The sequence below is a fragment of the Tasmannia lanceolata genome, unplaced genomic scaffold (assembly GCF_043159265.1).
Source record: "Tasmannia lanceolata isolate RefF3 unplaced genomic scaffold, GAP_Taslan_0.1 ptg000044l, whole genome shotgun sequence".
In the NCBI taxonomy this organism is placed as follows: Eukaryota; Viridiplantae; Streptophyta; class Magnoliopsida; order Canellales; family Winteraceae; genus Tasmannia; species Tasmannia lanceolata.
The window spans coordinates 17,022,655-17,094,743 of record NW_027518721.1 but is presented as its reverse complement, the minus strand read 5'-3'; the positions used below and the strand labels follow the sequence as shown (position 1 = coordinate 17,094,743).

Genomic DNA, 72,089 nt, shown 5'->3' with positions numbered 1-72,089 from the left:
CAAGAGAATTAAAAGGGTTACCTCGTTGCGAACAACAAAACCCACTTTCTCACCAAAAATACCCACTTCGATCTTCAAGTCGAAGAAACCTAAATCCTCGCGAAGTCTCCGTGCAACGAGAGGATCCCACAGCGTGGTGAAAATCTCCAAGAAGAATCCCTATCCTTGGTTTTGATCCCACACAAAAGCCTCTAGAAGAGCCACCAAGAAAAAAACCCTTGCCTTTCTTCCTCTTCTTCTTCTTCTTCTTCTTCTTCTTCCCTTCCCTCTTTTTCTCTCTATTTCTCTCGTCCCCTTTTTTCTCCTTTCTCACACACACCCATGATTTGGGTTTTCCTTTTATTCTTTCCATTTTTACGAAAAACGGCCACACACGGCCCCTTTTTTTTCAATTGGAACTTGTTTTCGATTATAATAAGGAAACCCAATTCGTTTCCTTTCTTATGTGGGTGAGTGATGTGGGCCCACACATGGGCTGGACCCACCAACAACCTCCCCTTACAGGCCCATGAAGAGGAGATACCAACCTTGACTCTCACTTGGAGTCCATGCGAGCTATGTCTAGGCATAGCTCAAGCTTTCCTTCGGAAACAACCTTAGCCATCATATATGACAGGTTCCTATCAGTATGAATGTTCTTCAACTGCACCAACTGCATTTCGATCACATCACGGATCTATCGGTTCCTGAAAATCAATTCCACAACTGCCCAGTGTTCTTTGCCTTTATGAGATTGTGTCTCCTGAAACCTCTTTGGCTCCCCCTCACTAGTAACCAATATATAATATGAGGTAGGATATCTCGTTGATGGCCGATGCTCTCTAATAGATCTTCTAACCTGAGATTCCACTATCTCTGTCTGTGGGGGCTGCTCCCCCTACTCATGATCTATCACAGTATCATGACCACCTACATCTGATCCATGATCACTACCATCTTCTTGTACTTCTCCTTCATATGTAACATACTTGAATGGAGAACGAATAGATGTAAGATCAATAATACCATCAACCACACTCTTAGGTTTTTCAACCCTCTCAAAATCTTCAAAGGTCTGGTCCTCATGGAACACTACATCTCTGCTTCTAACTATCTTCTTCTTTTCAAGATCCCATATTCTGTAGTCAAATTCCTCATTTCCGTAGCCCACAAATATTAACGGAGTAGCTTTATCATCAAGCTTCAACCTTTGCTCTTTGGGCACATGAGCAAAAGCTTTACACTCAAACACCCTCAAATGAGAGTAGGGAACATCTTTTCCTATCCACACTCTTTCTGGAATATCAAAATCCAATGCAGCCAAGGGAGATCTGTTAATTAAGTAGCAAGTAGTGTGAAGTGCTTCACCCCAAAATGACTTTGGCAACTTAGCCATCTTCACCATGCATTTGACTATCTCACTAATAATGCGGTTCATTTTCTCTGCCACCCCATTACCAAGAACTATCTTTGCATGTCTTATTCCATGTTTAGAATAATAACCTTTAAACTCGTTTGATATATACTCTCCCCCGTTATCAGTAAAGAGGCACTTCAAAGGTTTTTCTGTCTCTCTTTCTACCATGACATGAAATCTCTGAAAATATTGGAACACCTGGTCTATTGTTTTCAAAAAATAAACCCACATTTTCCTCTATGCATTATCAATAAAAGTGATAAAATAACAATTGCCACCAAGAGATTCCACCTCAAAGGGACCACACACATCAGAATAAACCATGTCTAAAATATCAAATTTTCTTTCTGATGACGTAACAAAAGAGACCCTATGTTGTTTACCAAAGAAACAATGATCACATGGGTCAAGATGCGTACCTTTGATGAATGGAATAAGTGCCTTCTTTGCCAAAATCTGCAACTCCTTATCACTCATGTGAGCAAGCCTCTTGTGCCACAAGCTAGGAGAACTGTCTTCAGTAACATTTACCTTATCCTTGGACACGTTTGCATAAGTCTTGTATAATGTGCAACAAACCTTCTCCTTTGCAACAATGAGTGAACCTTTGGTGAGCTTCCAAGTTCCCTTACCAAAGTAACTTTCATAACCTTCCCTATCCATAACAATTCTTCCTTATATGGCCCTCTTTGCCACAATGGAAGAATTTTTTATTCTCTCTAGAATTCGACATTTCTCTGGATTTGTCATAATATTTTGACCATCTGCTTTTACTTCTACCCCTGTTCTCTATGGCAAGAGCATGTGCATGGTCTGTACCCGTTGATTTCCTTCTAGTCACTTTATTGAGCAAGCTACTAGTAACTTGGCTCATACTAAGTACACCATCTGAAGCAGAGTTACTAAGTGAAACCACCAAAGTTTTTCAACTGTCAGGTGACGACCTCAAAAGTAACAAAGCCTACAACTCATTATCTAGCACCATCTTCATTGAAGACAACTGGTTCACTATGCTTTGAACTTCATTCAAATGCTCTGCAATGGAACCACCTTCTTTGAACTTCAGGTTCACAAGCTTTCTAATTAGGAAAGCTTTATTCCCAACAGTCTTTCTTTCATAAAGCCCCTCCAACTTCTTCCAAAGAGAACGTGCAGATGTTTCATTAGACACATGGTGGAACACACTGTCATCCAACCATTGCCTAATATGTCTGATAACCTTTCTATTTAATTTTTGCCGATCAGTATCAGACATGCTAGTAGGCTTGGCTTTTTCACCTTCAATGGGTTCATACAAATCCCTACAATAAAGAATATCCTCCATCCTTGGTTTCCAAACCATCCAATTTGATCCAGTCAATTTGATCATGGTTCCCGTAGAACTCTCAATCTCAATCCACACAAACAACTATGCTTCCAAACAGGCTTTGATACTACTTGTTAGGTTTTTCGCCGAAGAAAACCCACTTTAATTAAGAAGCAAATAAATATGTGGATTTAATAATCAAACAATCAAGAGAGCAATCACAAAAGAGAACATAAAGATTTACGTGGAAAACCCTCCAACGAAGAGGGAAAAACCACGGGGCGAATCCGACGAAATATCAACTAATCAAATGAGTAATACGACGTCTCTTTCTCAAGTTTTTCACCCAGAACTTGAGAAACTACAAGAAACAAGAGACTTAAAAAGGTTACCTCGTTTCGAACAACAAAATCCACTTCTCACCAAAAATACCCACTTCAATCTTCAAGTCGAAGAAACCCAAATCCTCGCGAAGTCTCCGCTCAACGAGAGGATTCAACGGCGTGGTGAAAATCTCCAAGAAGAATTGCTCCAAATCCTTAGTTTTGATCCCACACAAAACCTTCTAAAAGAGCCACCAAGAAAAAGCCCTTGCTTTCTCTCTATTTCTCTCTTCCCCTTTTTTTATCTTTCTAACACACACACCCACTATTTGGGTTTTCCTTTTATTCTTTCCGTTTTTACTAAAAACGGCAAACACACACGGCCCCTTTTTTTCAATCAGAACTTGTTTCCTATTACAATAAGGAAACCCAATTCGTTTCCCTTCTTACGTGGGTGAGTGATGTGGGCCACACATGGGCTAACCCACCAACAGATCTAGCCTAACAAAGAGAAAAAAAAAAAAAAAAAGCACAAACAAACGATTTTGCAAACCAGTAGGCAGCCACAGGCTTTGAAACTAAAATGCTGAACCAGGTAGAACTGATCATTGAGTAGCTTCATAACCACATGACTCTCTAACAACAGCATGAAGGCTGTGGCAGAACTCTGCTTTTGTGAGTTTCAATACTAGAAATCCACTTGAATTCCCACGACTATGTTATTAACAGTCAACACTCACATCTTGAATTTGTTCATGAATAGACTGCAATGATATATTCTTGAAAACATTAAAAAATATGAAGTCAACTTTCATTTCAAGGACAGGTAAGCCACCAACAGTTAACAAGGAAATAAACTCTATGGGGACTATGAACAATTCAACACTGGACAGTTGCCAAACACAAATTCTGTCCAAGATGTGTGGTAAAAGTCAATGAAATGGCTTCTCCTTGTGTGATAATTTCAAAGAATAAGACCATCTGATGTCATTTCTGTAGAAATTCTTTAACCACCAATCAAATTCCTGTTACTAGCACTATTAAATTCTGCATTTAAGGAGGAAATTTCCACTTTCTTCGTTTTGTAGCATCCTAATTCCTTGGTGAGTGGCACGAACTTCCTACTCATTAGTGTATGCCGCCCCTATTGGACCACTAAATGCCCATATCACTCTCCCTTCTTCGTTTCTCAACAGTCCTCCATCACCTGAAGGCCCCGGGTTCCCCATGCTCAAGCTACAAAATTCAATTTAAGAATCCCTTAGGTAGGAAGGGACCAAGCTTGGATTACTTTGGGTTCATTACTAGATGCGCAACATATCTCTTTCCAACCATGCCATAGATCATAGGCCGATACAAATATGAAGCATTCTAATGTTTTCACCCAGGATGTACTTAAAGCAATCACCATATTGAACACGAACTGGGCTCCCTTACTGAATCCCTTAAAAACCCTAGCATTTTGTTCCTTCCATAGTAAACAAATTGTAGCTAGGAATGAAACTTGCCAAAACACACACACACACACATCCAGGTTTTAGAAATCTTTGGATGGGACAAATATTTCTAAAACCGTATTTTCTACTTAAATTCCAAGTTGTTGGATTATAAAATCCATGATTTTAGCTATCAAACATTAAGCTAAAACATGGTTTTGATAATCCATAGTTGTGAAATACATGTATCCAAATGGCCTATTAAAGCATGATTTTTTATTTTGTTTTTTATTACCATGATGAGTTTTAATATATTGAGAAACACTTCGGAAGAAACATAATTACAGAAGTGATTGAAAGGCATTTTTGTCAAAAGAAAAATTCGGGTATCGTATTTAGGACGATTTTTAAGAAACATTTTTCAAAAAGAACGTTCTGTCCATTCTATATTTTTATTGAATAATTCCAAAACATTTTTCTCAAAAGGGATTTATCGGCAAAAAAACCAACTTAAACATAATATTAGAAACAAATGTAAGAGTTGTAAGAGCTTTGCTTCAATGCCTTCCTCTGGTTTTGTTTTTGTTTTTCATTAAGAAAAAGCTCTCTCTCTCTCTCTCACTATTTTTTCACTTGCAATATCATCGAAGTTAGTGGTTTTTGTTTATCATCACCATACACTTCTTGGAATATGTTAGGAGGTGAGCTCAATATTGATTAGCCATTAGGTCAAATAAAAACCCATTGATAGGACAATCCATAATGGATTTTGGTACACGAAAATGAGTAAATGACATTATTTTAACAATCGAGTGAATGCTAGGATGTCCACTTAGTGCATGTTTTGGCTCATGGCTCACATTCGGTAGGGCCCCGACCCTTTGAGCAGTTTCTATGACATTCACATGTATATTGTCGAGAATGAAGTGACCAACAATATGGAGTGGTCTCATATTTCTTATTTGAATTTCATCTGGTGCCCCTTTACAATCTCTTCAATTGTACTTGGCTCATGTGTATAATTGAAAAATTGAGTAAGAAGTGATGATAATAGTAATAAAACTAATAATCTCCAAGCTTGGGACCCTCCTAGCCATAGCTATCTAAAGCTGAATTTTGGCTGATCAAGTTTGGGGAATCTAGGGCTGGCTGGAGTAGGTCTCCTAAGAGATGAAGGTAGAATAACGAAATGGGCTTTCTCAGGCCTTATTAGGACCACCATCTCCAATGAGGCAGAGGTTAGAGTAGTTCATCAAGGCATTAGATTAATTGAGCCAAACATCTGTGATAAAGTCATAGAAGAAGGAGAGTCCCAAAAATGTCATTAAATAGTTGAAGGGGAGCCTCTCCCATCCTTGGTGGTCCACCCGTTAGATAGATGAGATTATGGACTGAGTGGTGAGATCTTCAATAGTCTTCCACCATGTTAAAAGATCGACTAATAATAAGGCAAATAGACTAGTCAGGGAAGTTGTGATAATTAAGGAAGCTCCAGTGATTTATGATTCTCTCCCCCCTTGAGGGGTACCATTCTTCCATTCTATTTGGTTTCTCATCCTTTGTATTGACCATCCCGGTCGCTAGGTTTTCCTCTTTTCTTTTCTTCATTTAATGAAATTCCTTGCCATTCAAATAATAATAATAATAATAATCTCCATGCTAATGGTCACTTAACCTCTACTTTTTTGTGGATTCTTCTATTTAGGCCTTGGGATTAGTTAATGCAGTATTTTGCCAGATTTTCCATCATCTATATAGCGAACTTAGTGGAAAGTACAACTCCATCATGCGTCAGATAGATATATACAAAGCGTACTTCTTTTTCAAAGGAAGGCATGTCTACTCCCTCTTGCATATGTCAATAATTAAGATATTATTAAAAGGTATGTTTGCGAAAAAATTTCTAGAGTGATTATCTAATTCTGGAGTTTTAAATAAAAGAATATTTGAAAATTGGGTTTTGGTATAAAAAAGAATGAGGTCAATTTTTGCATTCCATAAGCACATTTTGACCAACTTTTGGGAGTGAAATGGAGTAGTCACTTTGTTTCTCCTATGGAATTATTTTTCACATGACAACACCTCCATCCCCAAGAAAATGTGATCCTAATATATGAGTTACAAATGTGATTTCGTTTATAAAACCAATCTGAAGAATGCAAAATCTATTAAAGTGATTCTGAGGTTTCAGATATAGAAGATGAGAATAGTTAACAAACACAACTTAAGCTAGCTATGAAAATAGTAATGTGTGGAAGATGAGATACCCTTGCCCTCAAATTTGCAGGTCTCTCTTTTTCTTTCTCTAGACAACTAATTTTAGAGAGAAAATCCGATCCTTGATTCTAATGCATACCGATAGAGTAGAATCAGAATTGATATTCCCTTTACTAGAAAAATTGGAATAGGATTGGAATTTGATTTCAATGATTCTTGATTCCTCTAATCCAAACTCATACGAAAAGCTATCAATAGCCAGTAATAGAAGGGGAAAAAAGGATAAGGTTGCCGATATCAAAACAAGGGAACTAAACAATCATCTCCATAAAAATGTATGTTTTTCTGATAAAATAACAAAAAAAATTTAAAAATATCAAATTTTAGGGTAGTAAAAAATTTAAAATAGATAAAATAAATATGATATTAATGTAGATAAAAATGAAAAAATGACAACATAGCTATAACATACCTTTAGAAGACCAAAATGCATATTAAAAATATCCACTTTTCAATCAAAGATTCCTTCCGTTCTATTAACAATATCTTAATTCAAGATTATTGAATACATAAATGCGTGACAAATGTGGTTCTAACTATCTTAGGCTTCTTTGGATGCCACCAAAATTAGTTCTTATTTGTAAATAAGATAACTCTGATTTAAACTTATTGGAAAATGTGATATTAATGCCTCTTTCAGAGATGTTAACTATATAATTTCCATGACTATTACAGCCATTATTTGCAAGTAATCATATTAAAAATTAAAACCATTTGAATATAAGATTATATGAAAATTAAATTAATTAAATTAATTATTATTTATATGTTTAAAGATCCTAAGATGTTGTGCAGATTCGACGACTTGAACTCAGAGAAGTTGAGGGTGGCAATGAAAGATAATGGTGTGGTAGATGAGATGTTTTGTTTCGAACCCAAGTGCATCGATTGGGAAGAATATTTCATGAAAATTCACATCCCAGGTGTTGTAAACATCTATTCAAATGAAAAATAGTAAGATAGTTGTGAGGTAGGGCATTGATCTAACCCTCCACAGCTTATGATTTATGTCATTCTACTACTTTTCTAATAAGGTAAAACATGTACTCAAATGTGTTCATGTACTCAAATTGTTAAAGAATCTCTCGTCATTCTACCATTTTTCTACCAAGATGAAACATTGTACTAAAATGGTTAAAGAATCTCTCGACCCAATGACAGTAATTAAATTATAGAATGGTTAAAAATGGTGCATCGACGGATAGGAAAAAAGCTACGTACCTTGAATTGGCATCCATTCTGCTTCTGGAACTTCGTTGGCCGGTTTCAAGAGATGCACGGAGAAGTTGTGGAGAGACTGGGATTTTCAACTCCTTGAATGTGTATGGTGAATATCATTAGCATAGGAGGGAAATCTCAAAAGAGGGCAGCACACAAGTAGGTAAGAAGGGAGTTGTGAGTTAGAAAGGTAGAGGTTGGGAAAGTGGGAAAAGAAAAGGGAATTAGGGTGGGGAATAGTAGGACCAAGGTAGAGAAAAGGGAGACCGGAGGGCATTGAGAGAGACGAGCTGCAAGATGGAGAGGGTTTCCGAGAGATCGAGATCGTGCACGCTCTCGATCTTTTGTAACCCAAATGACTGTCATTTCATTTCACTAAAGAAAATAATGAAATGACAGTTACAATTCTCCTCACAATTGATTTTGTGTAACCCAAATGACTTCAACCTTATGGTTTGTATGGTCTGAATCAATTTGAAAACAAACATCTATCTTCCCATCCTCTAAGTTGAAAACACACAAATCATCACATTCAGTTTGTGGATTGTAGTGTGGAAAATAGATGTAATTTCCTTTCAGGCCCCAAAAATCGAAGTCAATAGCAGTGAGAGATTTACAGCCCCTATAACTGATAAATAGAATGCGATCACCCAAGCTTTCGACCTTAGCCCAACTCCATTAACCACCAGTTCAATCTAGCTTAAACACTCTAAACTCCTGATTAGTTGTGTGATAAACGTATAGATCATCATCTATGTAAAAATTAATCCAAATTCTTCCAATCGTCAATAATTCTCCATCAGACTACTAACTTCATTTCCATCTAGTCATTGGGAATGTCTACCACTGGGCGCTGCATTCTCCATCTTATGCCTTTAGGTTTGGGATTTAACTCCCAAACTATGAGTTCCCCTTTTTTTAGTTAGGATATATAACTTACCTTAAAAAATGAGATCTTCAATATTATAAACTTAATAGACTGCACGTTTCATCACCTAATCTATAGAAACCTAACTTTGAATGGTCATAAATGACTACAATCACACATTCATTGTAGTTGATGATCTTATTGTTATTGTCTAAAGTAGGGGCCGATGATAAAATAGTGTAAATACCCAAAATACCCCCACTTAAATTTTCATCCCCCTTTTTAAAAGATGGGCGTTTTTGTCCGTTTGAAATTAACTCTGATTAGGGCTTCCTAATAAAGCCTATAAATACATCTTTTTATGGATAAACAAACCCTAAACGTTTTGTTTAAGCCCTAGAGAAAGAAATTGGAGAAAGAGAAGGAGAAGACCGAGGAGATCGCGATTTTGGAGTCGAAGCCACGGGTCTAGGTAAGATCTACGAACAATGAAAGATTTTGATAGTTAGAAATCCTAAAACAAGGGTTTGAAAAGAGAAAAGAAATAGGATCTTTGATAAATATGAATTAGAAATAAGAATCTTTGGATTGATCTTGGGTTTCTTGGATTCGATATTGAATTACGATTCCAACGAACTCAAAATCAATATATTTGAATCTAAATTCAAAAATTAGAACTTTGGAGATTCGACGTAGAATCTTTAATGATTTCTTTCTTAAATTATGCATATGAATTGATTTAATGGATTCCTCTCGCCGATACGAATCCATCGGATCCGACCTCGTGCATTTTGAACCCCAAATGAAGGAGATATGGCTGTTTTAGTGACAAAAACGGTGGAAAATCGCGTTTAGAAGAGTTCTGGGTCTGCGCGTGGGGCGGACGTCCGAAAAATAGTTGACGTCCATGAGTACCAAGTTTGGTGACAGATGGATCCTCGGACATCCGTAATTCTCAGACGACCGGCACGACAATTTTTTCAAAACTTCGGAAATTCATAACTTATTCATTTGGGCCCTTATTTGTCACTTATTTTCTGTTCAGATCAGGATATTGAATTGTAGTTCGAATTAAGAAAGGAATCGAACTTCTTTGAGGTACGTAATAACGTACTACTTTGGGTATTATAAACCCTTCTCATTTGAATCAGTATTGACTTTAGAAACCTATATTGATACTTTGAACTTTTGAATTAGCTTTGAGTCCATCATGCTATTTTGTTTCACCTACTGTTACTCTTCTGAACCTTTGAAATAACTGTTCTGAAATACTGTTATGAACATCTGTTTTGAACTCTAAACCTGTGAACTATTAGTTTGAACTTTGAATATTCTGAACCATTTTGTGGAGGCTTGGATAATTTCTGGACCCTGCCATATGGGGGTAAAACATTTTGCAACTCTGGACCCACCGTGGGGGTAGTACACTCGAACTTTTGGCCTGTCAGTGGGATAAAACGCTGGCCCTGTCGACATGTATCTGAAGTTCAGGAACTGATTTCGAACACCGTGGACTGTCGGTATATAAATAATAGCATGTCTTCTGAACCATGCCAATGACTCTGAAGTGTATTTGAACTCTGAACCTTCTATGCATGAACTCTGAAATCTCAGACTTTGATCCGAACTAAGATTTGGAATTTAGAACCATATTTGACATGCACTTATAAGTGTTTATGCCTAATGAATCAGTTAAGACCTTTGAACTCAGTTTTGACGTTGACTATCTGACCCTATTGAATCCTGACATGTTTGACTGTGCTTAGAGTAGTGTTTTATTATGTACTGAGCTTATCAACTGACTGTGGTTAGTTAATATTTTCAGGTCTTGGCCCTTGTGAAGATAACGAGGAACAAGACGCTTAGCTTTGGATTTGGACTCAGAGATTTAGTTTAGTTATTTCAGTTTATTAGAAAGTGAGTACTTGAATAGTATGTAAAGACTTTATTAATTTATTTTACTTTGACTCAGGGGAGAGATGAGATTGATCTGACTGTGATGGGTCCACAGTTATTAAGATCTTGATATTTTAGTTATGAATGCCAATTTTATTTCTGTTATTGGTTTGTAGCCTTGTACATTTGTGGGATTCGTCTTGCAGGTGTACGACGCTGTCATGTCCTACGCCCAGGGTGGGGTTTGGGGCGTGACAGAAAAGTGGTATCAAAGCTTAGGCTTTAGGTCCTAGGTAGAAATATCTGAACAAAGAACTTTGACTGTGAGAATTGGGGATTTAGATAAGGAGCAATTAGGAAGTCCTTGATAGGTTTGTGTGTATCGGGGATACCTGACAACAAATTAATCAGTCGCGCGATCAGATCCTAATTATAAATTCAAATGCACCTGGGGACGCTTGAGAAGCATGCGAGTTTGTGATTGGGTAACAATCATGAGAATATATGATGGATAGATATTGGCTCCAAATGAGAATATTTTGTATTATTATATGAATACAATATATGTATGTAGCTATATTCTAGATAGTTACTGATCAAGCATTCTATTGGATTGGATTTAGGATTATGACAACTTGAGGAGGACGTGGTGGTCGTGGAACTCGAGTCAATCGTACCAGAGCCCTCCATGACATTATAGAGGGAAATAAGAATGTGGCTCAAGGAGTGCCAAAGATTCAGAAAAATCAGAACCAAGGTGTTCAAGAAGAGCAAGTGGTTTAGAATCCTCTAGTTCAAGGATGTCAAGCACGGAATGAGAATCCTGGGGTACCTCCGCCTCAAGATAATATTGAACAAGAAAGAACTGAAATGAGGAATTGCATGAGAGCCATGATTGGATTGGCACATCAACAATGTCAGCAACCTCAGCAGCAACAACCACAAGTTCAAGTACCACCAGTGGCAAGACAGCCACATCAAGTATTTGGAATTTCTAAATTTATGAGGCTTTCACCGAAAGTTTTTAAGGAATCGACTCCGGCAGATGATGCCGAGTCTTGGCTAGAGAATGCTGAAAAGGCCTTTGAGGCAATGAACTGTAATAGAAATGAAGACAGGGTGAAATATGCCACCTACATTTTGGAAGGGAGAGCCCTTCATTGGTGGAAGGGAATCCAAATAAAATATGAGCACCATTGGGGACCATTCACTTGGGCGACGTTTTGCACCGAGTTTCTTGCGAGATTCTTTCCTCGCAGTACTTTGTACCGTATGCATTAGGAATTTACCCAGTTGGTGCAAGGAGATATGACCGTGGATGACTATGAAGCGGGATTTAATAGGCTGGCTCGTTTTGTACCTTCTTTGGTACCTGACGACGAAGCAAAGGGAAATAAATTCGAATTTGGATTGGCTATGTATTTGAAGAAGGGGATTGCTGGATCTACTGCCCCTGAATCATATGAAGAACTGGTGGAAATGGCTAAGAAACTTGAAGCAGTTCATAAGGAAGCTAGAGCCTATGCTCAAGCTAATCAGAAGAAAAGAAATAGAGAAGGTGAAAATAAAGGACAAGCTCCTAGGGGATCAACCCCGAGTCAGCAAGCTCCCAAACCTCCTTCTTTCAAAGAGCCTAGAGGAAAGCAAGGAAATCGTGGGGGCTATCAGAATAAGTCAGCATCGAATAGACCAGTTGCCCCTAAATGTGAACGTTGTGGAATGAACCACAATACTAAGACTTGTAGGTGGAATACTGGGGCTTGTTTCCGATGTGGCGAAATAGGCTACAGAATTGCAGAGTGTCCTCATCTGGCAGGAGATGCCCAATCAGTTTAGGGGACGCCTACTGTTCGAGCTCAGATAGTTCAGACTCAGACTATTCAGAGTAGAGCTGCACCTGTTAATTCTCAATGGCAACAAAGAAATGAAAGACCTCGTGTTTCGGGTCGAGCTTATGCTCTTACTCATCAAGACGCTCAGGTTGCTGGCACAATAGTATCAGGTACTCTGCCTATAGCATCCTATTTTGGTCATGCATTATTTGACTCTGGTGCTACACACTCGTTTGTTTCATCTGCTTTTGCTACACTATACTGTTTACCTACTTCACCTCTTGATTATGATCTGTGTGTTAGTACCCCAGTAGGAAAAGAAATTTTGACTAACCGAATTAGTAAGATGTGTCCTGTCAGAAATGGAAATAGAGAACTGTTAGCAGATCTTATCTTGCTGTAGTTGTCCGATTTCGATGTGATTTTGGGTATGGACTGGTTATCTACCCATCATGCTTTAGTAGATTGCAATAAGAAAGTAGTGACTTTTGAAATTCTGGGAGAAGAGAAGTTTTGTTTTGAAGGGAGTGGAGCTCACTCGACTCCTATAGTTTTGTCTGCTATACAAGTTTGTCGACTCCTTAGACAAGGTTGTAAAGCTTTCTTGGCCTCAGTAGTTGAGGTTAATGATAATGATAGGAAGATTGAGAACGTCCCTATAGTTAGAAAATTTGCAGATGTGTTTCCCAAAGACCTTCCAGGTCTACCTCCGAATAGAGAAGTTGAATTTACTGTTGACCTAGCTCCTGGAACGGCGCCTATTTCTAAGGCCCCGTATCGTATGGCACCTTTAGAAATGAAAGAATTGAAAAATCAGTTGGAAGAACTCTTAGAGAAGGGTTTTGTGCGACCCAGTGTTTCACCATGGGGAGCACCAGTGTTGTTTGTTAAGAAGAAAGATGAAAGTATGAGATTATGTATAGATTACAGGGAGTTAAACAAGGTTACCATAAAGAATAAATATCCGCTTCCACGGATAGATGATTTGTTTGATCAATTGTAAGGGGCATGTGTGTTTTCCAAGATCGATTTTCGATCGGAATATCATCAGTTGAGAATCAAATCAGAAGACATTCCAAAAATGGCCTTCCGTACTTGGTATAGCCATTATGAGTTTCTTGTTATGCCATTTGGTTTAACCAATGCCCCGGCAGCTTTTATGGACCTAATGAATAGGATATTCAAACCATTATTAGACCAATTTGTGGTTGTGTTCATTGACGACATTCTGATATATTCTAGAAGTCTTAGAAACCTTAAGAAAAGAGAAGCTTTATGGAAAACTGAAGAAATGTGAATTCTGGCTTGACTTAATCTCTTTTTTGGGTCATGAGGTCTCTACAGACGGTGTCTTAGTAGACCCAAACAAGATTAGGCAGTAACATTATGGAATAGGCCAAATAATGTTCCTGAAATTTGTAGTTTTCTGGGATTGACGGGATACTACAGCCGTTTCATTCAGAACTTTTCACGTTTGGCTGCCTCGTTGACCTGTTTGACATGGAAAGGGACAAAATTTGTTTGGTCTGAAGACTGTGAAAAGAGCTTTCAAGAATTGAAAAAGAGGCTAGTTTCTGCTCCCATCCTAACTTTGCCTGTTGGCGGAATGGGATTTGTGATTTACAGTGATGCCTCGAAGAAAGGCTTAGGCTGTGTGTTGATGCAGAATGGCAAAGTGATTGTGTATGCTTCACGCCAGTTGAAACCGTATGAAGAAAATTATCCAAGTCATGATTTGGAATTGGCAGTGGTTGTGTTCGCCTTGAAAATTTGGAGGCATTATCTGTATGGAGAACCTTGTGAAATCTTCACTGATCATAAGAGTCTGAAGTATATCTTTACTCAGAAAGAATTGAACATGAGACAAAGGCGTTGGCTAGAACTGTTGAAGGATTGCGACTTGACCATAAGCTATCACCCTAGTAAGGCTAATGTTGGTAGCTGATGCTCTAAGTCAGAAGTTGTCTGTGAATTTGGCAACTTTGATCACTTCTCAGAAGTATATCTTAGAAGACCTCCGAAGATCAGAAATAGAAATTCGTGGTCCAAACTTTGGGGTACTGATGACAGCACTCCAAGTACGGCCCACATTGCAAGGAAGAATCAAAATAGCTTAAGAATCTGACCCAGAACTTTGTAAAATCAGAAATAAGTTAGAAGAAGGATTTGAATCTGAATTCCGAACTCACAATGACGGTACCCTGATGTTTGGTAACCGCATTTGTGTTCCGAATGACTCTGTTTTGAAAAATAAAAGTTTGAAGGAAGCGCACAGTTTGCATTACTTTATACACCCTGGAGGTACAAAAATGTATAAGGACTTGAAAGAAAATTTCTGGTGGAATAATATGAAAAGAGAAATAGCTCAGTATGTATCTCAGTGCCTGACTTGTCAGGTGATTAAAGCAGAACATCAGAGACCACCCGGAACATTGCAACCACTTCCCATCCCAGAATGGAAGTGGGAGGAGATTACAGTGGATTTTGTGTCAGCTCTACCTCGTACTCCCTCAGGCAATGATTATGCATGGGTAATTGTGGACAGATTGATAAAGACAGCTCATTTCATAACTATTAAAACTGGGTTGACACCTGAAAGGTTGGCCCGGTTATATGTTGATCAGATAGTAAAGTATCATGATGTGCCTAAAACCATTATATCAGATAGAGACACTCGTTTTGTATCTCAATCTTGGAATAGCTTACATTCAACAATGGGATCTTCCCTTAAATTCAGTACAGCTTTCCATCCTGAAACAGATGGACAATCTGAAAGAACTATTCAAATTTTAGAAGATATCCACAGGGCTTGTGTTATGGATTTGAAAGGATCTTGGGATGACCATTTTCCCTTGATTGAATTCTTCTACAATAAAAGTTATCAGGCCAGTATTAAGATGGCACCTTTTGAAGCCCTTTAGGGAAGGAGATGTAGATCACCCATATGCTGGGATGATGTGGCTGAAAGAAAACTCTGAGGCCCGGATTTGGTTCAGCAAGCAGTGGACAAAATCCATTTGATTAGGGAACATCTCCGCACGGCACAGAGCCGGCAAAAGAGCTTCGCAGATGTCAGACGAAGAGAATTGAAATTTCAGATCAGAGATAAGGTACTTCTGAAAGTGTCACTCACCAAGGGAGTGATGGGGTTTGGGGTTTGAGGAAATCTCAGCCCAAGATTTGTGGGACCATATGGAATATTAGAAGAGATTGAAAAAGTGGCTTATCGATTGGCTTTACCTCCATCATTGTCTGGAGTGCACAATGTGTTTCATGTGTCTATGTTACGAAAGTGCATACCGGATCCAAATCATGTGATTGAATTAGAACCTCTAAATCTGAGAGAAGATCTGTCATTTGAAGAACAACCTATTCATATTGTGGATCATAAGGATCAAGTTCCCAGGCGAAGTACTATTTCATATGTGAAAGTTCAATGGCGGAATCACTCAGAACGTGAAGCCACCTGGGAGCTGGAAGAGAAAATGAAATTGAAATATCCATTTCTGTTTGAGAACTCAGGTACGTGATAAGTAAATTTTGAGGATGAAATTTTGTAAGGAGGGTAGAATGTGAATACCCAAAATACCCCCCACTTAAATTTCCGTCCCCCTCTTTAAAAGATGGGCATTTTTGTCCGTTTGAAATTAACTTTGATTAGAGCTTCCTAATAAAGCCTATAAATACATCTTTTTATGGATAAATAAACCCTAAACGTTTTGTTTAATCCCTAGAGAAAGAAATTGGAGAAAGAGAAGGAGAAGACTGAGGAGATTGCGATTTCGGAGTCGAACCTACGAGTCCAGGTAAGATCTATGAACTATGAAAGATTTGGATAGTTAGAAATCCTAAAACAAGGGTTTGAAAAGAGAAAAGAAATAAGATCTTTGATTAATATGAATTAGAAATAAGAATCTTTGGGTTGATCTTGAGTTTCTTGGATCCGATATTGAATTACGATTCCAACGAACTCAAAATGAATATATTTGAATCTGAATTCAAAAATTAGAACTTTAGAGATTCGACGTAGAATCTTTGATGATTTCTTTCTTAAATTATGCATATGAATTCGGAGCGTGAAATCGGATTTAATGTATTCCTCTCGTCGATACTAATCCATCGGATCCGACCTTGTGCGTTTTGAACCCCAAACGAAGAAGTTATAGCCGTTTTAGTGACAAAAAACGGTGGAAATCGCGTTTAGAAGAAATCTGGGTCCGCGCGTGGGGCGGACGTCCGTGAGTACCAAGTTTGGCGACAGATGGATCCTCGGACGACCGACGCAATAATTTTTTCAAAACTTCAAAAATTCATAGCTTATTCAAATGGGCCCTTATTCTTCACTTATGTTGTGTTCAGATCAGGATATTGAATCGTAGTCCGAATTAAGAAAGGAATAGAACTTCTTTGAGGTATGTAATAACGTACGACTTTGGGTATTATAAACCCTTCTCATTTGAATCGGTATTGACTTTAGAAACTTGTATTGATACTTTGAACTTCTAAATTAGCTTTGAGTCCATTATGCTATTTTGTTTCACCTACTGTTACTCTTCTGAACCTTTGAAATAAATTTTCTGAAATACTGTTATGAACATCTGTTTTGAACTCTGAACCTGTGAACTATTAGTTTGAACTTTGAATATTCTGAACCATTTGAATATGAACCTTGAATATTTTGAACACTTATGTGGAGGCTTGGATAATTTTTGAACCCTGCCATATGGGGGTAAAACAGTTGGCAACTCTGGACCCACGTGGGGTAGTACGCTGGAAGTTCTGGCCCGTCAGTGGGATAAAACCTTGGCCCTGTCGAGTTGTATCTGAACTTCAGGAACTGATTCCAAACATTGTGGACTGTGGGTGTATAAGCAATAACCTGTTTTCTGAACCATGCTAATGACTCTGAAGTGTATTTGAACTCTGAACCTTCTGTACATGAACTCTGAAATCTCCGACTTTGATTCGAACTAAGATTTGGAATTTAGAACCATATTTGACATGCACTTATAACTGTTTATGCATAATGAATCAGTTAAGACCTTTGAACTCAGTTTTGACTTTGACTATCTGACCCTATTGAATCCTGACATGTTTGACTATGCTTAGAGTAGTGCTTTATTATGTACTGAGCTTATCAGCTGACTGTGGTTATTTAATATTTTTCAAGTCTTGGCCCTCGTGAAGATAACGAGGAACATGACGCTTAGCTTTGAATTTGGACTCAGAGATTTAGTTTAGTTATTTCAGTTTATTAGAAAGTGAGTACTTGAATAGTATGTAAAGACTTTATTAATTCATTTTACTTTGACTCAGGGGAGAGCTGAGATTGATTTGACTGTGATGGGTCCGCAGTTATTAAGATCTTGCTATTTTAGTTATGAATGCCAGTTTTATTTCTGTTATTGCTTTGTAGCCTTGTACATTTGTGGGATTCGTCTTGGATGTGTACGGCGCTGTCATGTCCTACGCCCAGGGTGGGGTTTGGGGCGTGACAAATAGTCATGTTAATAATTGCTGGAAAGATATGTTCTTTAGTAACCGAATCTTGTGAAGTGTCGGAAGTGGGATTTGGGTTCTTGAGAATGGATTGAAAAGAAATTTTCCACCATCTAAATCTATTATCAACCATCCTTCAAAAGAGCCACTACACATTCCGATGCGAGCACATGGAGTATGTAACGTATGTAACTTGAAAACCTTTCCATCAGAAATACTGTAGAACCACTCCAAACCATGCACCGACCATGTTCTTCCTATGACCATTAGAAGAGGGACTTTGCGTTTCTCTGCTACAGACAATCTCCACGAGACACAAACTGCACCTAGAAGGACGTGATCTTTTAGATTTAATCTCTTTAGGATCAAGTCCATTATCTCATTGTGAAGATCACACCGTCACAGCATTGCTATTCATTTTCTTGCTACATGATAAAGGGACATCATTTATAAGACTTTTCATCTTCACAAGTAAAACCGTAAGAAGTTTGTGTTTAAAAGTGAAACACAATGACAATGACAATGACAAGAATCCAAGGAAAATTCTCAGCTAAAAAATCTCTTCAAATCCTAAAATATTATGTATCTTTCTATCTTCCTTTGTTTTCGGAAACTCACCCCAAAAAGGTATATTTTTGGTACACATGGCCGATTCATGTTTATGGCACCCAAAAAGATATATCTTTCGATCATGAAAGAGTATATTTCATAAATAAGTGTCCCCATAAAGAATAATGGAGTTGGGGACCAAGAGTGTAACTGAACAATTAGCCTCTTAACACACTAGAAGTCTTTCTCTTGATTTTTGGCATTTTCTCCATGAAAATGGCAAAATTACCCCTCCCACCATGTTAAACAAAAGAGTATGTTTCATATTTAGGGACCATCGCACATTTCACGCCTGGGCTGTTGCATGTGCGAGCAGCCACACATGCTCAGATTTTGTCTTATTCAATTCATTCATCTGAGGTGGCTGCTCTCACATGCAATAGCTTGGGGCAAAATGCCTTTTGCAACGGTCCCTTGCAAATCCCACATAAAATGACAGAGAAAAAAAGAGAGGCAAAATATTAAAAATAAGATGAATTAGGACAAAGGAAAAGTGAATGTACATGTGGGTAGTTTTAGCTTTGGGCACCTGAAAGACTCGCATAAAAATCAAACCCCTTGTGGCCACTTTTTTGGTGGGTTTGAAGAGGTAAGATGTTGTGAAGGGGAAGAGATTATGGCGTTTTGTTTTGTGAAGATTTTAAGGCTGATTTTAATGGATATGGATATATTATTTTATCAAGTCTAAACATGGGTTATCAAGTCTTATGAACTTGTTAGTCCCTGTTTTCGTACTTGATAACCTCTTAGGAGACTCAATAACCCTGCTGAGAACTTGATATCCCCGGATGAGATTTGATAAACCTGTTTAGATTAGAGTTGTTAAATTATATTTAGACCTGTTAACCAGTTGATAACCCCTTTTTGAACTTGATAACCCCTTTTTAGACTTGATAACCAATAGGGGCATTTTGGTCAGGTTTTCTCTCAAATTCCGTTTTCGACTTCCATCTATAATTTTTCAAAACAATGTCCCCCATTGGCAATTCTCATATTTTGGTGTCCCCCATTTGCAATTTTTCCAATTACTAGTCTCGAGCTAGGACCCTCACCATAAACGAGATGGAAGACCCTAGTGATTATGTGCAAGTTGACCCAATCTAAGCCCCACCCTTACCATATTTGAGATGGAACACCCTAGTGATTATGAGAAAGTTGATCAAATCTTAAGCCCGGCTAGAGAAATGGAAAATTTGCCAAAACCTCCAACTAGAAACCCAACTTTCCAAACCCAAGAGTGCATTACATTTGACTCACCAATCCTTGGTCCTAATGAAACCTCCCAAAGTGAGAAAATTCCTCAAGGTGTAGAAGAATAAGGATTTCTTTTCCTTTCCTTTTCCTCAAACAACTAAACATATTCTTCTCTTCTTCTTTTTTGACACATCATTCCCTCAATTTGTACGACCCCTAAAAAAAAGTTGAATAGAGCGTAAAGATAAAGTGGATTCCTCTATTGTAACAATTATATGATCAAAATGGCTAGGCACATACTTCTAAGAATCATTTTTATTACTTTTTAATCCTAAGAATCTTCTCTATATTTATCCTTAGGTTTTGGTAAATGGTAGGGGCAAAACATTTTGGGGCAAATCATTTTAGAGTAGTGTAATGACTCCAAATTGATTTACCCTCGAATTAATTTCAATTGTTATAACGTAAACTAAGGGGAATATTCAATTTCCAGGGTTCCATTGACCCCTATAGTAAGGGATATAACTTTTTTGAATAGCATATTTTACAACATGTAGATCAGAGTGCTAAGGCCATTTAATTTCTCGAGAACATTTTTGGGTCATGGCATATCTACAATGGGGAGCACTAAATGGATAGATTGGATCATCAAAATAAGTGAGGCCACTATATGATCCATTTCATAGTAATATTCCAGACCGTTTGAGGTGTTTAGTAATGTTTTGAACCTCTCTGGGCCAGTCCTTTTACACCAGGCTAGGATAATCTTCTTGAGAAACTTTTCGGCCACGTCCTATCTACGACCGGTACGGTTGGGGGTTCGGGTCATTTTCTTGATAAAATTTTTGGCCAATGGCCTACCAAGGTGGGAACACAAAAATTAGTGACTTGGATCTCATTGCATGATACATCCTGCAATAATATTTTCAATACTTTGTGTTGTTTAAGTCAACCTCAAGTTTAAGCCAAATAGATCGGCTGGATTTGATCATCTTCTTCAGACGTTTGGGCCATGACCTACAGACGATGGGTACCAATAAATGAATCATTTAGATGTTAGATCATGTGGTCGTTAGCCCTCGATCAGAGATCCGTGATGCTCTGATTGTGACCATTGGTGAAGATCATCACATGACAATCACCAGACATGTATCGTTTTCTAAATTATTATGTAAATATTATTTTATATAAAAATAGTTACTTTTCAAATGGGTATCTTTATCAATCTCATGGCATATGCATTGAGGACAATAAGTTATGAAGACTGAAAATCCACACTCTCCCGAGAGAACACTGAGATTCAATTGGGAGATCTATACCCTATCTCTAATCCTCCCTTTTGCATGTCGACGCTTGGCATCAACACCCCTACAATCTTCATTAGACCATGCAAATACGCCAACACTTCTTTATGTGTACTACTTATAAATTCATATGTAAACTCCCGTTCTGCTAAATCTTTTTGTACTCGCGCATTTGTGTTGAAAAAAAATAGATTGCAAAGTTGAGGATCTTAGTGGATTCGAACTACCATCCCCTTGAGAAATTTTGAGGCCATTAGGCCATTAGTGACAAACTTTTTTAAAGTGACACATCTATAACAGGCCTCATATGACTGTGATGACGCTGCTTCAATAGCGAGAGAAACCGCACATGTTGTGTAAGGTCAGAGTCTTATCAACTTAGTCCTTTGTGAGTAGAAGAATCAAAATTCTCCATTATCATCCAACTTAACAAAAGAAGGATTCCTTCTATCAAAATATGGGTAAAGGATAGTGTCATGTGGCTTCCATGCCTTTTTAGATGCTCATTCAAATTCTCCAATATAAAACATAACGATTACTTGATCAAATTGAGGGGAAGGTAAGAAATATTTATATCTAATCCTTCAACCAAGACTCTATCCCTTTTAAGAAAACATGGCAGGGCATTTTTGTCATGTTTTTTTTACCATAGAGGTGTGGCTTTGTTTATAGCTAAATGCTTAAGCAAAGAAGAGAATCAAATCAAAGATACGATTCAAAGAGAGATAAACGAGACCAAGTGGGCTACTATCCTAGGCTACAAGCATCCCCTTCTAGCAATACAACATTTCTTGTCTTCCTTATAAATCTCCTCTCTCCTTCTCTTTGCACTACAACAACAAGAGAATTACTATAAACAAAAGCTCATATATCAAGACCAGATGTCCTCCAAATCCTTAAGCACAACTAGGCAGACTCTAGAGACCGCACCACCGCGTATCATTACAATTGAAAGAAGGCTGAGTTTGGAAAAGAGGCTTGAAACCATTCACGAGGAAAGCGAAGGCCATGGTTTTAAGGAAAAGCCTTCGGGTTTGGCGGATTCAGCAGGAGACTTCGTAAAGAACTTCCCCTCTATAGTTGTTGGGTGAAGGGACTCATATGTTATTCACATTGAAGATCTTGTCTAGTGTAATTTGTAACTATTTCTGATAAATGTTTGCCTGTTGTAATAACTTGTAAAAAGACATGATAATAAGATATGTTTAAAAAGCTCAAGTGTATTCGATACTTGAAGGAAAAAATTCGGGTTAAATGTAGTATTGATTGAGAAAAATGTAGTAAAAAATGATCAAATAAACAGAAAATGGCCAAAAATATGTTCTGAATAGATTATAGAACGTATTTGTGGGCCTCTAGGGTGAGTACCAAGCTCACTATATATGATCTCTGGGCTGGTCGTCTCATGAATTGGACCACCAATAGGTATGTTAAAACCAGGGTACCCAGTTGATAAACTTCTGTAGAAACCGAGCCAACCCGTTCGCCACTCCTGCTCCATATATTTTGCTCAACAATACAAACTCCTCACTATAGAAAAGAAAAGCTAAAAAGGGGGGCCATTGACAAATAAAAATCGGAAAAAGGACTCAGAAATTACCTAAAAATTCTGAAATTTCCATAGAGTGGATAAAAAATAGAGCTGATTGGAATGTGTCATCATACAAGTGCAAAAGACCAATATGCCCCTGTGGGCAGTTTTACCTTGTTTCAAACACATTTCTCTCTATCAAGATAAATTTGACAGGAAATAATCCTAATCCAATCTACTTTCCTAATCTCTTTGGATTACCTAATCCAATTTACTTTACTATTCTCTTTGGGTTACCTCTTCTAATCAACTTGCTTAATCCAACTAGGTTACCTCATTTAATCAACTTGCTTAATGTACCTCGATTAAATGTTGAGATGTACCCAAACAGGGCCTATAAACAGGGCCTATGTGTGCGTGCGACATAGAGTACACTTTTAGTAGGGGTGCAACTCGGGTCGGGTGCAACCCGACAAAAGTTGGGTTGGGTTTGGTAAAATTCGTGTCGGGTTCAGGTTCGGCTTGAGTTTTCCAAACCCAGGTTGAGTTCGTATCGGGCTCAGGTTGAGGGCTTGGGCAATCCAACCTGAGTAAAACACTACATTTTTAATCATATTTTTTTTCTACTATGCTTAAAAACTTGAGTTGGGTCGGGTTGAACTCGGATCGGGTTCAGGTTGATTGAGGGTAAGCTGGAGTGCCCAGGTACAACCTGCAGCTTCACGTATATATATATATATATATATATATATATATATATATATATATATATATATATATATATATATATAGAGAGAGAGAGAGAGAGAGAGAGAGAGAGAAAGAAGTGTTGGTGCACTTAAGCGCACCATTTTTTTGGTGCGCTTAAGTTGTTATAACGCCTCCCATTGGTGCGCTTTAGCGGGACCCAAACATTTAAACGAATGGGAGGCGTTATAACAACTTAAGCGCACCAAAAAAATGGTGCGCTTAAGCGCACCAACAAATTTCTCATATATATATAGTAGTTGCAATGGTTCGGTTTCGGTTCAGTTCGACCCCCAAACCAAACCGAACCGAAATTTGAATCGGTTTGGTTTTACCGAACCGAAACAGAATTTTCGGTTTGGTTCCGCCAAATCATTGAAATATTCGGTTTCGGTTCGGTTTGATCCCCAAACCGAACCGAACCGAAATTTGAATCGGTTTGGTTTAACCAAACCGAAACCGAATTTTTGGTTCGGTTTCGGCTCGGTTCCGGTTCGGCCAATTTTAACACCCCTATTCCTTTCCTTCCCTCTTCAATGCAGCAATACTCTCCCCATTAAAAGTCTCTATCTTGTCCGCTGGCTTGGGGTTGGAACTCCCACCTGTAGACTTTTTTTTGGTATTCTAATAAGAAATTCACTATTGGATTTAATAAGGGAGAGATGAATAAGCCTTGAAATACAAAGCTTGCAAGTAGGGGTGTAAACGACCCGAGCCGAGCCGAGCTTGGCCAGGCTCGGCTCGGCTCGTTAAGCTCAAAAGCTCGGCTCGGGCTCGAACCAGGCTCAGCTCGGCTCGGTCAGGCACGGCCAGGCTCGCGAGCCTTACCGAGCTCGGGTTATATTAAGTTCACACCCCTCATCTTCCCTGGACAGCCCTATCTAGTGTAATTTGACTACTTTTTTTACACTATGGGGCGTGGTCCAAGTAACAAATGGGGTTCCAAAAATGAAGTGAAATATTTTGCCTCCCCCTTTCACTCCTTGGATAACCCTTTTAGTGTATATATTAATATAATATATATATATATATATATATATATATATATATATATATAAATATATTAAATTCATAACGAGCCTTAACGAGCCGAGCCTGGCCTAAATCGGGCTCGGCTCGTTAAGCTTAACGAGCCTGACAAGCCGGCTCGGCTCGGCTTGTTAAGGATTCGAGCCGAGCTCCAGCGAGCTTCCGAGCCCGAGCTAAAATTGACACCCTTACTTGCAAGCACTCTCAAAAATAAAAAAACGTTAAAGCTATCTCTCTCTGCAAAAGAACGTGAATGACACTAAATTTTATTCACTTCAAGAACAGTATATGTACATCTCCTCTTCATTAGCAATGTGCTTTTGAAAAGTGGATTTTGCCTTCTTCTTGCTTTTCTTCGTTTTGGAAGAGGTGCTAGATTCATTTGATTGGCTTGAAATTGACTGGGATGGAGATTGGGAAAGCTGTTAGAGAAAGGCGTCCTTTATCTTTTATACTTTAACACTCCCCGCACATGTGGCTCTCTTGGCAAACACGTAGCACACATTGCTAATGAAGAGGAGATCTTCATTGGATATGAAGAACGGGTTTGGAATCTCATGGCTGCAAACACCATTGTAAAACCCCTTTCAGAAGATAAACCCAACTCACTTGGTGTTGAAATTGCCCTTTAAAGTGAAAGATCTGCATGAAAACCACTTGCCTCCTCACTTGGTGCTGAAACCGCTTTTGTCCCCAATACCACCTAGAATTTGGGTGAAGTGGTTTTGTCCAGCTTAGTGAATGATCACATTTCTCCACTGCCAAGTCCTTCTCTTGTGAAAAGAATTGGTCTTCCTGTTGTTGTTGGAGCATTAAATGTAGACAACAGCATATGAGTAGTGCTGGTGCTGATAAGGGAAAGGATAGCACAGTAGTAGTCCTTCTGAAAAGTCTTGCCTCTATGGTGATGGAAGCTCCTTGAGATATGCTGGTCCTGGTATTGATGCATTAAAGGGACCTTCCTTCACTAGTACACCTACAGCAAATGGCTTTTCTCATGTCAGCAGCCCTCTAGTTTGTACGACTCTATTGAATAATATAGGTGGTGTGAACTAATCACCACCGACTCATGCAGTCTTTTTATTTTAGGACTGTGATTTCTAGAAAGTTTATTTTTACTCTTTACTTAAACGGTTTGGATATGCCGTGTTAGTTGAATCGGTTTGGTTTAACCAAACCGAAACCGAATTTTCGGTTCGGTTTCGGCTCGGTTCCGGTTCGGCCAATTTTGCCACCCCTATTCCTTTCCTCTCCTCTTCAATGCAGCAGTACTCTCCCCATTAAAAGTCTCAATCTTTTCCGCTGGCTTGGGGTTGGAACTCCCACCTGTAGACATTTTTTGGTATTCTGAGAAGAAATTCACTATGGCTCTGTTTGGATGCCGGTAATTCGTTGTGAGATTTATATCCCAGCGGTCAAAGGGGAGTTTAAAGGGGAGATCTAAAACAGATCAGTCAACGGGGAGATTAAGGGTGGAAGTAACATTGTTTGGTTTGTCTTGCAAATATTGGGGGGGTTTGGAATAAGGGCAAAAAGATCTCCCCAAGATCTTCTCCCCAAAGTTCTTTGATTTGAAGAAACTTGGAGAGAAGATCACGAGCGCGCCACATCACCCGACCGTCGCCCGACAGTGCTAGTGGTCAAAGACCTTCAAAGGCAACCAAACAATCTCAAGAAGATGTTCTCCCCTCAATCTCCTTAAAAATAGCCAACCAAACAGAGCGTATTGGATGTAATAAGGAAGAGATGAATAAGCCTTGAAATACAAAGCTTGCAAGCACTCTCAAAAATAAAAAAACGTTAAAGCTATCTCTCTGCAAAAGAACGTGAATGACACTCTAAATTTTATTCACTTCAAGAACAGTATATGTACATCTCCGTAGTTTGAATGATGAAAGGACTTTGACCACATACCACTTGGTATCTCTAGTGTCTTATTTAAAATAAATTATTTCAAGCTCATCTACCACAAGTCCTATAGTATCAAAAGTCTTTAGTAGGTATCTAACAAGGCATATCCAAACCGTTAGAGTAAAAATAAACTTTCTAGAATCACAGTCCTAAAATGAAAAGACTCCATGAGTCGGTGGTGATTAGTTCACACCACCTATATCATTCAATAGAGTTGTACTAACTAGAGGGCTGCTGACATGAGAAAAGCCAATTGCTGTAGGTGTACTACTGAAGGAAGGTCCCTTTAATGCATTAATACGAGGACCAGCGTATCTCAAGGAGCATCCATCACCATAGATGCAAGACTTTTCAGAAGGACTACTACTGTGCTATCCTTTCCCTTACCAGCACCGGTACTCATATGCTGTTATCTACATTTAATGCTCCAACAACAATAGGAAGACCAGTTATTTTCACAAGAGAAGGACTTGGCAGTGGAGAAATGTGATCATTCACTAAGCTGGACAAAACCACTGCACCGTCCGTGCCTGGTGACGAATGAGGAAGATCTGAAGAGCAGCCCCAATTCGCCCAAGTACAAGCACTTGGTCTCTTATGCCATTTTTAATTAACTTTGAAGACTCTTGGGCAAAAATCATGTGAAATGGGAACAATAATCCCCGAGAAAACGTCTATCTAAGCATGCATGACCCGGGGATGGGCAAAGAAAATGAACATCCAAATCCTAACTCATCGCATCTAATAAAGCAGTAAACAACCACATGCAGAGCTATAACTAAACAGACAATGATAGATATAATGAGATAAGGAAAGCAGTAAAGATCTATATCTAGACAGATAATCAAGATAAGACAAATGAATAAACGCTATAGCTAAGCAACCAAAGCAGTAAAGTAATCACACTAACACGCGAACATATGCGACAGATAAGGTTTAAGAAAATAACAATCAATCACATGCTTGAGAAGCAAACAAACTAGAAGCGACGCATGAGAAATCTGAGGCAAACACACGACAAGCTAAAAAGATGCAAGAAAAGAAAAGAATCAGAAAATCATCGGTATACGAGAACCAAAAACTGTCAGGAAAAAGAAAATGGAACACACGATAGGCTCAGAGGGCGATTCAAAAGGAATCAAGCCCAGCGATCCTAATCTGCTGAAGATCGGACAAGTCTCGCGATCGTCATGACCTATCGTTGGGCTCAGCGAGGACAATCCCTGTGAAGGGGTCACGCTACGTCATCGCCCGTCCCAAAACTCGATAAACGTCGGAAAATCGATGAAAACAGGAAAACCACGATCGAAATCGAAAATGGAATGAAAAGGGGACTCCGAGTGACCTGGCGATCATCATCCTTGCCCATTTTTTTTTTGTTTTGCAAATTCTAGGTGGTATTGGGGACAAAAGCGGTTTCAACACCAAGTGAGGAGGTAAGTGGTTTTCATGCAGATATTTCACTTCAAAGGGCAATTTCAACACCAAGTGAGTTGGGTTTATCTTCTGAAAGGGGTTTTACAATGGTGTTTGCAGCCATGAGATTCCAAACCCGGTCTTCCTATCCAATGAAGATCTCCTCTTCATTAGCAATGTGCTTTTGAAAAGTGGATTTTGCCTTCTTCTTGCTTTTCTTCGTTTTGGAAGAGGTGCTAGATTCATTTGATTTGCTTGAAATTGACTGGGATGGAGATTGGGAAAGTTGTTGGAGAAAGGCGTCATTTATCTTTTATACTTTAACACTCCCCGCACATGTGGCCCACTTGGCAAACACGTAGCACATGTGGATTTTTGCTATCCAGGAGGTTTGAACTCAAGACCTTTGGCTCGGATATCATATTAACTTACCAACTTCTCCAAAAGCTTAAGCCGTTGGAAAGGCGTTATTTGTCTTTAATACTTCAAAAAATTACCAATGGGAGACATAAAAATGACCTAATTATAAACAGGACCCATGCTTTTATGAAATTATCAACCATGGACAAAACAGGTCTTGTCAGTAATAACTGGACAAAACTGCCCTTTTCTTAAGCAACAAGTTTAACTTTTCCACTTTTCCCTCTTCTCTCTTCTTTCCCTCTTCTTTTTTTTTTTTACTTTTCTGTTTTCAACATTATTTTTTTTACCTACCAGTCATATTCCTCATCATTCAACCACCATTGTTGCTGGGAAGTTTCGAAAACTTGAAACGTGAGTTCATTCCCATCTATCTCTTTGTATCTAGGTTTTGCTTTTCATTTGTTTTAGGGTTTTGCATTTCTCCTTCTCCTTTTCGATGGCGGATGAGGAAGATGAATCGTAGGGTAGAAAGGAAAAAACACAGTGAAAAAGAACAAGTGAAAACAAAATAGGAAGTAAAAACGTGTTCATAAAGGACTTGATAATCCCATTCGGAAATTGGTAACCCTACTTTTTATACCAGAAACCCCCAATCCCAGAGGCTTGAACACCCTTCCAAAACTCCAGTACCCTCAGCCAATTTTCAGGGACTTGATAAGCCCGTTCGGAAATTGGTAACCCCATTTTTATACTAGATAACCCCAATCACAGATACCTGCCCCTTCCAAAACTCCAGTACCCTCGACCAATTTTTTGGGACTTAATAAGCTCGTTTGGAAATTGGTAACCCCATTTTTTATACTAGATAACCCCAATCCCAGACGCTTGAAAGCCCCCTTCCAAAACTCCATTATCCTCGGCCAATTTTCAGGGACTTGATAAGCCCGTTTGGGAATTGATAACCCCATTTTTATACTAGATAACCCCAATCCCAGAAGCTTGAAAACCCCATTCCAGAACTCGAGTATCGTGCGCTTAAGTTGTTATAACGCCTCCCATTGGTGCGCTTTAGCGGGACCCAAACATTTAAACGAATGGGTGGCGTTATAACAACTTAAGCGCACCAACAGATATATATATATATATATATATATATATATATAGTGGTAGAAATGGTTCGGTTTCGGTTCAGTTCGACCCCCAAACCAAACCGAACTGAAATTTGAATCCGAACCAAAACCGAATTTTCGGTTCGGTTCCGCCAATTTTGCCAACTTACTCATAATCATTGAAATATTCGGTTTCGGTTCGGTTTGATCCCCAAACCGAACTGAACCAAAATTTGAATCTGTTTGGTTTAAGCAAACCGAAACCGAATTTTCGGTTCGGTTTCAGCTCGGTTCCGGTTCGGCCAATTTTGCCACACCTATTCCTTTCCTCTCCGCTTCAATGCAGCAGTACTCTCCCCATTAAAAGTCTCTATCTTGTCCGCTGCTTGGGGCTCCCACCTGTAGACTTTTTTTGGTATTCTAAGAAGAAATTTACTATTGGATTTAATAAGGGAGAGATGAATAAGCCTTGAAATACAAAGCTTGCAAGCACTCTCAAAAATAAAAAAACGTTAAAGTTATCTCTCTCTGCAAAAGAACGTGAATGACACTCTAAATTTTATTCACTTCAAGAACAGTATATGTACATCTCCGTAGTTTGAATGATGAAAGGACTTTGACCACATACCACTTGGTATCTCTAGTGTCCTATGTAAAATAAAATATTTCAACCTCATCTACCACAAGTCCTATAGAACCAAAAGTCTTTAGTAGGTATCTAACAAGGCATATCCAAACCGTTTAAGTAAAGAGTAAAAATAAACTTTCTAGAAATCACAGTCCTAAAATAACAAGACTCCTTGAGTCGGTGGTGATTAGTTCACACCACCTGTATTATTCAATAGAGTTGTACTAACTAGAGGGCTACTGACATGAGAAAAGCCATTTGTTGTAGGTGTACTAGTGAAGGAAGGTCCCTTTAATGCATCAATACCAGGACAAGCATATCTCAAGGAGCTTCCATCACCATAGAGGCAAGACTTTTCAGAAGGACTATTGCTGTGCTATCTTTTCAGAAGGACTACTACTGTGCTATCCTTTCCCTTACCAGCACCAGTACTCATATGCTGTTGTCTACATTTAATGCTCCAACAACAACAGGAGGACCAATTCTTTTCACAAGAGAAGGACTTGGCAGTGGAGAAATGTGATCATTCACTAAGCTGGACAAAACCACTTCACCCAAATTCTAGGTGGTATTGGGGACAAAAGCGGTTTCAACACCAAGTGAGGAGGTAAGTGGTTTTCATGCAGATCTTTCACTTTAAAGGGCAATTTCAACACCAAGTGAGTTGGGTTTATCTTCTGAAAGGGGTTTTACAATGGTGTTTGTAGCCATGAGATTCCAAACCCGGTCTTCCTATCCAATGAAGATCTCCTCTTCATTAGCAATGTGCTTTTGAAAAGTTGATTTTGCTTTCTTCTTGCATTTCTTCGTTTTGGAAGAGGTGCTAGATTCATTTCATTTGCTTGAAATTGACTGGGATGGAGACTGGGAAAGCTGTTGGAGAAAGGCGTCATTTATCTTTTATACTTTAACACTCCCCACACATGTGGCCCACTTGGCAACACTACAAGAAAAGTGACATTCACTAACGGTCATGACCGTCGGTGCATATGCCAATGAACATCGGTGTATCTTACTGACGCTTTTAGTGACCGTCACTTATGCTACCGTGCCTAAAAGTATTTACCGACGTTTGTTTGCAAACCATCGGTGTTGTTATTTATACCGGCGTTTATGAACGTCATTAAAAATAAGAAACAAACGTTGGTCTTAAGGTTATCACCGACGTTTTAAGTAAACCGTCGGTGTATGTAATATTACACCGACGGTCAAGACCATCATTAAAAAATCCAAATGGGCCTTTGGATGTGTGTTTACCGACGTTTTGTGACCATCGGTAAATACAGCGACGCTAAAGACCATCGGTGAATATCTCATTCAACAACCTTTTGTGGTGACCATCGGTGAATATAATATTCAGCGACGTTTTATGAACGCCGGTGAAAACATGGGTTTTTTTTTTTTTTTTTTAAATCAGTTTTGAGTATCGATCAAATACTTGCTAATATTGACATGTTAATATTGAAAAACAAGAGAAGGGTAGTAGTGATCACAAGCTCAAGAAACTACAATCTATGACAAAATTGATCGCAACAAAAAAAAATTCCTTATTTGATATATTTTTTTAAAAAACAGAGATTTTCAGTAATGGTCTAGATAATTAATTAAAGTACTTGAAAAATGGGAAGGATCAGTCAACTAGATGTTTACAAAAAATTCATTATGCCCATGTTGAGGTCCTACACCATAAAAATGCAATTCACCTGATGAAATCAATGTAGCTAACGAGGACTTGAATGTATCAACCTCGGTCTTTTCCTCAGGACTTAAGCTCAGTTGAAAAAAGGAATGTAACAAAAACAAGAAATAAAAAACCAAAACAATATTATACTGAAATGAACCATAATATACAGCCTTTGATTAACTGAATTCTAGAAACTTTGATAACCTTGATGAAAGCTCTATTGACATTTTGGACCCAGTCAGCATTAGCGTTGGGCCCCCAACGGAACTAGCTGCAGAGAGATCATTGTTGTCTATGGCTTGGCCAATTTGCTGAGCTTCTAAACAAGCTCTTGAAGATATCCTGTGATAGCATCAGAAAGATGAGTTCATCAATGAATGAAATGGACATAGTAGATCAGATATAGAAGTAATGATACAGACCATTCGACACTAATAAAAAACTAAGAAGTTATCCAGGTCACAGAGGTGTGTTTGCACACAGAGATGTTTGAACTTTCTCCAGAGAATGCTTCTTTTAACACTTAAAATTACATCATATTGAAAACTGATAGGGTAACGAGAAAAGTGAAAGCATAAATTCCACATAGCACTCTCTCATGGTCGCATTAAATGATAGCAAGGAAAACTTTGAAGCGAAGAAGAGAGGTAGTTCTTTAATGGATAAAATACATAGTTCCATTATCTGAGCACACAAATTCAGTAAGCTTTGCGTCTCAAAAGTCATACTCCAGAAGTTCAATTAACCTCAATTTAAGTGGCTTGGTGTTGTGACATGTCAACATGGTGCAGAAAAATAATAAATAAACTACCACTTTAAGATATGTTGTAACATATGCATTTATACCAAGCCGCTTGTTGTTTCATCTCAATTTCCAAAAGTCTAAAGGCCAATCATATATCGTGAGCCTTTATATAGCATCAAATTATTTTTATCAAGGCAATCTCTTAGTGAACATTCAACAACTGTAGAAGTGCAAATAACCAAATTCCACAATCTTTGTAAATGGGAATATCTTTAGAATTGCATGATTTAAATTGAGTCAAAGGTGAGCAACACATTTAAGGAACAAAGCCTTAGAAATCAGTTGATTGCTCCACAATTCTATAGCTATATAGATTCTTTGATTAGGACGAAGCTGGCTCATGTACTACCTGAATCCACATTTGTCCCCAAGAATTTGCATTCCCCACATATTCTATATTTATAGTAATCAGTTCATGTTTTTAGAAGCAAGAAAGGATTCAAAACAATAGCTCAGACCTCTAACTAATATTTAGAAGACAGTTTATCCAGTGCTTGTAGAACTGACTGAGAGGGCAATGTCTAAAAGCATGACCAATCCAGATTGTATACTGAAACTGATGGGTTTGGAGGAAATCGATTTCCAAAATGAGCAACAGTAGTGCCGAGTTCTAGGTCTTGTGAAGATCATCCTTAAAGGTTTACATGTTAGCCATTTAGCAATTTCAAAAGGATGTGTTAGATCGCATTCACTGACTAGCATTCACAAAATCAGTTCCCTTCTAATAAAAGCTAAGTTCATGCTCTTCTTTGACATGTGAATGAGCTGTCACATAATCTTGTAGCCAAATTGGAGATCAATTGCTCTCTTTTATGTCGGTCATGATCAGTGTAAGCATTGTTTCAAAACGCGGAGGCAGGTCAAAACGTGGCCAAAGCAAATCCTAGTCGACTCGACACTAGGCGGTTGAGTTATAAATACCACAACTACAAAGAATAGATAACACGAGTTTCAACTATTACTTATTCTGCTTATTATATATATATATATATATATATATTAGAATTATAAATATTTATTTGGATTATTTACTAATGTTAATAAATATTAAACATCATTTCCTGATCACACTGCTTCACTGTGTTGGAGTTATGGGATACAAATAAGGCACAAAACAATACGAAACCATAAATACAATAAACTGATGTCATACACATTTGCATGTAAGGTGTAGATACGATAGCTAAACAAACTCGCATAACTAGAGCTGCATTTTGACATCATTGTTGGACAAAACTTCCTCATCATGGCAGAGATTAAAATACCCTGAGATACACCCTTTTCGAGAAACTCTCGAGACAAATATTTGTGACTATGTCCTGCACACGAACAAGTACTATATGGCATGGTGATGGCCCATTAGATTAAACAGCCCCAAACACAAAATCCAAAAGGGCTTAGTTATGTTGCAATGAAATGAAAAGAAGGGGCTGATAAGTATCAATTTCTTTTGCCATTTTCTTACAATCCTGTTGTTTTCCTGTGTTTGTAGCTTTGACGACATCAACACAGAAAGGCTGCGAGTGGCCATGAAAGACGGGAGCAAAGAAACGAAGATGTTGTGTTTCGACCCAAAGTGCATTGATTGGGAAGACCATTTCACCAACATTCACATCCCTGGCGTAGTAAAATACTTATTTAAATGAAGATTTCAGGAAATTTCAGTCTCAAACAATTTACGCTTTCCACCATTAATTTGTTATTCTCTTCTTAAACTATTAAGGCTGACATCAAAATCATGGAAATATATAGCTCTGTCCAAGAGAATGGGAAGTGTAATCTATATGCTACCCACTCAACTGTAGTAAAATTTGTATTTTAGATTGCCAAATTCCTTGGTTAATTTAGAAATTGAATATTTTTACTGTTTATTCCTCTTTGCATGGATTTCAGCTTGAGTAACAAGATTTGATTCTATCATGATTGAACCATGGTTTTAAATTTCAACCGAAATCCGAAATTTCGGATTTCGGTGGAGACCGACACCGAAATGCATCAAAACCGAAACGGTCATTTATTTCGGCCAAAATTTAAGTCGAAATTTCGGTTTTTCCGAAATTTGACCCAAAAAATCTGTTTTTTAATATTAATTTAATATTTCACCGAAATTTCGACCAAAATTACCGAAATTTAATATGGAATAAATCGTTTCGGGTAATGTACCAGATTTCGACCGAAATTTTGAAATCGAAATTTCAAAATTCCAGGGGCCGAAACTGGTACCGAAACCAAAATTTTAAACCTTGGATTGAACTAAGGTGTTAGTGTGGTAGACCTAACCTTAGATAGTGCAATATCTAAAATTCGTTATGGTCAGGTCATCCTAGTTATGTGATAAAGAAATAGTACAACATGGCTTCTAAACTCACAGGGGCCCTTGTAGAAACGGTGGAGAAGGGCGCCACCATTCGTTCCACGTCATAGTTAGTGCATTTATTGTGGCTCTGAAAACTGTAGATGCAATGACGTGGATCCAATACAAAATAAAGATATGCAATAATTCAAATTCAGTGGCCAAAAAAGGGATTTGGAGACATGATTTTAATAGTTCATTTTGCTAAGACCAATCTAAGGGGAAATATAAATATGTGCATAAGATATCTAGTAAGTATAGTAATGTGATGCATCAAAGTAGCATTTAATCATTTCTCATATAAATATATATGAGAGAACGGTTTCTACACACTAGTGTAGATAAGTTATCTACACACTAGCTCTTAAAATACAGTGGGGGCCCACATTGTTTGGGTGATCCAAAGCATTCATTTGATGGGCCTTCACTAGATAGGGTGTGCCCAAAAAATCAGCTTCATAGGATCATCCTAACCCTTTGAACCGTGTAGGCAAAAAATGGACAGATTTGTGAAGGTTTATACACGTCCATTTTACCTCCACAAATCGTAGGGTTGGGATGATCCTATGAAGCTGATTTTTTGTGGACACCCTATCTATGTGAGGGCCAATCAAATGAATGGTTTGGATCACCCAAACAATATGCTTTCCACTGTATTTTAAGCTAGTGTGTAGACAACTTATCTTCACATGTGTGTAGGAACCCTTTTCTCATATATATATATATATATATATATATATATATATATATATATATATATAGTGAAACTAATGCAAGTAGTGTTAAGGAGAAAATGATGTTAAGAATGAGAAAAAGATTCTTCTAATTTTCTGTCTTGTATCATAGGTACGTACAACATGTATATGTACCCAAAGAATGATACAACTGGTTTATTCTGGAGGCTTCATAATTTAATATCCAAGTTTTAAGCCTTTTTTGGTTATTTACGATCAACTAGCTCTCTCTCTCTCTCTAGTTTTTTTTTTAAGGGTAGAGAGAGAGAGAGTCTCTATAGTATTGACTATAGCTTAATTTCCCAAGATTAAAAAATACGTAGTTGGTGAACAGTGGTTAAGTCTAAGCGTTAATTATATGACTTAACAACATTCACCACCATGAGTGGATGAATGTTGGATAAACAAACAAGTTTTAACCCTTACAACACAGAGGAGAATACATCCATCTCTCTCTCTCTCTCTCTCTCTCTCTCTCTCTCTCTCTCTCTCTCCCCTTTATTTTTTTTCTCTCAACACATAACTAACCACTTTCTTGTGCCACATCATCCTACTTGCTTGTATAAATACATTACTCACATTCGAGTGACACAACATACCTTTCTTCATTGAGGGCTTTAGCTTTACATATTATTTACTCTGAAATGGATTTCCAAATGGATTTGGGGTGTATTTTACAATCCTTGGAGAACAAAAGTATCTTAGTCACTGGTTCTACTGGCTTTCTAGCAAAAAGTATGTTCCTCACTCTTTTTTATCTTCTTTCTCATTTCTCTCCTCTTCATTATCACCCAAATGTACTGATATGTTTTCCTGTCAAATGAATGTATAGTTTTTGTGGAGAAACTACTTAGAGTTCAACCTCATGTGAAGAGGCTTTTTCTTCTTATAAGACCCACAAAAGATGAGACTGCTAAGGATCGCTTGCAAAATGGTGTATGCCACTACCCTTACTTCTCTATATAATATATGTACTTTCTTTACTCCTCTATCAATCAAGTGGCTTCAAGGAGGCAATTCAATATCACTTGCACCAAGATGTTAGGTATCATATCTTAATTTTGTTTTATTGTCAGGTTATGGAGAAGGAGGTGTTTAGGGTATTGAGAGAGAAATATGGTAAGGGTTTTTATTCATTTGTATGGGACAAGGTGACTCCTCTTGCAGGGGATATTGCTTATGAGAACTTGGGAATAGAGGAGAATAGTCTCAAGGAAGAAATGTGGAGAGAAATCAATGTTGTTGTAAATGTAGCTGCTACTACAAACTTTGATGAGAGGTGATGATGGATAACAAACAGTTAATGAAACCATTTTCTTCTCTTTTTTTTCTTTCAAATTACTAATTACTATTTCTTTTTTAATTATTGACTTACAGATATGATGTGTCCTTGGTTACTAACACAATGGGAGCTAAGCACGTTTTGGAGTTTGCAAAGAAATGTGTGAAACTAGAGATGCTTCTCCATATTTCAACTGGTGAGTCTCTCTCTCTCTCTCTCTCTCTCTCTCTCTCTCTCTCTCATCTTATTCTTGAAGCTCTATTTTCTCCTGCTCCTTTTCTCTATATTTCCTTCTCTTCACACCTTTTAATCTTATTTTTTTGTAATTAGGAATTAGTTTCTTTTCGAAGTTTGATCTTTCAGCCCTCTAATGAATCAAATTTCATATGGTGTTCTAGCATATGTTGCTGGGGAAAAGGCAGGACTCATATTAGAGAAACCTTTTAACATGGGTGAAACACTAAATGGAAGCATGGGTTTAGACATTGAAGCAGAGATGAAATTGGCAAAGGAAAGATTGATAGAACTTCGTGATGATGGAGCTGAGATAAAAGCAGAAACAATTGCTATGAAAGAACTTGGAATCCAAAGGTTTGAAAAACTCAACTTGGATCCACCAAAGATTGCAAATATTAAGATCAATGTTTCTAAAAACAGAATTGATCAAGAATTGTTGGTCCCAGTAAATGAATCGTTGTGAAAAATATGAAATTTTGTAATACATAAAACTAAATGAAGTAGCTACAGAGACACACTAGTGTAGATGTTATCTACACACTAGCTTAAAATACAGTGGGGGCCACAATGTTTGGGTGATCCAAAGCATTCATTTGATGGGCCCTCACATAGATAGGGTGTGCCCAAAAAATCGGCTCCATAGGATCATTCTAACAATTCGAACCGTGGAAGCAAAAAATGGAAAGATTTGTGAAGGTTTATTCACGTCTATTTTTACCTCCACAATTCGTAGGGTTGGGATGATCCTACGGAACTGAGTTTTTTGGGCACACCCTATCTATGTGAGGGCCAATCAATTGAATTCTTTGGATCACCCAAACAATATGACCCCCACTGTATTTTAAGCTAGCGTGTAGATAACTTATCTACACTAATTTAGGAAAAAGTTAAGACAGTGTTTATAAAGAAATTTAAGGAAAAGTCAAAACATTGTTTAAAAAGAGAAACCATAACTTTAAAGTATATGTGTGGTACAGAATGGGATTATTACATTTCTTTCTTTTTTCTTGTTATTCATTTACCTACACATTAATTTTTTAGATGGATCAAAAGTTTTACTTCAAAATAGTTCAAATAATATTTATTATAATAATAAAAAAGAAAAATAGATTGTTTAGATGAATGAATTTTTCTTTATCTAATTTTTCAGCTCACTCCCAAATTCCTCTTGCTCTTGCCTTTTCTATCCCTATATCACAATCAAGGTTTTAAATTTTGGTTTCGGAGGTATTTTCGGTCCTATACGAAACCGAAATTTTAGCCGAATCCTGAAATTTTGGTAATTTAGGCTGAAATTCTGTAAAGGAATAAAAAAATAATATTTTATCTTTCGTACGTTTCGGGAATTTCGGTTTTGGAACGTTTTGGTTTCGGTGTTGACCGACATATCCGAAATTTCGGATTTTGGTCGAAATTTAAAACCTTGCTCATAACTACTTACATATGAAAATTTCATAAAGTTTTTTCATGATTACATAGCACGCTTAATGGTACAAATGCGTCATTTGTTACTGCACAAATTCATGAAAGCTTTGGCTATCCCGCGACCATGATGCTTGGATTTTTTCTTTCCACCCCAAAATATCTATCGGATGACTAATTAACTATAGGTCTATGGCTCAACCTAAAGTCATTGAATTCAAGTATGCTGCCTATTTTGGAAATGCCTATGGGATGAATATTGCTCAACGTATAGTAACTAGTTCAAGAATTTGCCAATTAATTCTTCCCAAACAAGCTATATGCCGTTTCATTATTCCATTTGTTTCTCCATCTCTGCCCCTTTATTTCTTTCAGGGCTCGATTCTTTGGTTGGCCAAATACCTATGTTTTTACAAAGGCGATGGGAGAAATGCTTCTTGGACGATTTAGAGAAAATGTACCTCTAGTCATCATACGCCCAACTATCATAACAAGCACTTATAGAGAGCCTTTCCCTGGGTGGATTGAAGGCATCAGGTAACTTAAAAGGGATTTATAGAGATTGTTGCTCCGGAAATCTCTCTTATTTTTACAAAATATAAGATCTTCTTGTAAACTTTACCCCTAGCATATTCTTCACTTAATTATAACTCTAATTTGATGAATTCAATGACATTCAACACTGTAAAGAGGATACCATCACATGTAGAGAAATCAAGAAAATGTTGGTATTTAGGTAGAATGCCTTGCTAATCATACTTTATGTACTTTGGGTAACTGCAGAACCATTGATAGCTTTATTGTGAGTTATGGTAAGGGGAGGTTGAGATGCATACCGGCAGCACATAGGGAGATTCTCGATGTAGTAAGTTTGCTCCATATGCTTCCTTTCTTATTTATGAATGTATGACACATTTGTACGTTATAGTTTGTGTTGTGAAAAAAACCCACAATAGCAACATGCAATTTCAATGGCAAAGCAAAATGAAACAGGCAAACACAAGCAACACATGAAGACACAGAGATTTATGTGGTTCGGCGTAAAGCCTACATCGACGGTAGAGGCTACGAGAAAATCCACTATAGGAATTGGAGATTACAAGAGGAAATCGGTAACTCTCACCAAACCCACCCAGAAACACTTATACACCCTTCGCACCCTTTCTGAAAATCTAGGATGCGAAATAAGCCCTAAAACGCCTTATACAAATTAAGTGGGTCAAAACAAGCTTACCTTAACTGGGTCCAACTTAGTTAAATAGCGGGTCAGGTCACACATTTTAGGATCCAACCAGGTTGAATTCAAGCCACGTAACTCAACAATTGGTCTGTGTTCTGTCACGCCCCGACCCCACTGTGTAGATATTGTCCGGTTCTGGGTCATCTACCCTCCCCGGTTATGTTTTCCAGCAGCACTAACCGTGCCCGACCCACTCCCCGGCGCCCACCCCTTGCAGATGCTGAAAACACGTCTACACAGGGAATGTGGGGGTCTACACATAACCCAGGAACTTAAGCTCTCCGCTTCCGATGTGGCCATGTAGATATTGTCCGGTTCTAGACCGCAACCCTCCCCGGTTTTGTTTTTCCGCAGAAACGCGTCTACACAGGGAATGGGGGTCTACAACATATAGCCCAGGAACTTTCGCACTCCGCTTCCGATGTGGGACTATTACAGTCCACCCCCCTTAAAGGGCCCAATGTCCTCGTTGGCACATCGTACTAGAGGAGGTACGGCTCTGATACCATATTTGTAACACCCCGACTATTACAGTCCACCCCCCTTAAAGGGCCCAATGTCCTCCCCGGTTTTGTTTTTTCAACGGAAAAGGCGTCTACACGAAGAGGAAAAATCCACATATATAGCCCAGTAACTTTTCCTCCCTTTCCGATGTGGGATCTTTCATCTTCTTACGTAAGTTGCATGTGAAAAAAAAAAAAAAGGAGACAGGTTCTTAATTTCACTAATAAAATAAGAAATGTTGTGATCGTAAATCCGGATCAAATTACAAAAACAGTAAAGAAAATAAAACAGAAACACATAGTGGCAACATTTACATTGCTTGGCAATGTGCGTACATACACTAAGTAGATGAGAAGATTTCTACCTAGGTATAGTTACAAGCTTATCTCTCCTTCAAAACCATAGAAATTGAAATTGCTCCATGTGACCCCCATGGTTTTAAATTTCGACCGAAATCCGAAATTTCGGTGGAGACCGACACCGAAATTGACCAAAACCGAAACGGTCATTTATTTCGGCCGAAATTTCGAAATTTCGGTTTTTCCGAAATTTGACCAAAAAAATCTGTTTTTTTAAAACCGAAAATTTGACAAAAAAAAACTGTTTTTTTTTATATTAATTTAATATTTTACCGAAATTTCGACCTAAATTTAATATCAAATAAAATAATCATTTCGGGTTATGTACCAGATTTCGAAATTTCGAAATTCCAGGGTCCGAAACCGGTACCGAAACCGAAAATTTAACCCTTGGTGACCCCAAATCGGAGCCCCTTGGAGAATATAACTACTCATTAAAAACACCAAAATTACAGTTACATAATATAAGACATCTATCACAATAAATTAATGGATAGTACCCATCTGCATCTTGTTAGAAAATATTAAAAGGTAATTAATGTCCACAAACAGTACACTCCAAGAAATAGAGATTTTGGCGCTGATTTTTTTAAATCAGTCTAATAATAATATTAAACATAATTTTTTATATTAAAATAGGGATTTGCTAGTAACCATTGCAGAAGGCATTTCGCGATGCAACAGCCCATCCGTGAAATGTCTTCTGTGATGGTCCCTAGCAAATCCTATTAAAGTATATAAAAATAAAAACATTAAAATTATAAAAATATACCTTTCACCACAGTTTCTAAAACTCATGGATTTTAAAAGTCTATCGCTAATTTTCAATTATTGGAGACGGAAATTACTCCATCCGTAAAAGGGGTTTTTCTTGTAATGGTAAACTTATGGGTTTTGACATCACTTTTGCAATCTGATACAGATCCCAGGAGACATGGTGGTAAATGCTATGATAGTAAACATGGCAGCTCATTCAAGACAACCCTCCATATTCATCTACCACATTGGTTCGTCTGTGCAAAATCCTTACAGTATCCCCAAGCTTTTGGATAAGATGTACCACTACTTTTCTAAGAACCCATGCATCACAGACGATGGAAGGCCCATCAGGGTTTCTAGGACAACAATCTTCAATGCCATAGATACCTTTTGGCTATACATGACTCTACGTTACATGCTACCACTCAAGGTTTGTTTTTGCAAGGATGTGACTTTTTTACCTATAAATTCATAATCTGTAAAATATATAGCGATTAGTCATCAACAATCACGATTTGGCCAAAAAATTCAACCTCTTAATTTTTTTTTCCGGAAGCCTCTACTTCGATGGATCTAGCATGGGCTATGCCGGTGCGGTGGGCACTGGGTGTTCTGGAAGATGAAAGGCTGACTCAGCCAAATGGGCCTTTTCGGGTCTTATTGGAATCAAGGATTCTAATGAGGCGGAAGTTAGAGCCATAACTTCAAGCATCAGATTAACAGTTTGAGAAGATATGGACACCGTCATTGTGAAGGGTGATTCCATCAATGTGGTAAGATGGTTGGATAAGAGATGAGATCTTGGACTATGTGGAGGTCATCTTGCTCGACATCAGCATGTTCGGAGGTTGACTAATGTTGGAGAGGCGGCTAGCCATAGATGGTGCCCAGCGGTAGAGATCATAACACAGACTCACAAATTTGATGGAGTGTCCTAGATCCGAATGGAGAGCACCATTGTACGAAAATGCCCTTCATATTTTCATTGATTTATGTCTAATTATAAGGGGTATTTCGTTAAATTAATTTTAAAAAACCTACTCAAAAAGACTCAAAAAGTAGACACGAAATCACTCCAATAAGGGTTCTGAACAGATTGAATGATTGGTCGTCAAACAAAAGCCACCGATAGGACAATTAGGGTTGGCAAAATACAACCTTGGTTGGGCTAGGGTTGGACTCAACCCGACCCATCTTGGCTCAAGTGGCACCCTTACTAAGAAGTGATGGTCATAACTGGTAGTCTCCATATTAATGGTCCCTTTTAATGCCTGTTTTTATGTTGAGTTTTCTCTTTAGGGCTTGGGATTAGCGAATGCAGTATTTTGCAAGCATTTCGATCATCTATACAATGGTCTCCGTCGAAGGTACAACTTCACCATGCGTTTGATCCATCTGTACAAACCATACTTGTTTTTCAAAGGAAGGTATGTCTACTTTCTACTCCCTATTGCAATTGACAATTATTAAGATGCTAGTAAAGATTGCATTTGTTAACCATTTTTTGGAATGATTCCCTAATTTCATGTTTCTAAGAATGAAATATTTGAAAAAAGAGATTTGCCAGGGACCATCCCAGAAGGCATTTTGCGGGAGTGTCTATTGCATGATAGAGCAGCCACATAGACTCAGATTTTGTCTTATTCATTTAATTCATCTGAGGTGGCTGCTCTCTCATGCAACAGCCGACCAAATGCCTTATGAGATGGTCCCTAGCAAAATCCTTGAAAAAATTGTTTGGGTGTAAAAAGAATGATGTCAATTTTTACATAAGACCAACTTTTTTGGAGTGAAATGGAGCTCAACCATTGAGCTACACACCGAACCCCAACACAACATATGTTAACTACGAACCCCCCTCTCATCATATTACACCTCCCTCTCATCATATTACACTTTTCTTCTTGAATGTAATAAATCCCCAACCCCACAGTGTATTGTCTGGAGATGCTGTAATTATCTACAGCCAATAATTGACGACCCGTGCCCAACCCACCCCGCAGAGCCCCACCTCTTGGAGATGTTATAATTAAATACATCTACACAGTTGAGGGGAGAGTCCACATATAGAAATGAGTTCAATATGGGTATTTCTTGTAGTGATTATTTGCAAGTAATCGTGATTACTTTCAAAACGATTTGAATATAAGATTATATGCAAATTATTTTAAAGATATCCAAAAAAACCCATATTCTTCTTCTTTGTTTAAGTTAGATATCTAAAATGATTGGATACTCATGTTCTCAAAATTATTTAGCGCTTATGTTCCTACCCATGTTTGGCAGGTTTGACGACTTGAACTCAGAGAAGTTGAGGATGGCAATGAAAGATAATGGTGTGGTAGATGAGATGTTTTGTTTCGACCCCAAGTGCATCGATTGGGAAGAATATTTCATGAAAATTCACATCCCGGGTGTTGTAAAGCATCTATTCAAATGAAAAAAGCAACATGGTTGTGTGAAGTCATGCATTCAATCTTGTTAGAATAAGATCTGGCCATTAGATTGTTTTTCAGATTAGGCAACTAGATTTAGATTAGGTATTTAAGTTTAAATAAGATTATTCTTATCTTTATCTTCTTCAATTATCTTTAACTTTTCTTGCTTATCCCCTAAGTGCTCTATGTAACCATTGTTTAGGATGTGACAGTAACCAATCAATATTTGTGGAAATTCATTTTCTTTTCAACTCTCCCGAGATAATGATCATTTTATCTAAAGTCTCTCTCTCTCTCTCTCTCTCTCTCTCTCTCTCTCTCTCACATCTTGTTATCAAATTCAAAAGCATCATATACCACAAGAATCAAACATAACATTGTTGCCAATGTTTAGCAAAGAAAGATGTTTCATAATGTTAGAACTATTTGGAAGGGGTAAAATCAGGAAAAAGCATATATTCTTCCAAGTTTGCATAAAATCTCCAACCATGTGCATTCCTCCAAATTTGTATACACTACTTGAGAGGGGTAAATCATATATTCCTACAACTTCGAATAGAATAATGAGAAGGGTAAATCGTCTGCTCCTGCAACTTTGCATGGACTCCCGAACCATTTAAAAGGAGCTTCATATACTCCTGCAACAAAATTCAACTTTTTAAAATTTATTTTCCGGAAGCCTCTACTTCAATGGAAGTAGCATGGGCTATGTCGGTCCGGTGGGCATTGGGTGTTTTCTCGGAGATGAGGCTGACTCAACCAAATGGGCCTTTTCGGGTCTTATTGGAATCAAGGATTCTAATGAGGTGCAATATAGAGTTATCCTTCAAGCATCAGATTAACGGTTTAGAAGATATGGATACTCTCATTGTGGATGGTGATTCCTTCAATGTAGTAAGATGGTCGGATAGGAGACACCTTCACCCTAGGAGATTCTTTGAGATGAGAGATGAGATCTTGGACTGTGTGGAGGTCTTCTGGCTCGACATCAACATGTTCGGAGGTCGACTAATGGAGAGGCGGCTAGCCATAGATAGTGCCCGACGCTAGAGATCATAACACAGACTAACAAATTCGATGGAGCGTCCTAGATCTGAATGGAGAGCACCATTGTACAAAAATGCCCTTCTTATTTTCACTCATTTATGTCTAATTAAAAGGGGTATTCATTAAAGTAATTAAAAAAGGGGAGTGATAAATCGACTCCCATATATCTTAAATCGACCCCCCATGTGTCTATCTCTCTCCTCTTTCTCTCTCTAACCAGAGGAGAGAGAAAGACACATAGGGAGTCGATTTAAGATGTTTGGGAGTCGATTTATCACTGCCCTTAAAAAAACCCTACTAAAAAAGACAAGCCGCATTTGAAAACTCTCTCACTCCCTCCCTCCCTCCTAACCGTAAGCCCTTAACTATGTACAGTGTAAGTAGGGACCTTAAGGCTCGATTGATGGAAACACATGCACTCTTTTCCTCTCAGATTAGGGACCCTCTCTTTAATATGGAACTTTAGCTATAAACGTATGTGTGTTCCTATCAAACTTAAACACATACATTTATAGGATTTTGGATCACACGTATGTGTCCTTCCACACTACAAACACCTTAGTGTTTCACAAGTTTAAAACACTTGGGATTTATCACTAAGACTCCTTCATGACTAACACTACTGTGAATAGGAAAAACTAACGTTTTTCACTTATGTGGGACTCAACAATGTGGGCCACACTAAAAAAACGCCAACATAACAACCATGCATTTTATACCAAAAGTCCTTTAACAATCAATTGTGTCCATTAGCTTTCACCACGGTCAGTGCTACAACTCCTTTGACAGGCAGATGTGATTGGTCTAACGTAGTCATGGCTAGTGCCACAGCCCCACTGCCAGGTATTGATATCATAGGTACCACGGGTAATCCCACAAGTGCGCATTTGACTGATCTACGTGACCACGTGCCAGTGCCACAACCCTACAGAAAGGTAGGGTATCCTGTTTAGTTCTAGTGCCATAGCTCCATCGGCAGATAGAAAAAACCAATGCATGGCTAGTTTAATCAACACACTCGGGTTCGGTCGACTGACCACTACATTTGTTCGACCGAATCAACAATTCTGATTTTCTCCGAAATACGAGTTTTTCCTCTGTTTCATGCAGTTTTTCTCCAAAGTCTTGAGTTTTCAACATATAATTGACAAAAAATAATTCCAGATCAACATCCTTAGTTTCCAATACCCTTTTTCCTCAATTCGAGATCGGCCTTCGTCAGAATCTTGGCAATACTAAGATATCCACGTGCCCAAAATTCATCGAAAGTACCAAAGAGTTAAGGCCAACTACGAAAACACATTGATGATCATCCCTAATCATTGTTCTTTAATAAGTTTGCATGATTCTTTACCTAAGCCAATGATCAATATATCGCTTACCTCGAAGATCATTTTCTCCATGCTAAGAATCTCCTTCGGGAGACTCTCCTTCCTCTTCTAGGGTTCCTTCTTCAGTTCTCTCTAGGGTTTTCTCCGAAGAAAAGTTATGAGCTATAGGAGTTAATGATCTTTTATAGCTACTAACTAGATTAAGGTGAATTTCCATATTTATCCACTTTTAAATCCCACAATTTCAATCATACCCATTAGGGTTAGTGGACGAAATGTCCCTAAGGTTAGAGCGTTTCTATTTGACCTTCGGATTGTCCCCAAATTTTACAATGGTTACTCATGCCAGGGTAGAGTGTATCAAATCGACCCCAACTTTCATTCTTGTCCATTTTCTAGCACGTTCTAGTTTTTATGACGCTTTCCATTTTTTCCGGTGTCGCTTCTTCTTTTTCCTTCTTTTCTCCTTCTCTTCTTCTTCATTCTCTTCTTTTTCTTCTTCCTCCTCTTTCGAGTTGCAACGATGGTCGTCGGCGGTGGTAGAGATGAAAAAATGGAAAAAAAATTAGAGAAGATGATGACATTTGTCTACCCTTCATATGCATTTGAGGGCAAAAAAGTCTTTTGGACCGCATGCCGCATTAAGTTAGGGAACTGAAATTCAACCACCATCCATTGACAATTTAATAAATTTGACGCTATAGTCATAGTGATCCTCCTATTCAACTACTTCAACCATTTCCGAACACCTCATATCATTCTCAGGGCATACAATGGTTCAATCATCTATGGACGATTCCTCCCACGTCCTGATCTTAGGCCTTGACTCACCCTCCATGGACGAACCTTGCGGAGGAACCCTTAGGTTTTCGGGGCATTGGATTCTCACCAATGTTTGCATTACTCAACCCGACATTCTCGCTTCTGCTTCGTACAACTCTATTGCACCGCAATTGGCGCATTGGTCTTTGCAGGCTTAATGCTTTTTGCTAGTTGGTTCCATTATCACAAAGCTGCTTCAAAATTGGCTTGGTTCCAAGATGTAGAATCTATGTTGAATCACCACTTAGCGGGGTTACTAGGACTTAGGTCTCTATCTTGGGCGGGACACCAAGTACATGTATCTTTACCGATTAACCAATTTCTAGACGCTGGAGTGGATCCGACTATGTTGAGCATCGCTCCCCTATTGCCTTTACCCCGCATCGTTGGTTGGTACTCCGCCCAAACATCTGCATGTTATTGAGTGAAAAGGGTGTTCTTCAGCAGTGGTATATCATCTTTAAGGAATTCTCCACTTAATTAAGGATGGTTTCAGAGATAGAGGATCAAAGCAATGGAAAAGCAAGGGAACGAGGCGACTGGAGGGAGGGTTTGGTATGGTAGTGAGACCCACAGTGAGACATGACTAATAGGCTAAAGCGGGGCCAAAAAATGGCATCAGTGTGTTGTTATGTTATGCCAAGCCAATATGGATTGCCACGGGAAACTAGGGACATTTCCAATACCGACACTCCCCTCCCACCCCCTCCCCAATTCTGGTTCAGGAAACTAATCTGAATTATAGATCTACGACACAATCAAACCCGAACGAACAAAATGTTGAATTGAATCGTACCAGCCTCTACCGGGGGTTATTACTCATTTTTGTACTTGCTGTTTTATTTTCCAATTATTTCTTCAATTGAGAGAAAGAAAGAGAATAGTAGGAATTCTCTAATCCCATTCGGAAGGATATCATCCTCATAATTATCCATGACTATTAATGATAAATTTTCACTTTTGGGGAAAATGATAAATTTTCACTTTTGGGGAAAATGATAAATTTTCCATCCTTTCTTCCCCGGTCCACCCCCTTGTGGTGTAAAAAGAGAATCATAAATACACTAGAGGGGCTGGACTGGGGACGAAAAGGGCGAAATTATCAGTTCTCTTTTGGCAAAGAAATTATATAGAATAGAATTTATGAGGGATTTGCTAAGGACTATTGTAGAAGACATTTCGCAGGTCGGTTGTTCCATGAGAAAACAGCCGCACAGGCTCAGTTTTCAACAGATTTTGTCTTATTCACTTTTCAACGTAAATAGTTTGTGCTCCAAAAATCAACTCAATCATCCTAACCCTCTGGTCTAATACGACGACACCATATATGAATCTCCACTAATCGTAGAGTTAGGATCATCTTAGGGAAATGTTTTTTTTTTTGGGCAAGGCCTATTAACATTGGGTCGCAACGAATGAATGGTTTGGATCTTCGAACAAAGTAAGCCAAAGTGATTTTTTTTTTTTCAAACAAAATAGATGTTCATGGTGTCTACCTCCTTCAAAGATCTAGAGCATTCATTGTTAGACGTTTTTATGTGGTTTAACCCCTTATAGTCAAGTATATGTAAAAATAGATGTGTTTGGAAAAAGAGTGGAAAAAGAGAGAGAGTATGCGGCAATGCTAATATTTATCTCCATATTCATTTTAGAACAATGAGTGCACATGATGTGACTATAAAAATTGAGAAAGTAAGCTTGAAAAATAAACAAAGAACCTCTAATCATAAAGCATACGGTCCCCAACTTCTTATAATCTCAACCAAAGATGACAATATGCAGTCCCCACTTCTACTCTCATTTAAAGAAGCTGGCATCCATTCACCACCTACTTCAAAATGGACAGACATTATTTGTCTACAAATCTGCCCATTTTTTTCCTCCACAAATGGATGGGTTAGGATGATCCTATGGAGCTGATTTTTGGTACACACCCTATCTAAGATAGGGCCTTGCAAATGAATGGTTTGGATCACCACAGAAAATGTGGGACCCATGTGATTGAGGCGCTTAAGCTCACCACTTATGTGTACCAAAAATCAGCTCTATAGGATCATCCTAACCCATCCATTTGTGGAGGTCAAAATGGACAGACAATATTTGTCCACAAATCTGCCCATTTTTGTTCTCTACAAATAGAGGGGTTAGGATGATCCTATGGAGCTGATTTTTGGTACACACCCTATCTATGGTAGGGCCTTGCAAATGAATGGTTTGGATCACCACAGAAAATGTGGGACCCATGTGATTGGGGCGCTTAAGCTCACCAAACTTATGGTGAGCTTTAGCGCCCCAATCACATTAGGGCCTACTTTGTTAGGATGATCCAAACCATTCATTTGAAAGGCCCTTACGTAGATGGGGTGTGTACCAAAAATCAGCTCCATAGGATCATCCTAACCCATCCATTTGTGGAGGTCAAAATGGACAGACATTATTTGTCCACAAATCTGCCCATTTTTGTCCTCCACAAATGGAGGGGTTAGGATGATCCTATGGAGCTGATTTTTGTTACACACCCTATCTATGATAGGGCCTTGCAAATGAATGGTTTGGATCACCACAGAAAATGTGGGACCCATGTGATTGGGGCACTTAAGCTCACCAATACTTTCCTCTCTCTCTCTCTCTCTCTCTCTCTCTCTCTCTATATATATATATATATATATATATATATATATATATATATACATTTTCTCGAAATTTCGGACGAAATTAACGAAATTCCGAAATTTGGTATTTCGAGAAATTCCAAATTTCGGCAAATTTCGATTTCGGTGGCAAGAGATGAAAAAACAAAAAAAAAATAAAGAAGAACTTGGAGGGGCAAAATGGTCTTTTAGACTGTATGACGTCCTTCATGAATGGAAAGTGTTGAAACTGTCAACCATCCGTAAATTCAAACTTCCTTTTAAAACCTAAAAACCTTCATAAGAAAAATCCAAAAAAAAACGATATAAATAAGAACACATGTGCATATATGTACCCAATACACTCGAAGAAATGTCTGCATGGACATGTATTTAGCAAGAACCGGTAAATTAAAAAAAAATTAAAAGTGCTTACCTCTAAATGAGAAATTCCCAAATTTTAGATTTTGATACTGGATAACCCCAACCCCAGAGACTTGAAAACCCCCTTCCAAAACTCCAGTACCCTTGGGCAATTTTAAGGGACTTGATAAGCCCATTCGTAAATTGGTAACCCCATTTTGATACTGGATAACCCCAATCCCAAATACTTGAAAACCCCATTCCAAAACTCTAGTACCCTCGGCCAATTTTCAGGGACTTGATAAGCCCATTCTGAAATTGGTAACCCCATTTTGATACCTGATAACCCCAATCGTAGAGACTTGAAAACCCCCTTCCAAAGTCAAAACGTGTTCTATATGCCAAAGGATATTTTCGTCCAGCTTTTACTGACAAGACCTCTTTTGTCCCCCGTTGGTAATTTTTGAAAAGCATGGGTCCTGTTGATAATTTTGCCTTCAAACTCTCTTCACATTGCAGAATCATTTTCTTCCTCATTATTTTCTTCGAAATGGACTTCCAAATGGATTTGGGGTGTATTTTTAAGTTTCATAATTAAAACTACAAAAATGCTACACAAGTAGAAGAGATCTGGAGACGAAGACTCGTATAAACCCAGTAACAAGCAGGGGTGTAAACGGATCGAATTCGGAGCGGATATGGCTATATCCGAATTCGATTATAGTATACACTATCCGAATTCGGATTCGGATTCGGATTCGACGAATATTTAATATCTATTACCGAATTCGTATCCGTCGGATATTGTTCGAATTCGGATATTATCCGTATCCGTTTATCCGGTAAATTCGAACATTTTATTGCAGCACTTTATCTTTTTTCTCCTACTTACTCGAATGAATTTTTCAAACCTTAAAACTAGACCTCTACATTCTCTTCACAAAATTAACTCTCAAACCCTAAAATATATGAGATCCTCTTCTTCCTTTTAAAACAAAGGCAGAGAGAGAGAGGGAGGCGATGGGGATGGGGATGGATGATAGTGTTGGTAGTGGTCTTTGGGTTTTTCCTTTTTTTTTTTGTATATGATGGAATGGGTTTGGGCTATTTTTGTTTTTATATTTTTTTTCTAAAAAGAATATTCACTTTTCTTATAGAAACAAAAGATAGCGTATCATTAATAAAAATAAATATTAATGATATTATTAATAATAAATAAAAAAGATTTACTTCTCGGATTCGGATGTTAAACAGATCGGATATACCATTTACCAGATTCGCATCCGCTAAGAGCCGGATATCTCATAAACGGATTCGGATAATATCCGCTTGAAACGGATTCGGATAATATTCGCTTTAAACGGATTCGGATGCGGACGGTAATCGAATTTCCGAATATCCATTTACACCCCTAGTAACAAGTTCTGATTTATCGTGACACGTGAAACTATAAATTGATAAGATATATCATCCAGTCAAAGAGTCAAATAGTAAAAAAGAGCCAAAAAGCTGTAAAACAGTAAACTTCCTTTCTTATGCACAATTTTACATGCCATCTGGATTTCAGGTTCAACAAAAATAAAAAAATGAAAAAACACAAGAACAAGAACTTTTAATTCTCCGACATGTTTCCAAGCTGGTAATTAATTTATTTTCCCCAAAACCTGTATTTAGGATCGAGTCATCCTAAAAAGAGCCTTAGCGTCATTTTCCCTTTTAGGGATATGATATTTTCACCCCTCTACATTACGCATTCGCCCCCCTTTTAATGTTTTTTTACGTCAAAATCAAGTTAACAGGGGGCGAATGCGTACTACAGAGGGGTGAAAATATCATCTCCCTTTCGCCGCTTTACTTGGTACGAGTACGTCAATATCTCGTGTCCATATTATGGGAAGTTCTCGAGAATTTTTACTTTTTCTCGCAAAATATTTCAACCCCACGTTTTCCTGCATCTACACCCACTTCTGTTTGTCTTTTTCTAAAATGGGTGCACTTTCACTTTTCTGTAGGTGGGGTTTCGTAGTCAACCTCGAGCTAGCTTAGTAAACTGATATTATAACTACAAAAATGCTAGTTTCATAATTATAACTACAAAAATGCTACACAAAATAATTTAAGTTGACAATATGATAGAAATATATATTCATAAATAGAAAATGCTTACACTAGCATGATATCCTCAACTGTGGCTGCAATGGGTGCAATGACCTCAACAGTTCGACAGTCACATAATGACCTGCAACAGAAGAGTTTGACAGTTACAAACTTGTCATCTACGTACAAATCCCTTGAAGTAAAAATACATATATTACTGCCTCAATAAAAACTTCTGGAACATGCAAATCCTCTTAAAGAAAAAAAGACATGGAATAGTAACAGACCACAAAACTAGTGCAGAAGTTCATGATACTAATTACACTATCATATTCTGCTTCCTCTGTATGAAAGTAACAAACTAAAAGTGGTTCAAATATATAAACATACTCCTCCTATGCCTCTTTCTCTTCCTCTACGTCACATTCCTCTTGCCGCTTTCTTTTAGGCAACTTCTATTAGCATTAACCATAACAGAATCAATATATAAACATTAAAAAATATCATTCCATATACACATACAAATGAATAAATAGGGAAGAAAACAAACCTCGCCTTTCTTTTTACATATGGACTTATAATGTCCTTTTTCGCCACATAATTTGCACGTTCGTTTCTTTGGTTGGGATACAGATGTCTCTATGCCAGATTTCAAGCGTGTTGGATTCTTTGGACGTCCCTTGGTCTTCGCAACGGGTGGGTCTCGAATTGTTATTTCAGGTATTTGACTCACGGCAATGTTTGAATATACTTCGCTACCAACGATTGGTAACTCACTACCATCCAATGTAACTTGCTTTTCTTTCTGCTTTTGTTCTTCTTCAGCGAAAAGACGATCACAAAATTCAGTCATCCTGTTGAAAATGTTGTCATCTCTTCCGGGTCCATCAACCAGTTGTTACCATCTTGAGATTAGGCACCACCTCTGAAACGGATTCACGCTACTACCTACTTGTGGTCTTGTAGATATCGTACCCTCTACTTGATACATTGCCTGAATAGACCATCTCCTCAACATATAATGGTCGGGTACCTTCTTCAATTGTTTCATATCCATAATATGAAGGATATGTTTGCATAAGATCCCCTCCCTTTCAAACTTAGCACAATCGCATTTGACAGTCACACCATCGGAATCATCATAAAATACCCTAAACCGTCTACTCTTCACATCATTTCTGGGACCTATCAAATATTTTTCCACGGCCCCATCCTTGCTCAAGTGGTCGTACCAACAACCAGTACACTCGAAGAAATGTCAGCATGGACATGTATTTAGCAAGAACCGGTAAATTAAAATAAAATTAAAAGTGTACCTCTAAATGAGAAATTCCCAAATTTTATATTTGATACCTTGACCCATCAACAGATGCTTCATTCCTTGATTTTTGGAGGCAGTCTACGAAAGGATTTTTTGCATTGAAATTATTTACATGCATCTTTTGATTATTCATTTAATTTTTCTCCACACCTCCTGCAATGCATGGGTTTTCTTATATATCAAGGTTGACAAAATGTGGTGCAAAGTATATAAAATAAAATATGTAGAAGAAGGTTTCGTGTAAATTCGTAGAGGTGTATATTTTTCTAATTTGCAACATCTTTAAAAAACCCAATAAAATATACAGATATAGTACAATGCGAAAATTAAAGGGATTAAGAATGAATAAAATAAATGGGATTTTGCAAAAGACGTCCACTATTTATTTGCAAAAGAGTAATGGTAGGGAGACCGAGAGTACGAATGAAAATATAGCTTCTCACCACAACGTCACGAGTGATGTAAGGCAGCCCTTAGGTTTAGGTAAATAAAGAAAAATAATAATTTTTTTTGGTGAGCATGGCACATGCTAATTGTTGGGCTATCCCATCGGTTCTTCATATTATTATTCTTTGGGAAAAATATCTTATAGTTTGATAATTTGCAAATAGAGTCATCACCTTTGTGTGAATTTTGCAAATCAGGTCATGTCATCAATTTATGATCTGATCATACTCATAAAAAAGAAGAAAAAATCAATTTCTGATCAAAATGGCCGTGATAGATTTTCGGAAGTGATATATCTGCCCCTTTTGATCACCAGGAACACCCACTGTCAGTGTTTGTGGCAATCAAGGGGCATTGAATTCTTCTGACATAAGTACAACAGCCCCTCTTTAGTCATTGATACATTGACAGGAGGTGTTCCTGGTAATCAAAAGGGGCGGTATATCATTTCCCTAGATTTTTTTACTTGTAAAAGACCAAAATGTCCTTATTTGTGAAAAGATGAAAATTACCCTGTAAAAAGACCAAGATACCCGTGAAGCTCAGTGATATGTTTTGATGGCGTAGGTCCCACGATCTTCACCCGAGCCCTAGTATATGGTGGGGCTCACAATTTTACACGTCATGTTTTGCTTTGATGGGGTGGGCCCATTTTTTTACACCCAAGCATAAGAATTCTAGTATACATAGACATGATATTACCACACCCTTGATCCAAAACTTATCTTTGATTGTCATGTGTATTTTGGTCTTTTTAGAAGGTAACCTTTGTCTTTTCACATAAAAGGACATTTTGGTCTTCTTCAATGAGTAAAAAAAAAAACACTACATTGAGTATTTTGGTCACAAATTGATGGCATGACCTGATTTGTAAAATTCACGCAAACGTGATGGCTCTATTTGCAAAATCTCAAATTACCTCTCTCTCTCTACTTAGTATTGAGTCCATTGACTATGGATTAAGGGAAATGATATCAACACAACCATCTTTTGATATATATGCGCTCACCTATCAAAGAACTTTCAAAAGGTCATTATGTTCCCGAAAGTTTTTTACAAACCAATTAAAAAAGAAAAACATGCTAGAGCGAGCCCATAACAAGAAGTAGGTGCGCTGATATTATTTCCCTGATTAAGATCATATCATTTTAAAAAATATATATCATTTCCCTAGACTAATTACAGAAGATTAAAAAAAGTGTAGAACGCTGGTGAATACCTATGCTTCTATTGGTGCAATCCAAGATTTAATTATATGCCTAAATCTGTTCGTTTATCAACACGCACCAACATGAGTGAGTGAATGTTGCGTAAAGGAAACAAGTCAAGAACAGTCGAGTTTTTAACACCCACCCACACCCACACCCACACCCCCCCACCCCCTTCTCTCTCTCACTCACTCACATAAGGAACCACGTTCTTGTGCCAGAACATCCAACTTGCTCTTATAAATATATTGCTCACATTCGAGGGACAGAACATACCTCTCTTCACTCTGGGCTTTCATATTTGCAAATTCTTTTCTTTGAAATGGCTTTCCAAATGGAATTGGCGTGTATTTTACAATCTCTGGAGCACAAAAGCATCTTAGTCACTGGTTCTACTGGCTTTCTAGCAAAGAGTATTAGCCCCACAATCTTTTTTATCTTCCTTTTAATTTCGCCCTTCTTCGTTGTCTTGCGTATTTGGTTTTTTATGATAGTTTTTCTTTCATTGAATGTAGTTTTTGTGGATGATAGTTTTTCTTTCACTGAAATTATAGTTTTTGTGGAGAAACTACTTAGAGTTCAACCTCTTGTCAAGAGGCTTTTTCTTCTTATAAGAGCTACAAATGATGAGACTGCTAAGCAGCGCTTGCAAAATGATGTATGCCACTACCCTTACTTCTCTATAGTATCATTTTTTTTGCTCCTCTTTCACACAAGTAGCTTTAATGAGGCAATTTGACAAATTATCACTTGGGACATATCAGTAAGTTTTTTACTTGGGACACATCAGTAAGTTTTTCTTGTGCCAAGAGGCACCCGACTTCCACATATAAATACATTGTAACAGCATGTAAATTGTTGTCTATGATATCCTTGTAATATCGCCCTCATATAAGGGCATTATTGTCATGTAACAATATATTTTGTATATATAAAGCAACCAGAGACGCGTTTTCAGAATCATTTTAGATTTAAACTCTCTTCACATTGCAGAATCATTTTCTTTCTCATTATTTTCTTCGAAATGGACTTCCAAATGGATTTGGGGTGTATTTTACAGTCTCTGGAGCACAAAAGCATCTTAGTCACTGGTTCTACTGGCTTTCTAGCAAAGAGTATTAGCTCCCGCCCCCGCCCCCGCCCCCGCCCCTTTTTATCTCCTTTTTCCTCTAGCTCTTTTGTATTGTCTGGTAAATTTGTTTTTAATGATAGTTTTTCTTTCAAATGAATGTAGTTTTTGTGGAGAAACTACTTAGAGTTCAACCTCATATGAAGAGGCTTTTTCTTCTTATAAGGGCTACAAATGATGAAACTGCTAGGCAGCGCCTGCAAAATGATGTATGCCATTACACTTCATTCTTTCTTGTAATATCATTTTTTAACTGCTCTATCACTCAAGCCTCTTTAAGGAGGAGGTATCATATCTGTGAAACAACCAGTTATTCCAAAAGCTTAAGCTTTTGGAGACGGTGTTATTTAATCTTTTATACTTAACACTCCTTTCACGTGTGTGGCCCCTCTTTCTAGGGTTGGCCTACAGATGGCACATGTGGCTCATCTTTTGGGTTTGGCCATTGCATGTGGATTTTTGGTATCAGGGAGGTTTGAACTTAGGACCTTTGGCTCTGATACCATGTGAAAACTACCAGTAACTCCAAAAGCTTAAGCTGATGGTGATGGCGTTATCTAATCTTTTATACTTTAACTGACTTACCCATTAAAAAACTTAAAACTTAGTTTTGTCTTTCTAAAACATCGAACCAAGATGTTATGTATCATATCTTAACTTTGTTTTATTGTCAGGTTATGGAGAAGGAGGTATTTAGGATCTTGAGAGAGAAACATGGTAAGGATTTTTATTCATTTATATGGGACAAGGTCACTCCTGTTGCAGGGGATATCGCTTGTGAGAACTTGGGAATAGAGGAGAAAAGTATGAAGGAAGAGATGTGGAGAGAAATCAATGTCATTGTAAATGTAGCAGCTACTACAAACTTTGATGAGAGGTGATGTTGTAATGCAAATACTGTCATGTAGTATACGAAAATGAAACAGGTTTTTAAAATCTCAGACTTGGACGAGAACTCAATTTAAGTTAAAAAGGAATTGACATAAGCAAGTCCATAATTGGCGAGGTCAATATTTTATCGATTCGGGCAAGTTAAAGGAGTTTTGACTTTGTGATGACAAAACTCAGGCTTGAATGAGAACTTGGCCAAGACAAAACCGAGTTGAGTTGTGCGAGTCCATATTTGACTCAGTGCAGTTTTTAAACAGTGAACGAACCTTTTTTTATTTTTCTTTTGAAATCTCAAATTATTAATTTTTTTAATAATTGTCTATAGATATGATGTATCTTTGATTACTAATACCATGGGAGCTAAGCATGTTTTGGAGTTTGCAAAGAAATGTGTGAAACTAGAGATACTTCTCCATGTGTCAACTGGTGAGTCTATACAGTGAGTTACCAAAGGATAGATGATTATCATTATTTTTATCTCGGCTATGAACTTATTCTTGAAGTTTGATTTTCTACTGCTCCTCTTCTCCTACTCCTCTTCCTCTTCTCTATCTTTTCTTCTTCCTCCTCCTGTTTTCTCCTCCATTTATTATTTGATCTATGTGTTTGTAATTAAGAATTGATTTCTTCTTATTGTTTGATAATTTAGCCCTCTAATGAATCAAATTTCATCTTGTGTTTTAGCATATGTTTCTGGGGAAAAGGCCGGACTTATATTAGAGAAACCATTTCACATGGGTGAAACACTAAATGGAATCATGCGTTTAGACATTGAAGCAGAGATGAAATTGGCAAATGAAAGATTAAGGGAACTTCGTGATAATGGAGCTAGTCGAAAAGCAGAGACTATTGCCATGAAAGAACTCGGAATCCAAAGGTTTGAAACACTCAACTTGGATCCACCACAGAATGCAAATTTTGAGATCAATGTTTTTAAACTCAGAATGGCCCAGAAATAGGCATGGTAACTAGAATACTAAGTTGAGTATAGGTGAGACCAAGAGAAAAGATTTTTTTTCTTTCCACTTCAAAATTTCTATGGGATGGTTATAGCTGAATTCACAAATTGGCCTGTTCTTGGAAGGCGCAACACCCTTGATATATTCGCTCCCCTTGTTTTACTTGGGAGATATAATGGACTTACAGAAATAATCAGTGCTTATATATGGACTTACAGATAAACACAATAAAAGATAAGGATAATCACAATAATGGTAATCCATAGGGAGATATACATCCACTCCTTTCATCTTCCAGCTTAAGAGACAAGTGAACAAGTGTCATCACTACATATGGAGACAAGTACCTCCACTCACACCTTTTTTCTCAGCCAAACCCACTCCTTTCATCTTCCAGCTTAAGAGACAAGTGAACAAGTGTCATCACTACATATGGAGACAAGTACCTCCACTCACACCTTTTTTCTCAGCCAAACCCACTCCTTTCATCTTCCAGCTTAAGAGAGAAGTCAAGTGAACAAGTGTCATCACTACATATGGAGACAAGTATCTCCACTCACACCTTTTTTCTCAGCCAAACCCAATAGACATCGGTCACCATCTCTCCTTCGGTTAAAGCATTCATATGAAGGCTTGAAATGGTTTATCGGTGCTAGCATTCAGCAGATACATTCTCCATTCTATCTGTCAAGGGCTCAGCCCCCTAAGCTTATCCTCAGGGTATGGTACGACTTTTCAACACTAGTGGTTTCTTTGAAAAGCTTTGCTTCAACATATTTCAAAAAATTTTTACTACTAGGTTCAACATTTCCATTTATTAAACCAAACTCGCAAGACCTATTAAGCATATGAAGGTGATGGTTTTTCTTTCATATATTCTAGTACATTCAAAATGAATAAACCATTGATATTATAGCCTTTTCCTATAAATGCATTATTTTTTCTTAAAATAGCCTTGTTCGCTTCAAAAGTGAGTTTCAATTCATTCTTGTTGAGAAAAACCCTGAAACCAAGTTCCATGTATGTCCAGCACATGCAACACCTCTTGAAGAGCAAGTATTTTTTCAAAAGTTAACATCAGTAGAGCCTTGCATTTTCCAATGAATTTTGATGTCTGTGAGTTGCCCATGTAGACTTCATCTCCTCCTTCAACTGTTAAATAGTTGCAGAAAGAGTTTCTATCTAGCTCCACAAATGTTCTTAGAAGCACCTGTGTCTAGCGCCCCCTCATTTAGATTTTACACCAAGTTCACTGATGTCACGAGAATTGCAATCATATCAGCTTCAATTAAATTAACTTTAGCATTGTTCGAACCAAACTTCTTTCGGTGTTGACAATCCTTCCTATAGAATTCTGGTTTTCAGCATTCAAAACAGTTCCATTTCTTTTTTGGTGTAGTTTTCTTGAACTTGTTTTCTCTTTTCATTTTCATATTATTAAACCTCTCATTCTTTGTTTTTACTATATTTGCCTTCGAGATAAACTCTTTGGCTTTTTCTTCTTTTTCTTTGACTATGTTCTTTTCCTCTATCTAATTAATCCGAACTACTACTTGATCTATGGTTCATTCCTTAGTTTTGCTTCATTCCAATTTTGAAGTCTTTCCAAGATAATGTCAATTTCTATATAAGAGAACCAGACATGAATGCATCAGGTAATTTCATACCTTCCTTAGCCAATTCTCTAACTAAGAATTGATACTCATCAATTTTTCTAAACACATTTTTAGTATCTTTCATGACAAAATCCAAAAATTTTCCTATAAAATATTTCTTATTTCTAACATTTTTAAGTGCACATTTTCTATGTAGTGCATGCTAAACATTCAAAGAATGTGTATCATAATAGTATACATTGTATAATTCATTTAACAATCCATTCAAGTTATGATAACTGCAAACATAATCAGCTTGATTCCATCCATTAAATCACATTGTGTTTTCAACTGGTGATGGTTGGGTAAGTGCAACAGCCACCCCAATTTGCTGTAATGAAAATAGAATATGTTGTTTCCACCACTTGTAAATTGAACCATTGAACTGTTCGATTTTTGAAACATCAAGAACATTGGTTACACTGATGTTTGTAACAGTGGTGGAAATAGAGGAGGACTTGGGGGCCTCAGTAGCCATAATATCAAAATATGATTCTTGATATATATTGTTGGAACAATAGATGTATGATGGATGCTCAATAATATATATGGCGAAACCGAGTTTGAAGATTGTTGAAAAAACAAATTACTAATGAAAGTGGAGAGGCAGATGCACTAATCGATTTTGACGACATAACCCTTGCTTGAAAAAAAAAATTATTTGTTGAATGAAGAAGAAAGCTGAGTCTTTCCACTTGATCACTCTCCTTAAGTATCGTATCTGCCCCCTATTGTACAATCCAGGATCCTTGGACCAACCTCCAAGACAAAACTTCTCTTAGGCTCCAATAGACATGAACTAGCTTATTGATCTTCATAGAATCACTTAAGAACTGCTCAAACATAGAATGGATATGGAGGAACATAGTGCGGAAAAACCTTAAGGAGAAAATCTTTTTTTTGTCTATGTCTATATTGTTTTTTATGTATCTGTATTCTGGGTGCTGGTGTTCTTCCTTCTTTATAGAGAATACCACCCCCAATGCGAAAGGAGGGTATGCCTCTTCAGAGAAGACGGACCACAACATTTAGAAAACGGTAATAAACACGTTAGATATAAATGGATGCTTAAATGGAGTCTGTTCAGAAATAAAAACTATTTGAAACTTAATTGTAGATTTTGAACGATAAACAAGTCATTTAGGATGTTAAATAAAAGATTTTTTTATTGATGAACAAGACCTAGACCTCGAACCATGGCCACGACCGAGCGCGGCGAGTGTGTGTGTTTATTTTAGTTCATGTAAAACTTGGCTCACCCAAACAATTTTAATGCTCCTTGAAAGGCCCAAGCCTTTTCCTTGCACCACCTCTTATAAGGAGGAAAATGTTTCTTCCACTTTTCAATATGGGATTAAATGCCTTCCATTGGCTTTCAAACACACCCTCACAACAAGCATGGTCTTGGGTTTGAGTTTCAAGGCAGGCACGCTTCGCTACCATGAATTTATTTCATGATAAATTAGCTTCTCCATGTGGTGAGGAGGCTGGGCGAGGGATTTTTTTTCCCGGAATACAGGGGAGAGTCGGTGAGGAGAGGATAAGAAAAGCCTGAAAAATCACGAAACAAAAAAACTCTACTCCAAATGTGATGGACTTTTGCTAACTTTTTAGCCACTGCTCACCCTCGACTCATTCCTGCCCTCTCAAATTCCTCCTTCTCCCACCAATTACACGACATGGAGACACTGATTTATCATGAAAAAAATCCTGGCTTAAAAGACAAGAACCCATGGATTTGCAGATTACATACACTACTATCGTCGATAATTTCATATTCTTCAAATTAGTTACTTGATTTATGACCTAGTTTGTTGACATACAAAAAAAAAACATTTATTGACATGGGGTATCCACACCCCAATTTTTAGGGCGGGATTATTCCCTACAGATGCGCACAACCACCTGTTAACCACGCGCATCGGGTAAGCCCGGGGGATTTGAACTTGCGTCAATGGGGACCATACCTATGACTCTAAGCAAAAGAGCCACACCCGTACGGGTTACATACCCCAAATTTACCTAACAAGAAATTTTAAAACATGTTAATGCTCCTGTAATCTCTCTCTCTCTCTCTCTCTCTCTCTCTCTCTCTCTCTCTCTCTCTCTCTCTCTCTCACACACACACACACACACACACTAACTGTAAATAATTTTCTTTGGGATCTTCTTCATAACCTTCATGTCTTGGATATCCTTCACTTCAAACTGCAATTTGATTCATTCAATGACATTCAGCACTGGAAAGTGGTTTTAGAGAAATCAAGAAAATTTTGGTATTTATGCATAATACCCTTTCTAATCCTACTTTATGTACTTTGGGTAACTGTAGAACCCTCGATGTCTTTATAGTGAATTATGGTAAGGGGAAGTTGAGATGCGTGCCGATAGATAGAAGGATGATTCTCGATGTGGTAAGCTTGCTCCCTATGGTTCCTTTCATAGTTATGAATGTATAATACATGTACGTATTAAGTATAGTGTGTGGCATCCTTCCTGAAGTTGCATATAAAAAAAAAAGGGAAACTGTTGAAAAAATGTCCATTTAACAAGTCAATGTGGATGATTTTTACCGTTTTTTGCCCTCGCCACATATCTGTATTATTTGCAAACTCAGTGGCATTAACATGTCACTGGTAATTTTGAATCTTGATTTGCTAGCCACCTTCTCCAAACACTACGTCTCGCCCATCCTTTGCAATTGAATGTATTCAGAGATTTATCTTATTAGATTGATGAAAAACTACACCGAAGTACTATTTCTTGAAAGGTTGCTAGCAATAATAAGTGAAGAAAGAAGCTAGCAATAATAATGACAATTATGAAAAAACGGGCGAGTATAAATTTGTCTTATTAAATGGGCGGGTATAAATTTGCCCACTTACCTGTCCATTTTCCCCCTCTTTCACCTCCACAGTACGAAGGGTTGGGATGATTCTATGGAGCTGATTTTTTTGGGCACTCCTTATCTACGTCAGGGCCTATCAAATGACCGGCTCGGATCACCCCAAAAATGTGGGCCCACCAGCTAATATGAGGAGCCGCTCACAATCACTTTCCCCTATATATATATATATATATATATATATATATAGACGCTAGCACTACCTTATATGAGGTGGCAAAACATAGGAGGGCCACTTTGTTTGGATGATCCAAAGCATTCATTTGATAGGCCCTCACATAGATAGGGTGCCCACAAAAAATCAGGTCCATAGGATCATCCTAACCTTTCCATTTGTGGAGGTTTAGATATATGGAGGTTTATACCCATCCATTTTAAGCTCCACTAATGAAGGGTTAGGATGACCCTATGGACCTGATTTTTTGTGGGCACCCTATCTATGTGAGGGCTTATCAAATGAATGCTTTGGATCATCCAAACAAAGTGGGCCCCCTATGTTTTGTTAGCGCCACCTCATATAAGGTAGCGTTAGTGCCACCTCAGGAACCTCTCTCGCTCTCTCTCTCTCTCTCTATATATATATATATAGAGAGAGAGAGAGAGAGAGAAAAGTGTAGCTACACATACGTGTAGCTAACTTAGCTACACCAACGGCTTAAAATATAGTGGGCCCCACATTGTTTGGGTGATGCAAACCATTCATTTGATGGGCCCTCATATAGATAGGGTGTGCCGAAAAAATCAGCTCTGTAGGATCATCCCAACCCTACGATTTGTGGAGGGAAAAATGGACGCGTAAAAACCTTCACAAATCTGTCCATTTTTGCCTCCATAGTTTGAAGGGTGGGGATGATCCTATGGAGCTGATTTTTTGGGCACACCCTATCAATGTGAGGGTCTATCAAATGAATGGTTTGGATCACCCAAACAATGTGGGCCCACTGTATTTTAAGCCGTTGGTGTAGCTAAGTTAGCTACACATATGTGTAGCTTCACTTAACTCATATATATATACACACACACACACACATATGTTAATATGTATATATTTACACACACACATATATAGAGGAAAGTGTTTCTGCGCACAAGTGGCTTAAGAAGCCACCGGTTGGTCGCGTTTTGTGGACCCTGCAGAGTTGGAGCCGCCATACCAACCAACTGGTGGCTTTTTAAGCCGTTCCCTGCGCACGTGTACAGAAACACTTTTCTCATATATATATATATATATAGAGAGAGAGAGAGAGAGAGAGAGAGGAAACTGTTGGTGCGCTTAAGCGCCCAATCACATGGGTCCCACATTTTTTGTGGTGATCCAAACCATTCATTTGCAAGGCCCTATCATAGATAGGGTGTGTACCAAAAATCAGCTCCATAGGATCATCCTAACCCCTCCATTTGTGGAGGACAAAAATGGGCAGATTTGTGGACAAACAATGTCTGTCCATTTTGACCTCCACAAATGGATGGGTTAGGATGATCCTATGGAGCTGATTTTTGGTACACACCCCATCTATGTAAGGGCCTTTCAAATGAATGCTTTGGATCATCCTAATAAAGTGGGCCCCCATGTGATTGGGCGCTTAAGCGCTCCAACAGTTTCCTCATATATATATATATATATATATATATATATATATAGAGAGAGAGAGAGAGAGAGAGAGAGAGAACGGTTTCTACACACTACCTTAAAATACAATGGAGGGCATATTGTTTGGGTGATCCAAACCATTCATTTGATTGGCCCTCACATAGATAGGGTGTACATAAAAAATCAGCTCCATAGGATAATCCCAACCCTACGATTTGTGGAGGTAAAAGGACGTGTATAAACCTTCACAAATCTGTCCATTTTTTGCCTCCACGGTTCGAAGGGTTAGGATGATCCTATGGAGTTTATTTTTTGTAGACACCCTATCTATGTGAGAGCCAATCAAATGAATGGTTTGGATCACCCAAACAATGTGGTCCTCCACTGTATTTTAAGGTAGTGTGTAAGAAACCGTTCATTTGATATATATATATATATATATATATATATATATATATATATGATTTAAGTGAAGCTGCACATACGTATAGCTAACTTAGCTACACCGACGGCTTAAAATACAGTGGGCCCACATTGTTTGGGTGATCTAAACCATCCATTTTATAGGCCCTCACATTGATAGGGTGTGCCCAAAAAATCATATATAGAGAAAAGTGTAGCTACACACTCGTGTAGCTAACTTAGCTACATCGACGGCATAAAATACCGTGGGCCCCACATTGTTTCGGTGATGCAAACCATTCATTTGATGGGCCCTCACATAGATAGGGTGTGCCCAAAAAATTAACTCGATAGGATCATCCCAACCCTACGATTTGTTGAGGCAAAAATGAACATGTAAAAACCTTCACAAATCTGTCCATTTTTGCCTCTACAGTTTGAAGGGTTGGGATCATCCAATGGAACTGAGTTTTTGGGCACACCCTATCAATGTGAGGGCCTAGCAAATGAATGGTTTGGATCACCCAAATAATGTGGGCCTACTGTATTTTAAGCCGTCGGTGTAGCTAAGTTAGTTACACGTATGTTTAGCTTCACTTAACTCATATATATATATATATATATATATATATATATATATATATATATGAGGAAAGTGAAGCTACACCGCCGGCTTAAAATACAATGGGCCCACATTGTTTTGGTGATCCAAAGAATTCATTTGATTGGCCCTCACATAGATAGGTTCTCCACCAAAAATCAGCTCCATAGGATCATCCCAACCCTTCAAACTGTGGAAGCAAAAATGGACAAATTTGTGAAGGTTTTTACACGTTCATTTTTGCCTCCACAAATCGTAGGGTTGGGATGATCCTATGGAGCTGATTTTTGGTGGACACCCTATCTATGTGAGGGCCAATCAAATGAATTCTTTGGATCACCAAAACAATGTGGGCCCATTGTATTTTAAGCCGGCGGTGTAGCTTCACTTTCCTCATATATATATATATATATATATGGTTAATTAGTGTAGAGTCACGTATGTGTAGCAAATCCCATATATATATATATATATATATATATATATATGGGATTTGCTAAGCAATTTGGCATAAGGCCATTCCGCGGCTCTCTTTTTCAAGAGAGAACAACCACCTCAGATGAATTAAATGAATAAGACAAAATCTGTTGCTAGTTAGTTGTTCTCTCGTGATAAAATCTGCTGAATGGCTTTCTGTGAAATTGCCTAGAAAATCCCAAATGTGTGTGTTTATGGTTAATTAGTGAATGTCTCTTAAAACTGGATCAAGCTTATGGATTTTGACATGAGGCTTGTAAGCTTATACAGATCCCAGGAGACATGGTCGTAAATGCTATGATGGTGAGCATGGTGGCTCATTCAAATCAACCCTCCCTATTCATCTACCAAATTGGTTCATCTGTGCGAAATCCTTTCTGTATCTCCATGCTTATAGATAGTGCGTACCACTACTTTTCTAAGAACCCATGCATCACAGACGATGGAAAGCCCATTAGGGTTTCAACGTTAACAATCTTCAACACCATGGCTAGCTTTCGCAGATACATGACTCTACGTTACAAGATACCCCTCAAGGTTGGTTTTTTTGGTGTAGTAAAGATACTTTTAAAAACCTACGGCTACTGATATTTGCCCTACCATGTCTTGATAATGACACAAACTCGCCTTATATTTTCCTATTTAATTGGTTGCTAAGAGTTTTTATTATCTAATTAATCAGTTGTCAAAAGCTATTACAATTCTAGAAAAGCTCTTAGCAGCCAATTGAAAAGGAAAAGACATGGCAAGTTAGTGTCATTATCATGACATGGTGGTCCAAATATCAGTAGCCATCCCGAATCTATAAATATATACTAATGGTCATTAACAACTATTTTCTTGTGGATTCTTATCTTTTTAGGGCTTGGGATTAGCAAATGTCGTATTTTTCCAGCATTTCAATCGTTTATACCGAGATTCAAGTCGAAAGTACAACTTCATCATGCGTTTGATGGGTCTATATGAACGTTTCTTTTTTTTCAAAGGAAGGTATGTGTACTCCCTCTTGCGTATGGAAATTATAAGATGTTAGTACAAGCTGACCCATAAAAAAAAAATGTTAGTAAAAGCTGCATGTGTTAGAGGATTTCCGAACTCTGGGGTTCTAAGGAATAGAACAATTTAGTTTTTTTCTAAAAAAAGGATAAGATTAATTTTTGTGTTCTATGTGGGCATTTTAACTAACTTCGTGGAGGGAAATAGAGTCACTTATGCGCTCCTCTGAATGCTTTTTCACAAGAATACACTCCCACTGCCAAGTTACCAAACTCAAAAGTATATGTTTTCACTGTAAAAGTAAAGGAAAATTTAAAAAAGCTACTGATATTTACACCACCATGTTTTGATAATGAGACTAAACACTCCTTTTATTCTTTAACCAGTTGTCAAAGGCAATTACAATTACAAAAACCTCTCACCTGCCAATTTAAAAAGAAAAGACAAGGTGAGTTAGTCTCATTATCAAAATATGGTAGTGCAAATATCAGTAGCCTTTAAAACTCAAATTTTAGGGTAATATTTTTTTTTTAAAATAGGGAAAATAAATGAGGCATAATGTTGAGAGGGATTTGCTAGGGACCATCGCAGAAGGCATTTCGTGGACAGGCTGTTGCATGAGATTGCAGCCACATAGGCTCACTTTTTGTCCTTTTCATTTAATTGCTATTAACTATATAATTTCTATGACTATTACAACCGTTATTTTCAAGTAATCATGATTAAATTCAAAGGCATTTGAATATAAGATTACATGTAAATTATTTTAAAGATAACCAAAGAAACCCGTAGTATTCTTCTAAGTTAGAAATATATAATCTAAAATGATTGGATCACATGCTCTCAAAATTGTTTAGTGTTTAACGATCCCAAGTATGTTGCACAGATTCGACGACTTCAACTCAGAGAAGTTTAGGGCAGCGATGAAAGATGATGGCATGGTAGATGGGATGTTTTGTTTCGACCCCAAGTGCATCGATTGGGAAGAATATCTCATGAAAATTCACATCCCAGGTGTTGTAAAATATCTACTCGAATCAAAATTAGTAAAATAGTTGTGAGGTCACGCATTGATCGAACTCTACTCAGCTTATGATTATGCCATTCTACTGAATGTGTAATAAGGTAAAACATGTACTCATATGTTTTCACTAGTTGCAGTCCCGTGATGCACGCACGGGGCAAAAGAATAAGAACACGATTGCCAAATTTGATTGCCCTAAGCGTAATTTGGTTCTAACTTATCAGCTGTTTAAAAGGAGAATAATGCGAATTGAGAATAATGCGCATACGAATAAATAAGAGAAACATATGAGAAATGAAGGCCATAAGGAATAAAATGCCATCTAAAGAAATGAAATGATGCATTCACACACTCATATTGGTTCTAAACCATTTAACATTTCCCATAAAGGAAAACAACTGATTGGTGATTTTTAACCTGAAAAACCAAATTCGTATACCATTTCTAATATTGTTTTGATGACAACAACTGTAACCACAGTGTTTTATGAGATCATTTCATAAATAAAAACTTCAAACAACAACAATTGATGCCATAAAGCAGTCAATAAATTGAAAGCTAAAAAAGTTTAAAATTACTTGCGGGAACAGTATCACCAAGCCTATAAAATTGAATCTGAACCTTAGACTATAAAATTTATTTTAGGAGATTAAGAGTAGTTTCCAAAGCCTTGAAATAAGACTTAAAACAATAAGAGACTACGCGTGATCCCAAGACGACTTGTCGAAGCCTAATAACCTTGGCATGTATCTTTTCATCTCTTCTACAATTTGTAGCTGTAGGATGGCGAGGAAGCGGAGGAAAAGTTTTTTGAAAATCTGTACTTGGTTACCTTACGCTTTTGCAAAGATCCATCCACATTCATCTTGGTTTCAAGATCCACTTCAGCCCAACTATCTTCTTTTCTGCCGGAGGATCAACCAACTCCCATCACACTGCTAAACAGATTGAGTCCGGATTTGAAATACGCTAAAAGTGCAAAAAGATGTCAAAAGTGTAACTGCATAAAAAAACGTCAATAAGATGTAAAGGTGGTGTCAAAAAGTAGCATTGTCCAAGCCTACATTTTCACGATTATTGAAGGAAATACAGTCACTTAAGTTGATCAAAAGATGTCAAAAAGGTAACTGCATAAAGAATTCTCACTCCAATCAAACCCCCTTCTCATGTAGACTACTAATCCCAATTTATGTTAAGAAAAAAATATAAATAGTAGAGATTGGTGGACTTTAAAACATTGTATAGATGTGCCACACAAATACTCCATAGAGTAGTTCACTATAGGCCAATTATATCACCGTTGGATCAAGATCAAATGGTGATGGCTAGCGGGATCCATTTGCTTCATTTTTCATGAAGAAAATAAGTAACTGATTAATGAATCAATAAAGCATGTTCAGACTGAATTTCCTTTGAAATATCAGTCGGTTCCCTTGGACAGAACAGCACATAAACTCAGAAGAAATGAGATAATTCTTATAAAGAGAATCCAAACCTTCATTGAGAACAGAATCCAAACCAACAAAATCATAAGCCTGTAACATAGCATGCTCCTATCCTAAAACATATAACAATCATAAAAAATCAACAATGTTTCAGTCCTAGAAAAAAGTAGTGAAACCTTATTTGAATCCAAACACACGTATTTGTGGCTGTAATAACCCAGGATGATATGTATTTCCAGATAACCTCCTTCCTGTCACGTAAAGAATTCAATTCATTTCACATTAACATAATGGGAAAAAACATATAAATATGGAATAAGAAACTGGATATCTGAAAAATAGCTCAGCGGCATAATCCATCGACGACACCTACACACTTCACATATATGTATTTTTATATATGTGCCAGGAAATTTGAGGTAGAGTTAATCATTTAACCAAACAAAGCAGGTTTGTAAAAGGTGCAGCGATGCAAGAAAGAGGCTGCAATGAGTTGTGTGCAGAATATACCAATACTAGGACAATGAAATTGGGAAGTGATTAACATGTATTACTTAATTGTGTCCAAAATCCTAGGAAATATAAAAACAGTACTTTGAGGGAAAATCCTCGAAAATATGAAGCATAGAATAGACTCATTAAAAAATTGCATCCATAATCTTACCAAGAAGCCCTGCTGATACCGTTCGGATCGTCGATCGCAATCCTTAGGGTTGTGGAAAAAACACAAGAAGTAGAACTCTTGCTAAATGCTTAGAAAAGCTTTCTTTTTTTAACCAAAAACTATTATCCCCTCTTTGCTCATTCTCATTGATATATTTGGAGATACAAGAAGTAAATGAGATACATGGAAAATGACATACCAATAACTTCTCTACCTATTCTCAATACCCTATAATAACTTCTAGGACAATTTTCATGACAATACCATTTCCTAAGTAGTCAAAGTACAAACCCAATAAGTCTTAACAAAGTCCCTATAAATCATTAAAGAAAGATTTAACTAACACATACTAAAAACTAGACATAGTAATTGCTTATCTAAATTCCCATGCAAAACCCAAGACCAAGTCAAACCACATGGATGTGCCACATGGATGACAAATGGCATTATCCTACGGTGCCACTTGGATATGCCACTGTATCATTCTCCCCTGGTTGAACGTCAACTCGTCTCTGAGTTGACCGAGTTATTTTCATGGTATGAGATAAGATCATTAACATTGAAAGTAGCTGAAACACCGTAATCACCAGGTAATTCAATCTTGAACGCATTATCTCCAATTTTCTTTAGCACTCGAAAATGACCATCCGCACGATCTTAAAGCTTGCCAAAATTCCCGGGTGGAAAACGCTCTTTGCGAAGATGAACCCATACAAGATCTCCTTCATTGATATCAATCTTTCTCCTATGCTTGTCTGCTCGTGCCTTATACTTTTGGGTGTTCTTTTCAATATTAGATCGAACTCTTTCATGAATTTTTTTAATCTCCTTTGCTCTTGCCTCTGCATCGCCGCTCAACTTAGTAGTAATAGGAAGAGGAACTAAATCAAGAGGACCTTGAGGATTACACCCATACACTACTTCAAAAGGACTAGCACCGGTGGTGTGGCTAGTGGAGCGATTATATGCAAATTCGGCTTGTGCAAGAACAAGATCCCATTGCTTCTTATTTCCTCCTACATAACTCCGAATGAGGTTGCCAAGAATTCGATTGATCACCTCCGTTTGACCATCGGTTTGAGGATGGTGAGAAGAACTAAATTGGAGTTTAATCCCCATCTTCGCCCATAATGTTCTCCAAAAATGACAAACAAATTTTGGATCCCTATCCGATGTGAAAGTTTTTCGAATACCATGCAACTTAACAATTTCTCAGAAGTAGAGATCGGCCACTTTGGATGCATCATAAGTCTTTTCACATGCTACAAAATGAGTCATCTAGGAGAAACGATCAACAACCACCATGACCGAATCTTTCTTCCTTTGGGTTCAGGGAAGGCCCAAAACGAAGTCTAAACTCACATCTTCCCAAGGAGCTTGAAGAATGGGAAGGGGAGTATAGAGACCCACTTTGATACCGTTAGAATCGACGATCGCAATCCTTAGGGTTGTGGAAAAAACACAAGAAGTAGAACTCTTGCTAAATGCTTAGAAAAGCTTTCTTTTTTTAACCAAAAACTATTATCCCCTCTTTGCTCATTCTCATTGATATATTTGGAGATACAAGAAGTAAATGAGATACATGGAAAATGACATACCAATAACTTCTCTACCTATTCTCAATACCCTATAATAACTTCTAGGACAATTTTCATGACAATACCATTTCCTAAGTAGTCAAAGTACAAACCCAATAAGTCTTAACAAAGTCCCTATAAATCATTAAAGAAAGACTTAACTAACACATACTAAAAACTAGACATAGTAATTGCTTATCTAAATTCCCATGCAAAACCCAAGACCAAGTCAAACCACATGGATTTGCCACATGGATGACAAGTGGCATTATCCTACAGTGCCACTTGGATATGCCACTGCATCATTCTCCCCCGGTTGAACGTCGACTCGTCTCTGAGTTGACCGAGTTATTTTCATGGTATGGGATAAGATCAGAAACATTGAAAGTAGCTGAAACACCGTAACTAACACATACTAAAAACTAGACATAGCTATAAATCATTAAAGAAAGACTTAACTAACTGTGGACCCCGATCCTGAGGACGGTGCGGAGGGACGCGAGATCCCTCCTGCAATCCTCTAAGATCTCCACAAAGTGAAGGAGAGCTCTGCCAAGGAACTCTCGAAACTGATGCCACCCTCATAGCATAGCTCGAGTGGCGATATAAAAAGAAAGAGATATGTCTTGATCCGGAGCCAGGGCTCGAAACCGAGACATACCTAAAATAAACTCAGAGTCGCCATCCATGGACATGCCATGGAACCAAAACAAATGCTCTGTTTGCAATGGATAACCAGAGATACAAAAGGTCCGTGCCTGATGACGAATGGGGAAGGGGTTAGGCGCCCCCAATTCG

At 37.8% G+C, this 72,089-nt stretch overlaps 3 protein-coding genes across 3 annotated transcripts; all 3 read left to right on the top strand.

The window, feature by feature from the left end:
* Window positions 1–11,590: 11,590 nt before the first annotated feature.
* On the top strand, window positions 11,591–14,497 carry LOC143863354 (uncharacterized). The gene is made up of 4 exons (XM_077374035.1): window positions 11,591–11,839; window positions 12,002–12,550; window positions 12,956–13,551; window positions 13,975–14,497. Exons 1-4 carry the CDS (start codon window positions 11,591–11,593, stop codon window positions 14,495–14,497), a joined length of 1,917 nt encoding a protein of 638 aa, XP_077230150.1.
* Window positions 14,498–36,053: 21,556 nt separating this feature from the next.
* Window positions 36,054–43,923, top strand: LOC143863564 (alcohol-forming fatty acyl-CoA reductase-like). The gene is made up of 10 exons (XM_077374271.1): window positions 36,054–36,203; window positions 36,301–36,404; window positions 36,545–36,747; window positions 36,846–36,946; window positions 37,149–37,341; window positions 38,785–38,946; window positions 39,193–39,274; window positions 41,435–41,701; window positions 42,571–42,698; window positions 43,558–43,923. Exons 1-10 carry the CDS (start codon window positions 36,113–36,115, stop codon window positions 43,709–43,711), a joined length of 1,485 nt encoding a protein of 494 aa, XP_077230386.1. The 5' UTR covers window positions 36,054–36,112; the 3' UTR covers window positions 43,712–43,923.
* Window positions 43,924–56,120: 12,197 nt separating this feature from the next.
* On the top strand, window positions 56,121–67,790 carry LOC143863874 (alcohol-forming fatty acyl-CoA reductase-like). Its single transcript, XM_077374656.1, has 8 exons — window positions 56,121–56,313; window positions 56,779–56,981; window positions 57,321–57,421; window positions 57,680–57,872; window positions 61,942–62,023; window positions 65,856–66,122; window positions 66,448–66,575; window positions 67,468–67,790. Exons 1-8 carry the CDS (start codon window positions 56,200–56,202, stop codon window positions 67,634–67,636), a joined length of 1,257 nt encoding a protein of 418 aa, XP_077230771.1. The 5' UTR covers window positions 56,121–56,199; the 3' UTR covers window positions 67,637–67,790.
* Window positions 67,791–72,089: the final 4,299 nt, after the last annotated feature.

What these genes read in the sequence shown, in the direction of transcription:
- LOC143863354 (XM_077374035.1), top strand. Translation starts at nt 11,591, where the DNA reads ATGAGGAATTGCATGAGAGCCATGATTGGATTGGCACATCAACAATGT. An exon ending in GTAATAGAAATGAAGACAGG is followed by an intron (nt 11,840 to 12,001) that starts GTGAAATATGCC and finishes CGTATGCATTAG; the next exon opens with GAATTTACCCAGTTGGTGCA. An exon ending in TGGCAGGAGATGCCCAATCA is followed by an intron (nt 12,551 to 12,955) that starts GTTTAGGGGACG and finishes ATCTTGCTGTAG; the next exon opens with TTGTCCGATTTCGATGTGAT.
- LOC143863874 (XM_077374656.1), top strand. Translation starts at nt 56,200, where the DNA reads ATGAATGTAGTTTTTGTGGAGAAACTACTTAGAGTTCAACCTCATATG. An exon ending in ACTTCTCCATGTGTCAACTG is followed by an intron (nt 57,422 to 57,679) that starts GTGAGTCTATAC and finishes CTTGTGTTTTAG; the next exon opens with CATATGTTTCTGGGGAAAAG. An exon ending in GAAGGATGATTCTCGATGTG is followed by an intron (nt 62,024 to 65,855) that starts GTAAGCTTGCTC and finishes AAGCTTATACAG; the next exon opens with ATCCCAGGAGACATGGTCGT.
- LOC143863564 (XM_077374271.1), top strand. Translation starts at nt 36,113, where the DNA reads ATGGATTTCCAAATGGATTTGGGGTGTATTTTACAATCCTTGGAGAAC. An exon ending in GTTACATGCTACCACTCAAG is followed by an intron (nt 41,702 to 42,570) that starts GTTTGTTTTTGC and finishes TTTTCTCTTTAG; the next exon opens with GGCTTGGGATTAGCGAATGC. An exon ending in TACTTGTTTTTCAAAGGAAG is followed by an intron (nt 42,699 to 43,557) that starts GTATGTCTACTT and finishes CATGTTTGGCAG; the next exon opens with GTTTGACGACTTGAACTCAG.